This window comes from Aptenodytes patagonicus, chromosome 9 (genome assembly GCF_965638725.1).
Source record: "Aptenodytes patagonicus chromosome 9, bAptPat1.pri.cur, whole genome shotgun sequence".
Lineage (NCBI taxonomy): Eukaryota > Metazoa > Chordata > Aves > Sphenisciformes > Spheniscidae > Aptenodytes > Aptenodytes patagonicus.
In genome coordinates this window covers 3,126,713-3,186,164 of record NC_134957.1, presented here as the reverse complement: position 1 = coordinate 3,186,164, position 59,452 = coordinate 3,126,713, and the positions used below count along the sequence as shown (strand labels likewise).

At 49.1% G+C, this 59,452-nt stretch overlaps 2 protein-coding genes across 5 annotated transcripts; one reads left to right on the top strand and one right to left on the bottom strand.

Moving 5' to 3' along the window:
* The first annotated feature begins 3,910 nt into the window (after nucleotides 1-3,910).
* On the top strand, nucleotides 3,911-44,937 carry ARHGEF6 (Rac/Cdc42 guanine nucleotide exchange factor 6). 4 transcript variants are annotated; one of them, XM_076346953.1, is made up of 22 exons: nucleotides 3,911-4,075; nucleotides 5,123-5,206; nucleotides 13,495-13,579; nucleotides 18,476-18,603; nucleotides 19,020-19,221; nucleotides 21,863-21,933; nucleotides 23,366-23,460; nucleotides 25,034-25,129; nucleotides 25,983-26,105; nucleotides 27,423-27,561; nucleotides 29,499-29,558; nucleotides 31,710-31,856; nucleotides 32,737-32,823; nucleotides 33,837-33,915; nucleotides 34,700-34,833; nucleotides 35,130-35,255; nucleotides 38,140-38,160; nucleotides 38,962-39,055; nucleotides 40,043-40,132; nucleotides 40,935-41,034; nucleotides 41,926-41,980; nucleotides 42,633-44,937. In XM_076346953.1, the coding sequence occupies exons 1-22, from the start codon at nucleotides 3,911-3,913 to the stop codon at nucleotides 42,771-42,773; spliced, it is 2,322 nt and encodes a 773-aa protein (XP_076203068.1). In that variant the 3' UTR covers nucleotides 42,774-44,937. The 4 variants fall into 4 exon arrangements, with proteins under 4 accessions (XP_076203068.1, XP_076203069.1, XP_076203071.1 ...); XM_076346954.1 differs by lacking the exon at nucleotides 38,140-38,160; XM_076346956.1 differs by lacking the exons at nucleotides 3,911-4,075; nucleotides 5,123-5,206 and adding an exon at nucleotides 10,143-10,184.
* A 4,741-nt stretch (nucleotides 44,938-49,678) lies between these two features.
* CD40LG (CD40 ligand) lies at nucleotides 49,679-56,290 on the bottom strand. The gene is made up of 6 exons (XM_076347635.1): nucleotides 56,135-56,290; nucleotides 54,231-54,368; nucleotides 52,939-52,984; nucleotides 52,578-52,634; nucleotides 52,214-52,276; nucleotides 49,679-50,209 (listed from the first exon to the last, which is right to left on the bottom strand). Exons 1-6 carry the CDS (start codon nucleotides 56,288-56,290, stop codon nucleotides 49,839-49,841), a joined length of 831 nt encoding a protein of 276 aa, XP_076203750.1. The 3' UTR covers nucleotides 49,679-49,838.
* Nucleotides 56,291-59,452: the final 3,162 nt, after the last annotated feature.

Below are 59,452 nucleotides of genomic sequence, written 5' to 3'. Positions count from 1 at the left end.
GCAACTGATAAAGCTTGGCTTTTGAGTGTGGTGTTACCCAGTATTTGTTTTAGAGGGTTGTGTTATCATTCAAGAATTGCCTTTGAAAGTAGCACTACTAATCTCCTGGATATAAAAAAAATTCTCAGTTGGAAGTCGGTTGCTGTCTGCCGTAGCCAGCATCTTCCAAGAGTGAGCCTTTTTTTTAGTCAGTATACATGCATCAGTAGATTCTGCAGCAGAAAAATACTCCAAGGTTGCCCTTTACATAGGGTGCTTTCCGTTTGTGCTGAAAAAAAGAGCAAGTTGCATAAAAGTGAGTTTTAATCCTCTCATACAGAGGACTAAATTGTTACAAATTCTTCATCAAGAAACCATGAAAAGTTTTACTATGTTCTTAAATTAACAGTTTTATAATTGTCCAGGCCTTCTGGATGGGAGGAAGGAAGCGTTGATGTACAGAGATGATATTAGTGATAAATCCCCAGAATAATTAGTGTTCTCATATGTACTAGCTTCTTGCAAAACTCCAGACAGCACTGCATCTCTTGCAACAAGATGCTTTCTTCAAAACTTTGCCTTGGTTTTGATGCATTTTTATCTTGCATATATGTTGATGTGCCAACGTATGAGAGGGGAATCCTCAGGCACCGGTATTTCATGTAGAAAACTAACTTCAGATTGACTGAAGTACTTAAACAGTCACGGCTAATAAAGTTTATGTTGACTTTTTCTGTGGTAGATATAAACTGATCTCATTTAAACAACTAACACTCAGTTTATAATGAGTAGCTAAAGAAGAAAAAGCATGCGTACCTTGTCTAGGGATTTAAAACTACCTTTGGGTTTTGGGACAAGAATATCACTGCAGATTCTAGGAGTAAGTCTGCCTGTATGTAGCAGATGGGTAGAATTGCAGTATTTCCCAGGGCTAATAAATTTACTGTTAAACAAAAGCATTATGGGTTTTGGTTTTTTTTATTAAAATAAAATACCTGTTTCTTAGCAACACTTGCATGGTAAAAAAGATTACTAGTGTTACATATTGATGGCGGTAATATTGTTACAAGGTGGTTTCAGAGAAGTGTTACGTTCTGCAAGAAAGAATAATAAGCTGTAGTATTAAGAAATTCCTTTTTCAGCAGTAGCTTATAGTCTGGGTACTGCTGTTTAGGCTAAAATAGATCATCCTGACTAAAATCTAATGCCAACATATGAGCTATCGTACAAAAAAAGAATGATACCTGCCTAAAATGCTAAATAATGAGAATGTACCACCAATGTAAATTAGCTCATGTGCTGACTCAAACTTCATCACTGAAAGTCACTAGTTTAAATGTAAGACATCAGTAGATTTTGCAGCAGAAAAATACTCTAGCGTTGTTCTTTGTATTGGGTGTTTTCCCTCTATGCTGAAAAAAAGAGCAAGTTACATAAAAGTGAGTGACTTTGAGGAGAATCACTCTAGAATGTTTTCTGAACATCTGAATGCTATTCTTAACTTGCTCCTGTTACCATGCTGTTACTGATGTATATGCCATCAGTCCTTTGATAATTGGGTATAGACCACCCCCCACCTCCCTTTTTTATTTTTTAAATAATACTGTGCTATATAGTCATCACTGGTCTAAATCGGGCTGCAAATAAAAGTGTATTTGTAACTTTGGGGTGGAGGTTGACTCTGCAAGAGATGATTGACAATTAATTTGATTTGTCCCTGTCAGCAAATAACCAAAGTTGAAGTCTTTTCCAAAGACGAGATCAGAAACTGTTCCTTGCTTGGCGGCTATACCTTCGTACCCTGGATTTGCCACAGAATTTTAGTGTGGGGTGGGTGAACAAGCTGGAACACTTCTAGATGGGTCCTTTCTGAAGGATGTAAGGTTGGCCTTGAGGCGGCTAATCGGAAATGCCTTAAATTTTTGGGCTTTCTGAACATGCGTACGTCTCCAGGTCTTTCAAGCAGTTGGTAAGTGTTCAAGATGTGGGAAGCACTTTCATTTAATTGTAGTTGCAACCATTAACATCTGCTTGGCGGCAACAGCTGCATGTGAAATAGTCGTGAAACTAAACCTGCCTATCTACACAAAAAAAGGTTTGCTTTAGAGGAGGGAGTGGGTGAAGTACTCTTCAGGTTTGTAACACTGAGTTTAATGAAGCAGGTGTGTAATTTTCCCTGTGTTGAAATATTTCTCTTGCTCTTACATCAGAAACTGGTATGTTCTGATGAGATGACTGAAGTGGATGTCCTCCATATACAAATGATTGTCCCCGGTAGGTGAATGAGCATTAGCAGTTGTCTTGCCTACTACAGATTTGGAAAAAGAAAAGGCAAGCTACGAAAGAGACTGCAAGTACTCATACAAAATAGTAGTGCTCATGAGAACTGGAAAAAGAAAAAAAACCAACCCTAAAGTTCTTGTAATTAGTCATAAGTTTGAAATGTTTTGCACACATATGGATAGTTGTAAATGTACTTCACCAGATGGCGATGAGGTGGTGATTCAGCTTCAGCCAGCTTTATCGTTCACACTGGCTGCAGCTTGTTACTAGTATTTCCATACAACAGAGAACTGGAACTCATCCCCACGTCCTCATAAAGGTCAAAAGTCTGTCTAACCCTAAAAGGGCAATTCTGATCCCTTACTGGTGGCTGTTAGAAATGCTCCTTACGTAGGTCCCACTACCAGTCGCAAGACCTGGAAAGTGGAGACACAAAACCATGCATATTTATTGTATATAACTTACCCTTTTGCTGTTGTATTTCTCCCTACCCCTTAAATTACTAGCCTAAGCAGTCTGAGAGCACTGAGGTCTTGGAAACAGTTGCTCCAAGTAACAGGGTTAGGAATGGGCTCAGAATGTTGTCACTGAGAAACTCTGGTCTCTAGCATAATTTGTTTCCTGTTGTATTGCTTCAATCCATGATGCTCCAAATTCCTTGGCATCATAAACAGAGAATTGCTTCATTTTCCATCTGTTCTGGTGAAATGACAGTTAAAAAGGAGAAGAAAATGGCAAGATGACCAGACTTTTCTAAATTGCTATGCTCAATAAGTGATGGTTAGTACTGTCCCAGAGCAGGGTGAGAAACTGATACTACTCCATACGATGGATCCTGAAGAGCTGCTGGAAAGGGGCGTTTTAATAGGACAAGTAAAATAGTTGGGACGTTTCATTCTCAGCTTTGGATGACTAAATTTATGAAGTTTTCAAAGTTATCCAGATGTTTGTTTTGAGAGATGATCATGTTCCAAAAAACCATTTTGGATTATATGTTCACTTCTTGTATAAGATAGTTGAAAAAATAAATTTTTTCTACATAAAGTGCATGATCAGAATTTATTTTCAAAAATCAGATCTTCAAAATAGAAAACTACTATAAAAGGCAATTCTAGTAACTCGGTTTGCCACATAAAGTTGAAAAATGTTTATTATTTAGTGTGACGTTTACCCCCAAGCATCTTTAGTGTGAAGTTCAATTTCAATGCTGCAAATACCTCATTATTTACAGTACTAAAGACAAATTTACTTCTTTGGGCAATAGCCACAAGTTACGACCAAGTTTACCAGATGATAGGATGCCAGCTGCCACAAGGAGGAAGACACTAGGTAAGATCTTTTTGGTGGAAAAAAAATCCACATAAAATACTTATATTTTCAATAATGTTGAAAATGTGTAGTGAAAGGTCTGCTTTCACTGCCTCTCTTTAAAGTAACAGAGCGCTAGAAACTTTTATTGAAAAGTTTCTTACCTTAGAGTAACAGTACTTCTGGTTCTTAAGATTTGGTGAGTTTCTGTGCTGAGCAAAAAAGAAGTTTCACGCTTGAGCTCCGCAAGCAGCAGCAGAGGCAGGAAGATGTAATCACGGATGTGGGTTCCAGCAAGCTGCTGCACAGGAGAACTGCGCTGGCGGCAGAACTGTCCGCGATGAATCCAGAAGAACAAATCGTAACGTGGCTTATTTCATTAGGAGTTTTAAATTCCCCTAAGAAAATAGTAGATGATCCAGAGGAGTTCCTGAAAACTTCTCTGAAAGATGGAACTGTGCTTTGTAAACTCATTAATCGACTTCTTCCGGGATCTGCAGAAAAGGTAACGCTTTAAGATGTATTTTGCTAGCCTGAAATGGAGCACTGCTCAGTAAAATACTGCCCTGGTCATTTCGAGGTAAGGTTTTCTTTGGTAAGTAAGATGAGCAAGGAGCATCAGAGAGATGAATGTTTTACATTTCAGATACTAGTTGTATCTACTTGAGGGCAAAGTACGAGTGTAGCTTTAGTTCTTTGACTTTTGTCTCTACATCCAGAAAAAACCCTGAAAGGTTGCAGTTGGCTGAGTTAGGCGTGTTCATTCAGTGGCAGGAAATACCGGGCCTACCAGAGATCAAAATACCTTGGTTTTGAATAGAAGGATATGCAGTTTGTCTATTTACGTAAATATCATAAATTACGACTAAATATATTCACTTTCAGAACTCTTACTGTAAAATACTTTGTTAGTCAGGAAATACACTAGAGAAGCAGATTAGGTTAGGAATAAATAACAAACCTTGCATCCATGCCATTTTGAACTGTCCCAAGGCCAGCAAATCCATTGGTACTGAAGCTATTTAAGCCATGTAAGTACCTCCTATTACAGTTTTACGAGGCATATATTCAGACAGTCCAAAAGTGTGATAAGTAACTGCAGGAGAAAAAAAGGGAAGGAGTCCAATGAGAGAGAGGAAATGGCAACACAGAAGAGAAGCTGTTTAATCAAAAAAAAAAAAAAAGTTTCTCCACCCTGTAAAACAAGCCTTTATTTATTATGCAAAAATCAGTTTTGCGAGCTCCTTATCTTTTGCTTATATGCGATGGTTGGGGGCAGTGTGTTCTTAAAGGTCATCAATTTCCCACTGTCACTTAGGGCACTGTCATATGTTGACATTCAAAACAAGATGCCGACCATTTCGATGTATGCATCACTTCCTCCAGTGGCTCGCTCTTCCTGCTTCGACAGCTTGCCTGCCACCCCCATCCGCCCCCTTAAGAAGCTTCCCTAATTCAGTATAAAATGCACATGTCAATATTCATGCAGGCCTTCTGAATAGAGGCTATACGGAAGGTAATGCAATGATCTCAGTGGATTTTCTTTCTTTAGTATTGCCTGGAGCCTAAAAATGAAGCTGATTGCATCAGTAATATTCAAGAGTTCTTGAAAGGCTGTGCACTCCTTAAAGTGGAGGTAAGTTAAATTGGATCCTTGCTTTTACTGTCGTAACATGCTTGTTTTATTAGCCTTCTGAAAGGAAGCCAGATACCAGAGGGATGAAATCAGTAGTCATTCCTCATCTTTTGTATTAATAACCTAAATTAGAGCATGGATAATTTAATATTCTGTCTGGAGAATTTGGAAACGGAGTGTATTGACTGTGAGCTTAACAGATTCCTTCTCATCTTTTGAGACAAACCTAAATGGTCAGGTAGAAATACATGCAGCAACAACAGGAGGTCTGTCTAAACAGGGTTAAGCAGCGTGGACCTGTTTACTTTTTTTTTTTCATTATTAGAGAGAAGGGACTGCAGGTTTTAGCCTTGCTTTAATATGAAGGTGAAATATTTTTAATACTGCAGTATTTTTCATCCCCTTGCAACTTGCGTGGGATTCTTCCAAAGACGTACTATGAAATTGATCCTTACACAAAAATAATCCTAATGAAGACAAAAGACACCTTTTCAGTGGCTATTCCTGATCCTATCTGTATGCTGATTCTTACACTTAAGCATAGCTCATATTTGCAAGATCAGAGTCTAAATGAATCACTTAAGAGTTCAGCTAATTTTGCTATCAAATTTTTTACTAAGTGCATATGGATTTAAAATGTAAAGACTTCTGTATCACACTTAAATTCCTACAGTAAAAAAGAACCCTGTAACCCAGAGTCGTCACTGTCTCATTTGAAATATGCTCAACATTGTGGAAAAAAATCTATTCCGAAGACAAATTCTGCCAGAAGCGGGGACAGCATCCTTGGGTGTTACACAGAATATTCATGCACCACAGTGAGAAAAGTCCAACCCATGGTAGCTCTGTTCCTGCGCTTTTCCTTTGAAGGTCTAAACAAGCAAAGAGCCTTTCTTCTCTTTAGAGTTTTTTAGCTAACCAGCATGAAAATTTGCTCATTCCAGAACTGTTTCACTAGCCTGTTGTTTCCCAGTAATGCACTTCTCAGAGCCTGCTGCAGCGGCCCAGTTTTAAGAGCAGATATATATAGAATCACTGAAGGCCTATCGCATCAGAAATCAGTTGTTGCCAGTCTTCTAGTACTGACCATGTGATTTCCTCAGTTTTTTAGAGAGTTTATTTTTCTATTTGAAAACTAATCATGATGGTTGTGGTAGAAAATATTAAAAAATAGGAGCCTTAAACAGCTAAAAGATAGGACAAGGGAACAGTCTTCAACTGTTGTGCTTTAACACACAGTTTTGAAAGCCAGTTCTGCGATATTGCAGTCACACTCCACAATTTTCAGATACTAGGAACTAGCAAACATCGTGTGTCCAGCTCTGGGTGTTGCCCTGATCCTCCCCGTGCCTTTTCTTCCTTAGTTTTAATTTAAGAAAAGGTTTCTGACTTCTTTTTTCTTCTGATTTATAACCCCCTTAATCTTTGAAATATTCTGACCCTTCAGTAACTTCCCTAGTTCTCATGTGGTTGCCCCTCTTGGTTGCTGTGAAAGGAGACCTCAAAAGCTGAATAAAAGCTCAAATCTCTCGAGCTCGAGTTTAAATTTTGCAGCAAAATGAAAATTATTTCTTCTTATTTTTTTCCAAAATACTAAGTCACATTAGAACACCAAGTGAAGACAGGAATTTTGCTTCTTCCTGGCTCCTCTCTGTAGCCTCAGGCAGAGGAACGCTCGAGGTAGGACAGCTGAGATGGTGGGCAAGACATGGCACAAGTCAGAGTGCTTATGCTTCCCTCTGGCTCTTCTCCTCCCGTATCGCCCGCTTTTCTGAGTGCTCTGAAGGCAAAGCCAGAGGAGACATGAAAACCCTCTGCCATCTGTTCCTTCTAAATGCTGCCCTGTTTGGACCCTCTTGGCAAAGAGACTCTAAGAAGCATACCTATAGGTGGTCCTCCCTCATGTCTGATGCTTAGTTTGCCTTGGGAAGGACCACTGCCCTTTAGACGGGTTTCTCTGCAGCACATTTACTCTGAAAGCATGTTTGGAGCATCAGAACAGGCAGGGAACCTTCTGGTTCCAAGGTCTGTCAGCAAGGAAGTTGCAGTGATCTGGTGTTACGTCTAAGGAAGATGAGCATAGGATAGAAGACCTGTTCTGCTCCAGTAACCTAGCTTGAGAAAGGAGTAACATCAGGAAAGCTCCTTGCTTTTAATAGGTTTGAATTCCCTGACTGCCATCCTGCTGCTTACCCAGACTTTGGATTTGACAAGAAAACCCTAGTGGTTCTGTCAAATTCTGCCCTTCTCCAAGTGCCACAGAGAACTCCTGTTCCTTAGATATGAAGAAGTAGCCTGGGACTGGGTCTGAGCCACTTCTCCTGTCTTGAGACCGACAAGTGTATGTTAAAGTCAGAGATTCTGTTCCTGTTGCAGATGTGAGCAAAAGAGGATGTTCTGAGGAAATTCAGAGCTCAGAACTTCTACTCTGGATACTGACTTGTACAAAAGGCCTCATCCTGGGAAACCTCAAGCATGAAACTTCATACGTGACATGAGCATCCCATCCTAGCATCCCATGGCTTCATTGTACTTTGCCAAAGCAGTGGCTACCCTCATACTCTGCCTTGAATTTGTTTTTGTTTCTGTCATAGACGTTTGTATAGCTGCCATTTGGAGCTGAATACATCACTGAGCATTGCTAGCGTGCAGGGAAGGTGATCAGTGTGGAAGGCAGGGTTTCCAACAGCATTTGGTTGAAACCCAAGTCCCACCTGCCACTGAACGGATACTGCTTGCCAATCTCTTCCAGTGGGAGGGCATGCAAAGAGGTTACTCCTGCGGAGCTACACATATGCACTTCCCTCCTACCCTTCTTCTTTGTTGTCCTGGTAACTCAATCTTAGGAAGTGGAAGAAAGACACAGCAAGGCAAACAGCACCTTCTCCCATTTTACAGGAACAGTGAAACATTTGGACACTCTGTGACCTTCCTGCTTTGAGGTGGCTCTGTTAAGTTGCAGCAGCTCTACAGGCTGGTGGTGTGAGCTGGAAGAGTCCATCTCATTGCAGAGTATAAATAACCAAACTCTTTCTTAGCTTCAGCCCAGGACTGAAGCCTGCAAAGATTTGCTGCTTCAAATGTGTTAGTCCTAAAAAAGAAGGCAAGCAGGGGAATCAACACCTTCTTCTAACTAGACAAGTGCTGTAATTAGGTGAAAGAATGAGACTGTGTCTAAAATTTTCCGACTGCTTTTCAGTGCTGGAATTTGATCCAAGTCATAAGAACGTCTATCAGCCAGCTCTGCTGAGACAGAGGACTGGGCAGAGGACGCAGGCACCTCTTTGGAGCTTAACTGTCCTTGGGGGATTCTTTGGTGGTTTGGACTGAGGAACAGTGCAGATAACCTGATTGTGCTTCATTTGGGCTGTGGCTTCAGCCTCTGGGCTGTGCATATGACCCAAGATCTGGTCCAGTGAGTGAGTACTGCTAAGGCAGTGACAGCCGGTTGCAAGCGGATTGAGGTGGAAAGTGGAAGGCAAGAGGTTCTGTCCTGATGGCCAGGTGCAGTCTAGTTTAGAAGACACAGGGAAAAGATAACAAGGAAAGAAAAAAAAATCAGGTAGAAAGCTCCTGGCCTAGCTTGTTCTTGAGGGCACAAATGGGAACTGTTAGTCTTCACCTTGGCTATTGACACCACTGTGCATATAACAACAGCAGCTCCATAGCTGAGCATCATTTACAGCTGAAGAAGCACAAGACCTTCATTCAGCAGCAGCATTTTATTGCTAATACGACCACAAAACTTCTGGCAAGGGGCTGAATTTTGTGAACTAAGAACGGTATCTGCAAGATAAATCAATAGCTGGATTAAACCTGACTGTCCAGGACAATCATAGAGCATGCAGCGCGTCATTGCCATCGTGAGCAGAACTGAAGCTATTTCTGCAGTTGGAGGTGCTTGCAACGTTCACCAATCCATTTCTACTTGGACTGAGGGCTTGGGAAGGCAGAGGAAAAATCATCACCCCCTTGGCTCCCCATCCATTTGCTCCCAAAGCCTGCTGTGCTTTGGCTTCCCTCCTGGTTTCCTAGATGGGTAATGTCAAAAGCAAAAGCTTCAGCCCAGCACCGACCAGTGCAAGCACTGGGGAATGGGCATGTCTGAATTCAGAGTGACCCAGTGTTCCAGAGACCTCCGGCTCGCAGGTGTATGGGGTGTCTCCGATACCCCTGTGTCCCTGCACGGGGTTGGGACCTACAGCCGGGCTTCACCCTGGATGTCAGTAGAGTGCTTTGCTCCCTTTCCACGCTGCAGCCTGCTGTGGTACTGAAGTGTCCGGGGATTTTCGTACTCCCCACAGGAGAGTGTTCCCTGAACATATGGGCACACGCAGCAGAGGCGCCGTGCTCGCTGTGGCGAGGACATGCTGTCTCTGAGAATTCACTGCCTCCACTGAACTGTGCCTCATCTACAGGCCTTTCTGCAGCATTTCCCTTCTCAGGGGTGCAAAACTGCTGTAATTACCATTTCAATAGTCTGGATTTTCCTCTTTTCCTGTCCTTTCCCCCTCATTTTTCCTATCCTTCTTTCCTGTCCTTCTTTCCTTTCCCTTTCCCTTCTTTCCTTTCCCTTCTTTCCTTTCCTCTTACCCCTCTTTCCTGATTTACTTTTCCCCTTTCCCTCCCCTCCTTTTCCCTTCCCTTTTCCCTTCCCCCCCCCCCCCTTTTCCCTCCCTCTTCCCTTCCCCTTTGCCGCCCTCTTTCCCCCCTCTCCCCCCCAGGCCGCCCCGCGCCTCCCGCCCGCGGCCGGCGGAGGGAGCTGCGGCCGCACCGCCCGCCCGCGTCCCGCAGCGAGCGGCGGCGGCGGGGCGGAGCGGGGCGGCGGCGCCGCCTGTCACTTCCCCTTCCCCTTCCCCTTCTCTTCCCTTCCCCGCGCCGCGATCCGGCTCCGGGTCAGAGCCGCAGCGGCCGCCCCGCGGCCCGCAGCACCGCCCGCCGCCATGCCCCGGGGCTGCGCGCCCGCCCGCCCGCCGCCGTGAGTACCGACCGCGCCGCGGGCACCGGCGCCGGGCGGGCCCCGCCGTGTCCCCGCCGCTGTGCCCGGCCCGGCCTCGCCGGCGTCCCCATCCTCCGGCAGCCCCGCCGGTGTCTGCGGGTGGTCCCCGCGCGGCTGTCACCGGGTGGTCCCCGCGGGTGTCCCCAGCCGGTCCTCGGGGGTGTCGCCGGGCAGCACCCACGGGTGTTGCCCCCACCGGGCAGCTCCCACGGGTGTCCCCGCTGAGCTTGCCAGAGGTAGAGCGCGACTCGTTGCTGCCGAGAAAGCAAACCTGATTTTGTTATGGGGGTGTTATGTCTGGAATAGCTACCGGGGCAGGCTGGGGGGTGTGAAAGCATTGCGGCACCGAAGCGGAGGGGTCCGAGAGCCGGCGCGGCGAGGAGGGCTGGCTCTGCGGTTGGGAAAGGCGCTCCCCGGCCGCCTGCCCGTCTCCGTCTCGCCGGTTTTCGCAGAGCCGGCGGAGTCTGGCCGTGCCGCCGCTCCCGCTGAAGGCAAGAGGCACGTCTGGTAGGGAGCAGCTGGGGTTAGCGAGCGCCCGAAACGCCGGCATCGCTGGCAGTGGGAGCGGGCGTGGGACGATCTGGCTCCAGCCCTCGTCCTCGGGTTTGGATGAAGGGTCGCGGTCGCGCCGAGCTTTGGGCTTTGCACCCAGCTTGAGGTTTGCCGGGGTTTTGCCTAACTGTGGAAATAGTTTGTGCAGATGGAACAGCTCAGGTTCGAAACACAACCCGGCTTCCCCTAACTTTTCTGCAGCTTCCATCCTGCTACAAGGGTTTTGGGTGCTGATAACTTGCTAGGCGCACCTGGGTTTGATTTTTCGTCCTTTCCGAAAAGCTGGGTGCTCTTCTGGTCACTGCCCTGCGAGCACCGGCCCCTCCTTACCTTCTTGCTGTCTTTCCGAGGAGGACTGGTGGTGCAGCAGTGCAGGTTTTCTCTCTCCCGGTGTGATGCCTGATGGAGCAGCTGGAGTGTTTCACCAAGGGCAGCTGCAGTCTGTGATTCTGAAAGTCAGAATCTCCATTTTAATGTAGATCCTCAGATGAGAGCCATAGATTTAAGTGGGGTTTTACTTACTTTCCACCAGATCTTCCATGAGCTGAGAGCAAAAAAGCCTTTCTCCCCTCTATTTTTCTTCTAGCCTCGCAGCTTGTCTTTTAGTTAGGAATGGAATTATGGATGGATTGTGCTGGAAAAAGTAATTTTTAGCTTATAAATGAGGACTTTTCTGTATGATGAATTTATTCTGGAACAAGCTGCAGAGTATATTTACATTATAGTAGCTGATCCAGAAGAGTGTTCCACATAGCTGTTGTTCCACGGTAGCTATTCCAGACAATTTCGCCATGAAGAAAAGTCCTAAAAGTTATTGCTTGCTTTTGTGCTAGAATTTTTTGCATATCCCTCCTGCCACCATTTTCCTCTGGACTTTGTCAGTCTGATGACTCTGAGCTTACGGCATTATTCTGTGCATTGAAGGATCAGGGATGTATTTTACTACTTTGGTCCTTAAAAAAAAAAAAAATGCCATTCATTCAAGACAGGACTTGTTTTTCTGGACTTACTGAAGTGGAGGAAAACGGGTATGACTGAGAAAGTGACACACCAGAGACATTCATGCAAACATCCCAGCCTCACTGTTTACTTTCCTCTTCTGCTTGGCAGGAGGGTGAAGGTGCGTTACTGTAATGTTGCATCCTCCAGCGGCTGCCAACAGGGTCAGCGCACGCCCGGGCTCTCCGTTACCGTCTCCCTTTCCACGGAGACGCTAACGTCGCTGCTTAGGGCTGGAGGCGATGCTCAGATAGCAGTGGCTGCAATTGCAAGGCAGGAAAACTAGTTCACGCACCAGTTGGCAGAGGGGATGGGGTCCGCGTGGTCCGAAGGAGCAAACCCAAGCGAGCGCGGACGATAGATCAGCTCGGAAACAGCCCAAGGTAGGTGGGGATGTCCCTGAAATGTGCAGAGCAGTAGATGGAATCGGAGCTGCGGGGCTACTGATTTTAATATTTGTAATGATGGCAGGCTGTTTCCCCTCTGAGTGTGGATTAAATTTCTTTAGCGTAAAGACTTTCTCCCAGTATTGAGTGGCTGAGTCAATTTTTAAATATATTCTCAACAAAGAGCTGCCTTTGTACTGCCCGTGTTGGACTTTGTTGCTGCACTGATGTGTCTGTCGAGAGGAAGAGATGCCGCGAGCATCCAGGGCTGCGGAAGAGGCCAGTCCCCTTCCTATTTGAAATATGCCAAGCGTACTCAAGGAGCTACATGTGGAAAGCAAGAAAGAGCCATTTTAAAGGGCAGTACTACCCTAAAGGCAATTAAGGCTCGTGTACTTGTTTAGCAGGATACACTCCTTAGTGCATTGGAAATGTTTGTAAGTAGATGGTGTCTGCCGGGAGAGCTTTAAAATCATCTTTCCTGTTCATTGGATTTGTGGATCTGTGGTCTCCATCTGCAAGATGTGTATTTGGGGATTAGCAGATGGTGCCTTGGTGGTACCAATAATGGGGGCTTTTTGTATTGCTTATCTTTGCTTCATTAATTGTAGGATTTGTACAGTCTGTATGAACTTGAGGGCATTTCTCAGGTGTTAAAGGGGATTGCAGTGTTTTGGAAACTCAGATTGCCCCTCATTGTGCTGGTGGTGATTTCTGAAGGGCTGGGTGTACAAGGTCCAGGTTACCAGTCATAGAAAACAAGCCCTTGCTAACTATGTATATCTGTTTTGCTGTTGAGGCTTAGCAACACAAAATCTTTAGATGGGAATTTTTGCACATAAAATAACTGGTTTTGGCTTCCTGTAAAAAAATGTAAGTGTATTATATATGCCATATTGCAATAGCAGAAAATTCTGTGTGTTTGTTTCTTCTGCTGTGGAAAATATGTGTGTGTATATATACATATATATGTACAGCCTCAATCTCTTCAGCTTTCGATAACAAAAATAGCAGCAAAATCTTTCCTTCCCTCAAGGCAAGCAATAACCTTCTCCGTGATTTTCTGAGGAGTCTCTTCTCTGCAGGCAGCACCGATTTCTTCCTTCCCTGTCCCCAGTATTACGCTCCAAATGCTGGTGGGTCCCTTGCCCTTCCCACGCAGCCTGCCACCGGCGCCCCAGGAGTTCACTCGCTACAAAGGAAATGGGACTCATCACCCCTGAATAAATACCCTACCCCTGCAGAGACATATGGGTTACTTAATCCTCGCTGTCACCCTCTAGCAACGTGGGCTGCTCAGATGGCTGGAGTGAGATGTTTTGGGCTCAACTGACCACGTTCCTCTTTCGCAGGTATTTGATCCACATGATTTGTACACCGGAGAACAGTTCTCCAAGGTCCTGAGCACATTAACAGCTGTAAATAAAGCTACCGAAGGTAAGAAAAAAGGGTTTTTTCTGTCGTCTTTTCAAATTCTGTCTTGTATGTATGCTGGGGTGGTTTTTTTTTTTTTAGTAATTCCTAGTTTATTAATTTTTGGAGGCTTGGCAAATTGTGCCGCCAGCACCGATGCCCGATGCTGGACGGTGGAATTGACATTTCGTGCTTCTACCAACTCTGGGTTTAGATGTGGCATTTCAGAGTTGCTGTATGCACCTTGCAGAGCTTGATTATCACTTTACACTAAGGAACCTCTGCTCAGTTTTGACAGTACTAAGGGACCTCAAATTAGGTCATCGTAAAGGAGCCTCGATGTAAGTGAGCATGCACCTCCCAAAATGCAAATGTCAGATTTTAAAGAGCGTGTTTTAAAGCCAAAGAGAAAAACAGATCCGTCTGCATAATATTTTACTGAAAGTCAGAACAAACATTGTTGCCAGATGCTCAGTCAATTGCATTGATGTTTCTCTCTCTCCTCTCCCTGGGTCCATGGAGTAGGCTCCCGGATTTGGGAATCAAGCTGATGGCTTGTCCTGCCTCCCTGGGTGCAGGAGCGGGCTGCTGAAGCAGAGCAAATCAGCTCCTCTTGTTGCCATCCCAAATATGTAGCTGTTCCCTATGGGCTGCTTTAAACTGACATTTAGTCACATAGGCTGTGAAAGGAGAAGTTCAGCGGGGAGGACGATTATGGTGTGGTGCTCTGGGGAGGAGTGAGAGGACCAGGGTCTCCTTGCTGAGGGGCTGAGGAGCAGGTCTGTGCTGAGCTGGAAGGAGTTTGCAGGGTGGAAAGCATTTATGGCCCCCTATCACGCAAGCAGATTTGCACAGTGTCCTGCACACCCACCAAAGTCCAGCACCAGGAGGAGAGTTTGATTTCTCTGTTGCAGATTACATTTTAGGCGATTAAAAGGAGAAAAATTCAAAACCCAAACCCACAATTTTCCTTTCATGGGAAGGTTTTTCTGTTGACTTACTGCGTTTTGCCTAGATTTGGTTTGCGGTGGTTTTCTCAGTTGTTTCATTTCTCTTTCAACTGAGTTTTTGCTTTTGGGTTCTCTTCTGCTAGTACAGAAGTGGCTCGGGTGTTCAATGAAAGAACCTCACTGCTGGGACTAGACCCTTTCCTCCTTATTTCCTCTTCTCTGTTCTGTTCTGATGCAAGGCTTTATAAAATCATATAGATACAAATATATACGATATTTATACATTATATAAATTATTGTATATTTATTATAATTTATATATTATATAAACAGCAACATATACATTATATATTATTCTAATATATAATAATAATATATATGTGTACACACACACACACATATGTGTGTGTGTATGTGTGTATAACGTTGCTCTGAAGAAATTCAGGTTCTTAGGCTGCCTTTCTGCAGCCAGCACTCAGCTCTGCCACCAGAGCTCCCTAGAAGTCAGCGATGGTAATTCAGGATCAGCACATCTCCTTACAGCCTCTTACCGCTCCGTTAAACGACAGCACCCGGTGACCCCATGTAGAAAGCTCTTGCATTTCAGTATGATGGGGGATATAAAATGCACGTTACTTAGACCAGGAGTAGCCTTTGCAAACATCATTGTCATAATGATTGACATTAGCATCATTATTCTGAAAGCAAAAAGAGTGAGAAACTTTCTTGCCTCAGTGCTTGCCTGTTGCTGGGCTGGAGGGGTGTGATGGGGTGTGTGCCGATGAGGCGGCGAGGCCGCAGGGCTGTTGTCACAGCAGTCCCCTTATTTACAGCCCCAGCTCGGTTCTTGCAGCCACCCGTGTCCCAGCTCAGTCCATGCAGTCACTGGGTGAGGCTCGGGGCAGGGCTTTGCTGTGGAATAGTTTCTATCACACGTTACTGATGGGGCTATAGGGAAGCTGGAATCCTCTTGGTTTCATCACAAACATCTGTTTGAACATATGCTTTCTCTGTGTAAATGTTAAAAAGCGCAATGCCTGCGATATAATTAGCTGCTCAGGCAGAGAGCACCCTTGGGAAAAGTACAGGGTAAAATAAATACATGTCTAAAATGTTTGCTTTTTGGTGGCTTGGCCAAGTTCCTGAGAAGCAAGAGCCTGTGTCCTACAAACCGCCACTGCAGATGGTCTGGTTTGTCCGTCTCGCCAGAGGCCAAGGGCTGAATGGAGCATCAGGACAAGCCTGGTACCAGCTACTGCAGTTCCTGCTGTGGCCAGGGCTCCAGCATGCCTGCGCATCCTGACACCCGCAGAGCTGCTGCATCCCGACACCCTTGTCGGAGGCAGAGGGAAGTAGGTGACAGCTAAGGAAACGCCGTGGGAATGTGTTTCTGAGCATCCATTTGAAGTCCAAATCCTCGTGTCTTCGTGGATCTTGTTATGCAAATAACTAGAGGCATCGTTTGTAGCGGATAAACTCAGAGTTCAGCAGCTGTCCATCAAATAACAGCAATACAGAGCTTGATGCTTTTATCTGAAAGAGAGGGCAGGGGAGGAAAACCAGCTGTGCTGGATCAGGCGAGGCTCATCTGCCAAAAATAGTGTAGGAATGTGAGCAGAAAACCCAGCTATTTTAACCATAGTTTAAGCAACATATGGCAGCAGTGTTCCATGCCGGACCAGGCATAAAATAGGACGCTGTCATGATGCAATATAAATGATACACTTCCCTGCCAAACTGTCAAAGTCAGTTTTACATTTGTTTCTAGGTTGCTGTGGATATTTATAAAGGCTTTGGAAGATTGGGAGGGGCAGGGAGAAGCATAAAATCTACAGTAACCAAGTCATTTCCGTGGGACTGTTGCCGATGGCTTGAATAAGCGGAGAAGTCTGGACTCGCGGTTTACGCCCTCCCTTTTTAGAAGGAATCAGGGGATGAACATCTCATGCTGGCAGCCGACCACCCCTCCTAGCCTGTGAGTCGCCGGGAGCAGCCGAAACCGCTCCTGCTCAAATATCAGGATGCTTCAGAGAAAAAAACCCACTCTGTGTTTGCAAAGCGTGTTTTCCATGCGGAGGGGTTTTGCTGTTGCTGCAGCCCAGGGAGCTGGGAATTCACTGTGCGGTCATCAGGCAGTTGTGTAACGAGCAGGGCAAGAGAGAACACAGACTCACTGACAGCACACGAGATTTACTGTGAATGTTGTCCATCGCTGGAGCATGGACCGGGCTGACCGGGGCATGTGTATGGTATGGTTGGGGGTTTGTCAGGCAGCGGCGCCTGGAAGTCGTAGTCACGGACCTGGTCCCCATTGTGCAAGGCGCTGGAGAAAGACAAAGCAAGTCCATTCTCCAAGAGCTCACAGTTTGTGTTGCTCCAGGTCCAGTCTAAGGATGAGGTGGTTTTCTATTGAAACAAAAATCCTCTGGGGAGAATAAAAGCCCAGCTGAGTTCCTGTAATTCCCACCAAACTTCCCCTTCAGAATGATTTTTCCATGTTGACATTCAGACTGGAGGAGAATGGGGGCTCAGCAGTCTTAGAGTTTGTGTTTTCTGATTTCTGCACATGCTTGGTGGCTTGATCACCCTCTCCTCTTGCAGTGTTTTCTTTCAAAGAAGAACTCCAAACGTTATCCAGGGGACTTGCACGCCCAGCACAGTGATGCCTGCAGACCTCAGATTGCTCTTCTCAGTCCTCCTTTTGAGGTCTGTGGGCATGTTAGGTCCACACCGCAGGTGGAAAACAACAGCTCTGGGATACAGAAATGTTCTTAAATCTAAAAAGAAGCTACAAGGCAAATCTCAAAAGTACTTCACAGTTTACTGAAATGATAACATCTGCCATTGGTTCATTTGAGCACCATGGCACATAGAAAGGAGGTGATCTGAGGGTTGTCCCACGGTGTGGTATGAGATACAGTAGCAGAGAAGTACTGGGAATTACCGGGTGGCTTGAAACCCATGTTTTTACTGCTCTGCAGCATCCAAGCAGGATTCTGGGGCTGAGTGCTGCCAGGTCCTGCAGGAGCCGGGACTGCTCTTGATGACGAGGCCACTGACTCCATCTCAGCACAGGGCAGTTGTGACTAGGAAACCTTTTACCCCTGGGAAGTTTTTCAGTATTAATATAGAAACAAATCACTAATTGTCAAAAACAGATATGTGCCAGAGCAGCAGCATTATTTCCAGCATCAGGCAGGTGGTGTCAGGAATAAGCCCAGAGACTAGTTTGCAAAGCAAGGAGCTTCAAGCATGAGAAGGAGGCAACTCCAAGAGCTGCGGGGACGGTCTGAGCCTTTCCGTGGGCTGCCAGTCTCCTGGGGGTGACGTTCCTGTCCTTCCTCAGCGTGGTCTGAATGGTACCTCTCTCACATGGTAATGGCAATGATCCACGAACAGTAATCAAAATTGTGCCTAGCCTCTTTCAGCTGTATAATGAACCCAGAAGGACTTACCTAAATAGAGAAGCGATTGTGTTGACCAGCTGTTCAGCATTCTTCCCCTCTCAGCAGGGAAGCCCACAATGCAGCTGCGGAGGTGACCTAAGAGCGCTCACTTGCGAGCTAAACTTTGAAACACCTTCAACAGAGCTTACTCAGATCCCAGAAACGTTCCCAGTCGGGCAGCATTGGGCTGAGTGTTACTCTATTTTTCTACAGTTTTAAGGGGGATTTCAAAAATATGCTGCGATCGGATGTGTGGCTGCAGAGCTGGCATAACCTAGGAGTGCCTTGGGATGCAATTCGACTTCTTCCATCATGGAGGGGTTAACCCAGCCCAGCAAAACCATCCTCACTGTTGACTAGGAGTACCCACACTGGAGATGCAGTGCACTTGCTATTCTGCTCTGATAGATGCTCCTTCAACTGTTGTGCCCTGTTCTTGTTTTCTTTACTGGCTTTACTCTTTGCTTTGCTGTGATGCAGGTGGGCAGTTGGGTAAACCTCAGATGTTGTTTTTGCCTCACCAGATCAGCCATCAAAAGGGCCATGTTCACACCTATCGTCTCTTAGCTCTGCGGCTGGAGGTCCCCACACTGACTCCAACGGCACAGCGTCACAGTCAGCGAGGGTGTTAAGGAGGCAGTCCAAGCCTGTGGTATCCTTTATTTAACATCTCATCAAGGGTTTGATGGCTGTGGGGGTAGAGGGGTATGAGTGGTACCTCTGGGTCGAGCACGCCAGAGGGGCTTGTTCTCCCCCGATCTCCACATTGGCTTTGCTGCCCTGGCTGGAGAGAGTCTCATGGCTTCTCCAAACTGCGGTGCTCCTCTCTGTGACATGAGAAGAGCGATTCTTATCTGCCCTCCATTGCACTGTGAAACTAAATTAATGCTTGGGAGGGACCTTGTGGTCCTCTGGCAGGAGTGCTTACACAAAAGCAAGACATTATTGCTGTTATAACGAGCCGTACTGAAAAAACAGCTGTCACAACAAAGAAGAACAATAGCTTGTCCTAGTGGCTTCTGCTTTTTTGGCCTATTTACTGGTGTTTTTCCATGTTTCTTTCCTTAGGAGATGACCGAGAATGGCAGTCATCAGCTGGTGGTAAAGGCCAGGTTCAATTTTAAGCAGACCAATGAAGATGAACTCTCCGTTAACAAAGGAGACATTATTTATGTCACCCGGGTTGAAGAAGGGGGCTGGTGGGAAGGGACCTTGAATGGAAAAACAGGCTGGTTCCCAAGCAACTACGTCAGAGAAATCAAATCCACCGGTAAGCAAATTGCTTTCAAGGGCTGATTGAATGACAGCGGTGTAATGCAGTGTAGATCCTTGTGCCTTTGGGAAATTGCTGCTATTTATTAAGGACCGTTTGTGTCCTTAAAGCAGCAGGGCTAATGGAAGGATGAACAAGGCCAGAAGGGTAAAGCCTAGTCTTTCGCATGAGCTGTTTGAGAGCTGCTTTGCCCTCTTCCCAGCGCATCGTGCTTTTCTATTGCCCCCTCAAGCCCCAGCAGTGGGGGAGCGGGGACGTCGCCAGAGGACGAGGCCAGAGATGGCTGCGTGGTTCCCTTTTGTCCTGGGGAGCTGCCAGGTCATTCCGGTGTCTGAACACAGAATTAGCTTTTTGTTAGAGACCTCGGTCAGGCAATGTATTTGCGTTTCATCCTGCCATTTCTGGCAGTGGTGGAATGGATGCTCATGAACGCAGTGAGGAAACCAACAAAAACTATATGGCCGCAGGGAGCAGTCCCCTGGTTTTGTCTGTAGTGATGGCTGATTTCACAGAGTACATTTTCCCCCAGATGCATCTTCTGCTGAAATATTGAGAAAGGAGGAGGGAGGGGACGATCCACCTGATGACATCTGCCTTTATTGAGCTTTGTCTTGAGTGTCCTTAACATTTTCTGTGATGTGATTTTAACCAGATATGGGGTGGTGATGACACGAAGCATGCCCCTGGCTAACTGCCCTGTAAGTGTTACCCATCCGTTCAAGCAGCTCACCCCCTTGTGCTTCTGAGGCCATTGTGTGACAGTAAACTTGCTTTTTTACAACATCCAATTTTTAATTCCTTAATGTGCCTTGAGGGCTTACCTTAGACAGAGACCTGTTGTGTGCTCGGTGCTGGTTTTATGGCTTAGGATCAGCCCTGGCCTTAAATGCTGTGAGACATCAAGGGTGGTCTGCAAAGTGGCTGCAAAGTGTATAACCCCTGTTAGACATACTTGCTCCCACACTTGCAAGCAAAAAAAGCAAAGGAGGGAAGAATAAAATTAATGAGTGAGTGTTCAGAATTAGGCCAGTTTTTATTTAATTCTAAATGAAAAAATCATTGTTAGGATATCTCATCTCCTACTATTTCCCTCTGGGAAATGATGTCTGAGCTGGAGCAGGACGTTGCAGCAGAGATTGAAGGCTTGTCTGGCACAACCCCGGGATCACTAATTAAGTCAGCGAGTGGAGAAGAGAAATGTTTTTTAAAAAAGGAGAGCAAACTTCAGTCCCATGGGGAAAATCACATAGGAGCTGCATGAAATAATGGCACCTCATTGAAGCGAAGGATGAGTCTCCCATTGATCCTGATGTAGGAGCCCATCCAATTTTTTTATCTGCAGAGCTTTTCCCTCCAGATCCTCTCTCAGCACCCGTTTCACACGGGAGGAGGGTTCGTTCCCCGGGTCTCTGCTTGCTCAGGACACGTGGCTGTATTGCAAATGATGGATGCAGGGACCATCAGCTAACCCTCTCCTGCCCCAGGACCGCTGCCTGGGGGCTGCAGCCCGGGGGCATCCCTCACTGCCAGCCAGCGGGAGCTGCTTTCCTCGCCTCCGAAGTGTGAGACTTGTCACTCTAAATGGAGTTAGTTGTTTTTCAGCAGTGTCTGTACTTCCCCTGTGTCCTAAGCGTGCCCTTTGGGTGGAAATAACTAGCTGCGTAGAGCAAAGCTCCTCCGAGCCTTTAAATGAGGCACAGAGCTCCTGGCTGGAAGTGACAGGAAACTCTGCAAGGGCAATAATTAGACAATACATCAAGCTGCAGTTTCCAGGGGCTAAATTTATCAGTTTCAAGCTTCTCTCCTGCTATCAGTGTGAAAGTAATTGCCTTCTGTGAGTGATTGCAGGGAGAAAGGAGAGGCTGGCTGCTCCGCACGGCACAGAGGTGTTTCAGTACGAGGTGTGCAGCGTGGCCAGGGCTGGCGGTGCAGCCTTGCGCTGCTGACCTGTCCCAGTCCGGAGGGGTAACGGTGCCGCTGCGGTGCCGGGAGAGCTGGCAAAGCCATGCTGCTGGCAGGGAATGGGCTTCTCTAGGGAAGGAAAAATGGAGCAGAGACTTGCACGTGTGTGTGCGTGTGCATACCACGCTGGAGGCATCCGCAGGGATTTAGCAAATGCAGAAGATGAGAATTGACTTCCAGGTTTGTGTGAGCTTTTTATTCAAATCTACCTTCATTCAGAGAAGGATTTTGCATCACAAATGACAGTGGGGGTCGGGGTTCAGCATATTGATCGGTGTTGGCTTCAAGTGCCTTGTGAATCACCTGGAACAAATCGCTGTATCCAGCATTTCTGATAGACACCCAGTTTTAAAATTTTGTGGGCCGGGTGAAGCCACACTGTAGCTCCAAACAGTGCCAGACACTGGGCTGCTGCCAGGGATTTCAGAGCAAACCTGTAAGTTAGTTGACAGAGGCTGTGCTGTGCTTCTGGTGCAACTCGCTCGGCTGCCTTCGGCGTCATGCACGCCTTTGGTTTGCTCCAGGTTTTTCTGAAACAGGCAAAAAAACCCTGCAATTGAAGTTTTGTGTTCACAGCGGTGAAGTTATGTTTGCTGGACGTGATGTGGCAGTGACTTTTCCTGCTGGAATAATGAGAGCTGTGCACTGTAATTTATTGATGTATTTTTTTGTACAGATAAACCGCTCTCTCCCAAAGCATTAAAAGGACTTGAAAGCACTCAGCTGACAAAGAATTATTACCCTGTGGTAAGTTTTAAAGTGCTGATCATACATTTTAATGAGTAGCATATTATTAATCTTCTGAACTGGCTCCTTCCCTTAGAAATCATTGAAGCAATTTGTAACAATTGGGGATGCGACTCTGTATTTAAATGCTGCTGTTGCCATTTCCTTGGTTCAGGGCTGTCGAGACAATAAACCGCAAATGGAAGTTGCTGCAAGATGTCAAAAGGAGAGACTCAAAGTAGGCGACTGAGATAACATAGCAGAGGTGGCAGCTTTGAGATCAGTGTTGGGGAATAAGGCACAATGTCTCCGGTACAGTCCTTGCCATTGACTGCAGGCTATCTCCTGTTGAAAAGATGAGGAGATAATGTCACGGTGTGACGCAAGCTAAATTAGGGCTCTGGTCCATGATCCCTTTCTTGGGTTTGGCTGGAGATGTTACAGCCCGAGCTGCCTGCCCTGTGCCTGTGCCAGCAGCTGCAGCCCTCGGAGAAGGGGCAGCCGCCGCAGCTCACAGCCTGGCTTGTTACCTGGGCTTGGCTTTGGAGAAGGTCAGCATGCCAGGCTATCAACTGTGGCTGCAGAAGGGGTGGAGAAACATCACCACCTCTACCATCTTGCTACTGGAGCGATGATGTCGGGCAAAGGGGGGCAGGAACCTTCCTGCTGTGTCTAGGCTAGAGTGAGCCCTGTGGTATAAGAGAGTTAAAATGTCTGCATGTGAACGTCCCTGGCTCTCGGTGCCGGAGGTGAAACATGCTTAGACATTAGCATGTCTAAATATATTTCAAGCAAAGCAAAGCAGAAACAATATGTCCAGAGAGTTGGGAACCACCTCCACTGTCTCTAAAGCTCATCGCACTGAGAAACTTGAGTGCTAACTGGGAGTGTGCAGGCGGTGGGTTTGCCTACCCTGCTGCCGGAGACGAATTGGCTGCTGAGATGGATTAGCAGGACCAAACCCAACTCAGCATGTCCTTGAAGTGGCAAGTGAGCTGTGCCCTGGCTTGAGCTGCCACAGGAGCCGTCCTTGGTCTGGCCACTGTTGCATTTAAATTGTTGCCTGCCTTCGTGCAAACGGTGCTCCCAGGATGCATGCACAAATCATTTGTTTGCATACCTTGGCAGCCAGTTATGCATGCAGGGTTAGGCATGAGCCTCTCGGGGGTCAAATACTAAACTCGGGTCTGAACTGATGTTGTCTTCATGCTTTGCCAGAGAAGAAGGAGCAGCCCTTAACATCTGCTTTCCAGGCCTCCCCCAGTTTGCAAAGTAAAATCCCGAAATTGGACCCCCCAGGGCTTTCCTGAGCGTTCTGGGTTCTGCATTAACAAATGTAATTTATGGACTTAAAATACACTTCCATGCTTTTCCACACTTGGAAGCTGATGTCATGTTCCTTTGACTAGTCGCTAGTACTAAGATCTACTCAGTGCTCTGTCTCTCACCCTAGGTGTTGCAAAATATTCTGGAAACAGAACGAGATTATGCGAAGGAACTACAGTCACTTCTGGGAACTTACTTAAGACCCCTCCAGTCTTATGATAAGTAAGATATAAGGGCATCTGAGGTGGAGAGAACCCTGTAAAATCGATCATAGTTCATTACTTTCCTGCTTTGGAATGTTTAGGGACTGTTACTGCTCTTCTTGTAAAGCCTCACAGCTTCTCTGTGAACCAGAAAAAACCCCCATGTTGTACAGGTTTCTGCTCATTCCTATTCCTCAGCGGTCGTGCAGGCATTCGGCTGTGTTAGAGATGGGCATTTCCATCTGGTGGAGGGCTGGCTGTAACAACCCATCTGCAAGCTCGTGTGTGGCTCTCCTGGCATGCATGTTTGCTGGCAGTATGCCTTGCATGGCTTCTCCCCTTGTAATTTGCCTTGTTGTGACTTCTCAGCCCCAAGCGGCATCTCCTAGTCATCTCTTCATTTCGCGCACGACAACACGTATTCTCTGCGGTTAGATTGCCTCTTGCTAAATCCGAACTGCTGCTGAGCAAGAAGTGACTCCCCTGTCTCCCCATCTGTGCAGCCATCGGCTTTAAGTACCTCCATGCTCAGGAAGAGCATGCTGCCATCCCTTACGGCCTGAGCAATGCCAGGGAGACTGAGGGACTTTGTCAGGGCTTACCTGCGGAAATAAGCCGATGTGTTTTCCATCCGTGCCGGCGAGTGTGGTGCCAGAGGCAGCACATGCCGTCCTGTCCTTACCCAGGCAGTGACAGGCAGCGCACTGGTGCCTCTCAGCAGATTCCTGTTGATAGTTTCACCCTGCACAAAAGACCCAGTGCAGTTAACTTCACCTCCTGCTTATTGCTTCAGCTTTACACTTGTCTCTTCCGAATGGTGCTGGCTTGGCGACCCCGTCCATGCAGCTGCGTTTGGGGCCAGGGTCCCTCCGGCTGAGCACACTGCAGGAGGACCGGGCAGCCCCGGGGCATCGTGGGCAGAGGGCAGATGTTTAGATATTGTCCAGTTCGGAGAGATGGGAGAGTGGTGTCTTAAGGCCTTTGTATTTAAATCTCTCCTTCCTTCCTCCTATCTTCACGTGGGATATATTCAACTGTGAAAATTTCTCATGCTCTCAGCCTTGGCATTAAGCAAATGGCTTAAATGAGGGTGGTACGAGAGTGACTCTGAGGATTGCTCTGAGGATGACAGAAGCAGATGCATTAGTTTTGGCTAGGAAAAATCCAACCTTGCTCAAGGAACCAAGCAACCCCTACCCGAGGGGCTGCTCTGTAGGACCTTCCTCCTGTAGGGAAACCCACAGCATGAATCCCTGAAGACAAAGCTGTCTCTGTGTCTGCACACACCTCCCTCCCCACCCCTGGCTGAAATCCCATCTGTCTGTGTCTGTTAGACAGCTAAACGTCTGAGAAGATTAGTGTGATTAAGTGATTAAAATCCAATTAAGATAATCCTTGACAGCAGACATCTTCTCCGGGAGGCTGTGGTATGTAGCTCACAGATCATGGATTTTGTGTTTTCCCATGTCTGATGGTGTATCTGGGGAAAGAGGAGTTCTTGGGTCTTTTTGGAAGGACTGCTTACAGATACCATGGGGATACTCCTGAGAGCAACATCTCTTTGATGCTAATCAGCTATTTGACTCTTCTAGGCTCAGCGCCGTGGACATCGCGTCATTGCTGGGAAACGTGGAAGAAATCTCTGCATTTCAGCAAACACTGAACCAAGCCTTGGAAGAAGTTGCAAAGTAAGCTCGTGCCATAGCGCTGAGGGTATTAAGCTACTAAACTGCAACTAAAAATAATAGAAAGACACGTTCATTAATGTTCCTCCTGGCTGCTGTCTTAGACTTGTTAAATATAGAAGAAAATAACAGGATTGAAGAAAGGCAGCAGGTAGTGCTTTGGCAGGAGGGAAGGCAGAAGAAACTCTGACATTTCTACTGTTAAGGCATCTGCTGAACGAGAGTGTCACTAGACCTAACGTGAAAGTGTCACTAGACCAAAGATGCAGACACATGCAGGGTGGGAGATCTGGCAGGCATGAAGATGGGGATTGCCAGGGAGCAAACAGCAAATTATTAGAGGTAATAATTTCTCGCGGGGAGGCTGGCACACATGTTCAGCCTTAGCCCAGCCCCTCCTTTGGAAGGGCTGAAAAGGGATGGGGAAAAGACTGAATATTGGAAATGTATTCAGGCTGTGGCTTCCCTTTCTCTCTCCATCTCCTCTCTCATATTCATGGGCAGCCCAGACAGTGGGACCACCCCTCCATTGCACCCAGTGCTTTCCAGCACATCCTCATCAGCTGCAGTGGGCTACGGCATCCCAGCTGCAGCTCTGCTGGTGGGACAGGACGGGCTGATAATGGGTTGTTGTACTCGCTGTCTGCACCACAGAAACCCAGTCCCATCTGAGGACCTCCTTCTTCCTCCTTCCCAAGTGGCAGGCGTGGGTATTTTGCTCGGTGCTGCAGTTATGCGGTGACCTGGGAATGTCCCCATGCAGCGGGTGGTTCCTGGGCAGGTACCTGAGAGTGTCGTAGCTGCAGGGTGCAGATCAAGAGGCTTAACGTTGTGGCTGGTGTGTTGGCGTCTGTAGGCTCCCCGAGAACCAGCAGCGCGTGGGAGGCTGTTTCATGAACCTGATGCCCCAGTTCAGGTCCCTGTACCTGACGTACTGTGCTAACCACCCGTCCGCAGTCAACGTCCTCACGCAACACAGGTGAGTGATGGAAGAGGAGATTCAGACTGAAATCCCTCCTTTAAAAAGTTACTTTTATTATTAATACTTGGCCTGGCATGGCTTTTGACCTGAATTTTGACCATAGGGCAAGGGGAATAACATGGGATCCTGCTGCTGGGAAAACTGCTGGGGCTTTGGGCTCTTCAGCATAGCCTCTCAGCTCCAGCACGGAGACAAGTCATGCTGCTTGTCTTCAGAGCTGGTCTCACAGGTCCTGTCTGCACATACAGGACTCTTGGGTAAAACAGAGGCAACCTCAGCCCTTGCAGTAGCATCTCCTGTGATTCTTACTTGCTGAAGGACCCAGATGCTGTTTCAGACCCACTGCTGAAGTGCTCACACACCGGCAGATGGGATTGTGTTTCCCTGTGGCACCACGGTGTGGGGCACATCGTTGCAAAAGGAGGGCAGTCATCAAGTCACCCGGAATTACCCAATTTAATGATTGAGCTGCTGTTCAACCAAATGGTCGATTTGCACAGTCATTGGTAGATCGCGGTAATAACATCTTCCTTCAACATGTCCCACTTGAGTAGACACTTGAATCTGTGTGATGTCATGCTAAAGAGAATGCCAAGCCAAAAGACTACAACTGTGTCATCCCTAATGCAGTTTAGCGGTCCTCCCTGCAGTGATGGGAAAGCCAGGACCCCGCCTATACTGTTTAAGTCTTCCCATTCTGTAATGGGAACTCACCATATATTTACTTACCTGCTGAAATCCAGCTTTAATTCAGCCTAACGAAAAGCCTGGCTCCTGTAAATGACTCATTCATGTGGTTCCTCAGTCTGAACCCTTTTCTTCGATCAGTCAAAGAATCAGCTTTGACAAATGTGCTGACATGCACAAGCCATGTTTTCCAGAGCGATGTACGAGCTCACAACAGCAGCACAGCTCCCAGCAGGGTCACGGCACGTTGCTGCGGCATCCTCCAGCACAGCACCAGCCTCTGCAGCCCCCGCTGTCCACCAGACGCCGGGCCCTGTGCCACCTCGCTGTGCCAGGGGACCAGCTGCTGGCACCGATGTACCCCAGAGGCTGTGCACACCAACACCCGCCACCACGCAGCATCCTCCCCTGCGTCCCCGGGGAGCGGGGTCTTGCCTGGCTGGAAGCTCGCAGCTCCCTGCCTGCCCTGCCAGGTTTGCGGCAGGGGATGCTTGGAGGGGAGGCTGGGCTGCCTTTAAAAGGCGCAGCTCGGAGCAGAGCCCCAGCCATCAGGAGAGCGTGGGAGGCAGCAAAACACAGCCTTGAGTGGTGGCGAGCCCTCCTTCTTGTTGTTGTCTCTATTTATAGTGATGAGCTGGAGAAGTTCATGGAGAGCCAGGGTGCGGCCAACCCAGGCATTCTCATCTTAACCACGAGCCTTAGCAAACCCTTCCTGAGGCTGGATAAATATGTGACACTGCTGCAGGAGCTGGAGCGGCACATGGAGGTAGGTGGGATGTGGGACTGCTGGGCAGGCTGTGCCCCTTGATACTGCAAGAGCTGCCCCCCGAGCTGCAAGAGGTACCTCTGCCCGTTGGTATTTGAGCACCACGTTGCTAAAAGTACTTACCACCCATCCAAGGAGGTGTTCCACTTCTGTGGGACGTTATCTACCGTTCAGATTAAAAGTGGGAAAGCGGTGGAGTCTGGGGGATGTTGTGGGAAGGCATTGTCTGCTCTTCGCCCCAGCCCTTCCTCAAAGATGGGCCATTTCCAGCACAAGTAAAAGTAGAGGTCAGGGTCAGGCTACAGCTGGTATTTATTTGGACAGCGGGTAATAAATCAGTGTTTTTATTATCATTTTATGAGATTCCTATCCCCGGCTGCTTGCTCCTGCAGCTTGCAGGCACGTCCCCACCCCTCACCCGAGGCTTGTGCTCCTGGGTGGAGGCAGAGCCGCACAGGCAGACATTGATCTGGCAGCCGGTGCAGACACGGGGGCGGAGGAGCGAGTGCTGGGGAGCAGGGAGAGCAGTGAGGGGGGACAGAGACTTCCTCGGCAGGTGGCAGATCTGCTTTAGGACATTTCTCCCCCCGGGGACTGTAAAGATCTCTGCTGTTGGAGCTCTGCTACTTGCCTGCTGGTGCACTCCAGCCGCGGGGATGCAAACCTCAGGGGTGGTGCAAGGAGGTGAAGAAAACAGAAGTAACAGTCTATTTTTAACTAGGTTTGCTTTTTCCCTCTTCCAGTATTAATTACCTGTTAATTACTCAGCATGCTTAGCCATGATCATTCAAATCCACATCCCAGCCAGAGGATTAAAACCTCTGTGCTTGAGCCAGGGTTTTTTCTGCATAGGAGGGGCCATAAGAGCCTGCACTGTAGGCACACTACAGACCTGACCTGTCCTGCTCTCACCTGGCTTAGCTGAGCTGCAGGGACTGAGCTGAGCTTGGCTGCAGCCACCATGCCCGTACAGAGACAGCGTGCTCTTTGCAGGATGCTGTATGGGGTCAGCAGTGGATTCGGGGACGCACACATCAGCTATTTCTCTTAGTTTCTAAGCCAAGTGTGGGGGTTTTGTTGCATGAATCAGTAGGGTTGAGGTTTAAGCTGCGATGCCGTGGGAAGAGTATGGATGTATGCAGTATGGATGTATGCAATATAGATGTATGCAGTGTGGATATATGCCATAGCATTCCCTGCACTGCTGTGCAGCTGGAGACAGGGCAGGTATGTTCAGGGCAGCCCTCGTCCCGGATTCAGAGGTGAGCAATCCCAGGCAGCCTCTGACGGCCGCAGGGACAGCTCCATCACAACCTAGAGACCTTAGGATTTGCTTGGCATGAGGTCTGGATGGTGAAGAGCTTATGATGTAGGGCCTTAGATGCCCAGGAGGAGGTGCTGGGAGAGTACCAGAAGGCAGCTGCAGTCAGAGATAAGGGGCAGCATCCCATTTTCCCCTCCCTGGCTCAAGAGCTCTCTGCTCAGACGTGCCCTCCCTTAAACCCAGAGGTGAGGCTCCCATTGATGCTCATGGAAACTGCACCCTTGATGAGGCAATGGCTGGAATACCTTGCATGCCAATGGAAGCTTCCCTCCTGAAGGTGAAACCAGAAATCCACCCTGCACCTCTGCCTGTTTTGATTGATTTTCTTTGCAAGCCGAGTTTGTTCGAAGTAAAATCATACCTGCTCTTGCTCTGGCCACTTTACACTCATTAAATTGGTATGCATGAATTGCATAGCTGCGTGTCACATTGAACAGGGTGGTGAGGAAGATACCTGGGGGATTTTGGCCTGCTCCTGCAGCCCATGCTGCCTGAGCCCCACATCCCCCAGCACCCTGCGAGCTCTGCAGCCCTGGGTGCGCCAGGGCTGTGGGTGCTGCGCAGGGCAGCTGCTGCTGCTGGTGGCTGAGGGATTTTTCTCTCCCTTCGCTAGGAGGCGCATGCAGATCACGAAGAGGTTTTGAAAGCCATCACATCCTTCAAGTCCCTTGTGGTAGGTGGCAATTCTTAAAATAGAACACTCCATTTCAGAGCTGCATTTCACGAAGAGTGAGTCAAGCCTGACATTTGTCTCCTCATTAGAAAAAAAGGTCTTTTGGAATGGAAAAGATGGGTTATAAAGAATCTTAATTTCAAGTTTCAAGCCTAGAGCTGCCCCTCTGGCTGTGTGTTTCAGCAGTTACACGCTGGCTCTGTGGTCCCAGCAGCAGAAACGGAGGATCTCCGACTTTCTCCTCCGCTGCAGAAAGCCACGTGTGGGTAGTGGTGGCGGCGGGGTCCCTTTCATCTCCTTTTGCCTCCATACCCTAATCATTTGCCACCTGAAACTAGACCACCCCTTGCTTGTTCAGATGAGCTGTGAAAGGTTAACACGGCTGTCTGACTCAACCCCTCTGAGCCCGTTGAGCGACTCTTGGTTTTGTTGAGGTTTGCTCCCTGGGCATCAGGAGGCTTTGACCATATTGCAGGTAATGTGTGGCACCGGGTACCGTGGCCATCGGTGGGGAACAGAGCAAGCGGCAGCGAAGGGATGAGTCAGAGATAACAAACCTATTTCTGTGAGCTGTGTTACCTACACCCCTCAAACTCCTACTGCAATGAGATGAAAAAGAGGGGGAAAAGCCATCCACGTGCACAAAGGTTTTACCCGGCAAAGCTTTTTTCGGTTATTAAAAAAGCTATAATCTCTCTCGCTTTGTAGCCACCGAATACCTTTCACTATAACCACTCCAGATGTGGTCCAACTTCCTTCCTTAGCACAGCAGATGCAAGTTTTCGATGCTTAGCAGTGCAGATAAAAGATGGGGAGGAGAAAGTTCATAGAAAACAGGAAAGGGCGATTATGTTACATTTACTTAGAAACTCGGCTCCCTTTCCATTTTTTCTAGTAGATAATAGGGGAATAATTCAGTTCAATTACAAGGTGTCATTAATCTTTAGGAATGCTCGTAAGTCATGGACAGTGTTACTTGAAATGTGTACCTGGGCGCTGAGCAGTTTAATGTAATTACATTACGACTACAAAGGTTCGGTGCAGATTTGAGGTTAGATGGGTAGAGATGCCCCTTGCGACAGACACGTGGTCCCGTGGTAGGACCAGGGATGCTCCCAAGCAACGGCAGGGCAGGGACCGTGGAGCCGCATCGCATCTGCACAGACTGTGATGGATGCTGTGGATTTTATATGGATTTGCATCCTGGGAACACTGGATTTGGACACCCATCAAAGCAGACAACAGTTGTAAAACCAAAGGAAGCCCCCACAGTCTGGTTCAAAATTGTGTGTTTTCAGACTAGACCCAGTGCAGCCTCTCTCTTTGAAGATCTGAATAGTCAAAGAGTTTGTATGGAACTGAGCTGGAAAGGAGGAAAATCTCTGTCAGAAACAGGGGTTTGGAAAAAAAACAAGCAGCTGGTGAAAACTGAGCCTGGGTTTGGCTTTGCAGCAACTTTCCCCATTGGCAGAGGGGTCAGTTAAAGCAAGTTTTGCCTGGATTTGCGGGGCTGTCATTGCTCAGTCAGCATTGTCCTCTGCTTGCTGAAAGCTGCTGAAGGACTGGGCGCTCCGTGGAGCTCTACCAGTCCCCAGCTGCTGAGCATCAGTGCAATCTTTTCAATTATGGCACCTTCAAAAGCGTCTTTTTGTGCTACTCTACTGCGCCGCTGAAATATTGCACCAAGTCCTGCTTTTGGGTTTGCAAATTTTGGTTAGAAAATATCCACCCATCTGATTCGTGGGGGCTTTGCATTGCTGCAAGTATAACTCTCTGCTGTTTGGGCAAAATGGGCAAAGTCTCCCTAAGCAGCAGCAAAATTAGAGACTTTTAACTCTGTGTCTGTCTTGGTTTGGAAAATGTGACCCTGTACTCTCAGAGGTAGGACTGGTTTGGAAAGAAAAGTTTGCTCAGTGCAGTTCGCAATTTCTTTGACATTTTAACGTATTCATTACTTCATAAATTGCTAGGGTGTGATTTTTTTAACTAACTTTGTATAATAGAGCCAAAGCATGCTTTCCTGATCCCTTGACGTGACCAGCCCTGAGCCCACGTGGCTGTGGGAGCATTGCTGGTGAAACCATCTTCGTTGGGATGGTTTGGGTTTGCGCCAGCCCTTCGGCTAACGAAGCACCCCGCTGTGATTCCCAGTCACAATGCCAAGAGCTGAGGAAGAGGAAACAACTCGAACTGCAGATCCTTTCTGAATCCATCCAGCGCTGGGAAGGAGAGGACATAAAAACGATGGGAAACATCATCTACATGTCCCAGGTTATGGTACAGTGTGGGGGAAGTGAGGTGAGTGCGGTGGTCTTTCTCCTGGCTAAAGACATTGTGTCCAAATACCCCCTTGCTCACGGGTTCAGCGATGCAAGGCGGCAGCTACTCTCACCCCAGGCCAGCAAAGTGCTGACAAATAATGCTGATAAATAATTTTACCTGGACAAGAGCTGCTCAGTGTGCACATCTTTGGAGTCAGGCACTGCATCACGCCCCGGGAGCTTAGCTTCAGGCCTTTGGTGACACACTTTTCAAGCAAAAGAAGCCTCTCAGTGTCATATAGCACATTATTTTCCCTCCTTCCCCCCTGTGACTTACTCAGAAATGAGAGTGACTTGAAAGTGTGCATTAGCATAACCATTTTGCCACGTCCTGTGCACAGCGCGGCGGCTGCTGTGACGTCCCCCTCCAGAGCTGACTGCGCTTTGGAAATAACTGGAGGGATTCCTGTGCTACTGGTCCTAAAGCATTGCACCAGTGCTTGCCACAGACCTTCGCCAGTGGTGTTAAAGCCATGCATACTGCATGTTTGGTGTTATCACTGAATTGCTTGCTTGCTGTAGCAACTTTTCCTTGGGAAGGGAAGACCTGTAAAACAAAGCCCTGTAGAGTCTAGTCCCAGAGTCTTGTTTGGGATGTGAGATGCTGGGAGACATAAAGTCTTGGTCTTCTGAGGCACTCTGAAATGATTGGAAGAGAATTAGCAGGATGCAGACAAAAACGTATGCAGGAAAAACTAGTACAGGAATGAGATGCTGTGAAGAAAAAAAGCCAAAATAATTGGTTTGGGGGTGATCTCTCGCAGGCTGTGATTCCAGCTGCAACAGGTTCAGTTTGCTGGAGGAAAGTGCTTGTGATGCATTGCAGACTGGACTAACCTAAATTCTTATCCCCGCAGGAGAAAGAAGAGCGATATTTCTTGTTGTTTTCAAACGTTTTGCTGATGCTGTCTGCAAGCCCACGGATGAGTGGGTTCATCTATCAGGTAGACATGCTTAATTTGAAGTCGCAAGCCGTTAGGTGTGAAAAAGGAAATCAGATAGCTCTTATCAAATTCAAATCCTCTGTTTCCTTAAACCTCTCTGTTGTGATGCAAATGCCCCAGGCTGGGAACCAGGGCTTGGTTTTACCATGCCTGCCAGGACTCTTAGTGCCTTTGTCCTGCCAACTGGTTAAACACCATTTGGTAAGTGTGAATGCTGTGAAATTAGGAAAAAAAAACCCCAAACCTCGCAGCATGTTGTCCTACATGCTGTTCTCAAGAATTGTGTGTGTGTGTGTGTAAGGAGTCCTGACCCAGCTGTAGGGTTTTGCCCCACATGAGCAGCCAGCTGGCTCTCAGGGTTGGGCCATCTCTGGAAAACGCTTCACTACTATAAAGCCCGCTGTAAAAAGCCCAAAATTTCCACTCCATGAGGCACCCCAAAACACTGCATTTCTTGTGTTTTACCATTTGAATGGCTGCAATCAGGCTGTTGGGAGCTTGGCTTTTCTCCAGTTGCCTGAAACCATCAGTACCCTCCAGGAAAAGGATGCTGTCCTGTTGATGTGTTGTTTGTCTTATGCAAGGGTGATGAGGGGGACGGGAAAGATTTGGGAAGGATTTGGCTGGGTTTTTCGTTTTTACCCACCAGCAGGAGTAGGGTGAGCAGGCAGTTCAGCATGCCAAACAGAGGGACAGGGAAGGCTTTCAGAAAAACCGGGGGAAGTTCATCCTCCTGACTTGGTTGTAAAAAGGGTTTGCACCTAGTGAAGGAAAAGGACGGCAGATGAGCCGGAGGTGACTCAGCTCTCATGGGAGCCCCTTCTCAGGGGTTCGACCTAGTTGTGCAGGGAAATCTGGATCCATACATTAGAGGAGACTCTTCCTGCAGTCTGAAGCCTTCACAGATTAGTTTTTAATGGCATTTCCCAAAGAGAAAGGAATCAGCAGAAACCAGCAGAACAGCGCCTGCTGGGAAGCAGATGCAGACATTGACTCCTCCTCAATTCTCCTAGGGAAAGCTGCCTTTGACGGGAATGACGCTGACAAAGCTGGAAGATGCTGAAGGGAATGAGCACATGTTTGAAATCGCAGGTCAGTGTGGCCCCTGCCTGGGGACATCCTCCCAGTCCAAACAGCAGCTGCCACTGGAGGTACTGGTCCTCCTCCTCCCCCCACCCACTGTGCCACGCTCTTCTTTTTGCTCTTTTACCATGTGTTAGAAGTCTCAGTTCCTGAGCATCTCCCTCCTGGTTGAGGCAACCTCCTCCCAGGGCCCTTGAGCTCTGTCTCTGGGCTGCTTTCGGAGACCATAGTGTTTCGTATGGGACAAATCTCCTGCTAGGGCTGGTTGTGGCCCCTGTGGCATTGCTCTGTGCCGTGCGTGCCCTGTCTGCATCCAGGGTCCATCCCGTGCAGCTGTGAGTGCCTTGTTTATTGACAGATTAATGTCTCTGGTCATCAGGTAGCTTTCCTAATGTTCCTCCCAATTTTCCCCTTCAGTTTATCTCATTACTTGCAGCTATACATGGTTGTCATGCTCAGTGACTTGGCTGCAGTGCAGCTATTTGTGCTGGTGGTATTTGGCGTCAGGGTCCTATTAATCATGGAAATGTTGCATTTGCTTGCTTTTAACTTTAAATAATTCCTCACACATTCATCTTGCCAGTTCCCTTAGCTTTTCTGTGCTGCTCCCACTCTGGTTGGCACTGGGTGCCCGGAGCACGACGGGCAGTCGCATCTTTGCACTGGCCTTTTGTAGTCACTGGACTTTGTCAGCCGAGGAGCCATTTGCTGCTGTGCTGAGTTGAGCTCACCCTGTGTTTCCTCCTGGGTCTCTACCGCATACTAAAGACGGTTATTTAATGCTCTGCCGCAGGGAACATGATGGAGCGGATCACTGTGTCCTGCAGCACCAGCCAGGACTTGCACGAATGGCTTGACCACTTGCAAAGGCTGACCAAAGGGACATGCAACACCGTATCCAAAACGCAGTCCTGGAGCGCTCATTCGGTAAGCGTCTCACCTCCCCAGCCTCTCTGCTGCCCAGGGTTCCTCAGCGCTGCCTGATCTCTCTGTTTCAGCAACGCACCTTGATACTGAGGTAATGTGTACAGCTGTAAGACACAGCCTGCAGTTTTGCTTGTAACCATGTCGTGCTTGTACCATTTTACATGTATCCTGCCCTATTTTTGTTGCAACCTAGATGTCCCAAAGGAGTTCACAGTGAACTCTCGTCCATCCCCCTCTGCTTCTCTACGTTGTTTGGTGGCTAACAGTCTTCATTTGCTTCTCATCTATTTTCTCAGACATTTAGTTCAGCCGGACAGATCCGTGGGCCTCTGGAACCCCCCAAAATCCTCAAGCCCTGGAGCTTGAGCTGCCTCCGTCCTGCTCCTCCACTCAGACCATCGGCAGCACTGAGTTACAAAGAGGTAATCATCCCGTGTGCCTGCAGAGGACCGTGGTTTCATGGCAATCCCTAGTGCTTGTGTCCGGGGTTCTTATCCCATAGTGAGGGCACAGAAGCTTAGGTTAGTGGGGATGTTGAGAGACATGACTCTGCCCCAGTCCTGCGATGGATGCTTGTCGCTGCGGCTGGCTTTGTGCTACAAGTGAAGCACGAGCACATGTGTTTGCAGGCTCAGCCCCGTTCCCGATGTTTGCTGTCGGCTGCTGTAGCCAGTGCCCTCAGCTGCTGGATGTCACCGGTCCTGCGGTGGGGTGTCCCACAGCCTTGTGTGTCCCATTGGTGTTGTGGTGGAGCTGCCTCCCCTCCTCCTCCTCCTCCTGCCTTGGTCTGAGCCGTGGGTGGGAGCTGGGCTCCCTGCCGGGACATACTGTGTCAAGAGGAGCCGTAGCAGTGGCTCAGCGTTGCCCTGACCGGCGCTGCAGGATCGAGCAGCAATACTGCACCAAGAGGAAGAGGAAAAAGGCCTGTTGATATTTCTCGTGTCTTCCACCCTGTGTTTTGGTGGCTGGAGCAGGGCTCCCTGCAGCAGCTGTGGGGCTCAACCCTCCTTCGCCGCCCACCCGAGTGTTTTACACACCCGTAGCCTGCTGGGAGGCAGCAGCCCGAGGGATCGCTTCCCCCACAGAAACCCCAAGCCTGGGAGGTAGGAGGCGGCGTGGGGAAACCCAAAATACAACCCAGCTCTGATTCTCACCCCCTGCTGTAACTGCAGTGCTCTCCTTCCCTACCTCACATTAAACTTTTGGGATTACTCACCAGTAACTCGGGTAACGTTCCTCTTACTGAATGAGCACTCCGGTTCTGAGTCAGCCACCCTTCTTGGTACAGCAGCCCTGGGAGCGTCACTGCTCGGGCTCCCAGTGCGGACAGGGACGAGGAGGGGGCTGGCACCCCCCCCAGCTCCCCAGCACTCAGGGATGAAGAGCCCAGCAGCCGGGGGGGCTGTGGGTCCGCTATTCCAGGTAGAGATTTTAGGTAGCCTCATGGCATTTTGTTACATTTATTTCTTAAAATTTGTAAAACAACACATTTCAGTTCGGGAATTAAATTGTTCAAAAACCAACCAAGCAGACTGGAAACGACCCTTAATCTTTGCATGGTCCAAATCCCTAATGTAGGTTAAACCATTTCTTGCTTGTGTGGTGAATTAAAATATAGGAAGAGGCTTGAATTATAGGAGAAATTTTTCTGCGTGAAAGTGCAAGGCTGATATTTGTTTATAAGGTAGGCCAAAACCACAGATTGAGTGATATCATTAATACCACAGTCCTTTGCAGTTTCTCAGTTGTCCTCTGCTGCACACAGCAGGAGTTAAACTCTCTGCATCGAAACCAGGCCAGAGGCTTTTGCCACAGCAGCCGAGCAGGCGGGGAGCCCCAAGGGGTGGGATGCTGCTGCAGGTGGGATGGTAGCGTGCAAGGTGTCAAAGGACCAAAAATGTGGTTTGCATGGGAACGGGCTGTGCTGGCCACACTGATGGAAACCCAAAAGCCAACGGGTCTACCAGAGCTGGAGTGGAGCTGGGCAGGCACAGTCTGGTACCCAGTCAGTCAGCCTGAGCCTGTGGGGCAGCTCCCCTCCCAGGGGAGGGACTCGTGGACACGAGCCTGCGATGACAAATGTGAAATAAGTTCAGTTGTTGGCCCAAGCAGGTCTGCATCTGCCTCGTCCCTCTGTCTGGGGTGCTCAATCACTAAGCAGAAGTCCTATTTCACTGTATTCTTATTTTTATTTTTTAATTTAAAGTAGGGCACAAAATAAACTATGCTAACAGCTCGGTGCAAGTCACCTTCCTATAATGAAGATATAATGAAGGAATACAAATTTCAAAGGTTATTTGCAGGGAAGGGAGTGGGGGAGTTTGATTAAAAGATTAGAGATTTTCAGACATCCATTGTGCATTTCCTTGTACCTAGCTGTGCTCAGGAAACCCCAGAACCTGCTTGCGTACTGCACAGCACCCTTGTTTTTTCCATTGAAATTGGGTCATTTTTCCTGTTCTGTTGCCAGTAATCATTTGAAATGACAGAGCAGGTGCTGTGGGTAAAGCGGTGTGTCCGGATTCAGGTTAGCAAAGTGAAAAAGATTTACAGATTATGTCTTTTTTTTTTTTTTTTTTAAGCGGCCTGCTTTACATTAGGTGAAAGGTTTATAATGTTGGGATTCAGGACTTTGATGGCCAGACCTGCAGGAGAGCCGCGTGGCTCCCTGTGCCGAGCATCCCAGGGATGGGACCCTCCACGGGGTGTGCAGGGAGCTCCCTGTCCTGCCAGCAGAGCTGGCATCAGCTGCGCTGATGCCTGACGCTGTCAGGTCTCCAGTGAGGATGGCAGATCCCCTTTGAGAAGATGCAGTTCTGGGAGATTGTCACCAGGGTGGGCAGAGCATCCCATCATCCTGGCAGGGTTGGGTTGAAGACTGCAGGACTAGTGTTGAGCATGGGGCCAGACCCCAAGCTGCTCCCCGGGGCTCGGATGGAGCCGGGCGCCTGGGGTGGCTGCAGCACTGGCTAGCGTCAATGGGTCCTGCCTTTTTAAGCACCGTTTTAGACAGCCAACATCTGCAGAAACCTACTACTAACCGAGGAAGCATGTTCTCTATTTTGATGTGTTTAGAGTGTATTAATGCCCACTTACCATGCGTTTCACATGTAATTTTTTCAGTTTTGCATGACACCGTGCTCCTTTGCATGTTGATAGAGCTCTAAAACCAGTACGGAGGGTGTGCCACATTAATCACAAGACTAACATTTAAATGTGTTTTAGAATTGTGGATTTAATGGACTTGGTCAATACAATCATCAATCTCTCACACTCATCTTCTCTTTCTTTGCATATTCATTGTAGAGGATGTCTTATATCTTAAAGGTAAGGGTAGATACATCTCTTTGGCTTATCGTGGCAAAGAATGCTTGTTCCTGTTCACCCTTCTTGTGCTTGCATGACCCTAATTTTGCCTGGCTGTATTGGTAAGTTATCGTGAGAGCCAGTGGCGACTGGCAAATATGTTTTGAGATAAGTCTCAAGAAGGATTTAGTATTATGGTACTTAAACTTCCTGGCATGCCTCTTCTCCTGCTTAAAATCCATCTTGCATGTAACCTACTAATGCACTAATTCTCTCCATATCAGCAAGACTTGTAACTCTGTGAAGGAGATAAAAGCTTGTGTTTCTTACTTGTGGAGTCATAGCAAACACTAACTTTGTGTGTATTTGTTTGTTCTCTGTGTATGTGTGTGTGGGATTTATACTCTCAAACAAATCATTTGGAAACAATGTCATTTGCCAACTGTTTTATATTAGAAGTCAAATTGAGTCAAGGAAATAAACAACATTATAGGGTTTCTTAATAAAGACCACAGAGTTGGTGGGGAGACTAAAAGTGCTGTGAATGTGTTTGAATTCTTTGGCTAAAGGGTTGAATTCGCTAAAGGAGCTTGTCCTGTCCCAGACTTGCAGGTGCAATTCCCACTGCTGTGCCAGGGAGCAGTGGGCCACAACTAGCGCATGGGAAAAGCAAAAAACATCATTTTCCCCAACTTTGTCATTGTCTGCTTTATAGTTCTCTAATGTGTTGTGCGAAACGTGGATAGCTGCATTCAGCTGTGCTGCTCTGCTGTTTGAGCTGCCTTTGGTTCTGGTTAAACACAAGAGTCTGTTTCTCTATAGGATTCCAGCAAAAGTCCAAAAACAATGAAGAAGTTTCTTCCAAAAAGGAAAACTGAGAGAAAACCATCCGATGAAGAGTTTGTTATTCGGAAAAGTAAGTGGTGTATTTTTCTCTTCTTTTTGGAGGTTTCTGCATGCTCGGTGATCTCCACGGGACTTTGAGAACAGCCTTTCTTACAGCGCAGGATGCGACAGGATGCTCACGTTGTGAGCAAGCCTACGTGCTGCTGAGCACGGGAGGCTTCTGGAAGCGCACTGGTCCTCGGCCTCTGACAGATCCCCTCCCAGTCACAACTACCAGGCATGCTACCACCCTCCTCGTGGTTGCTAGCACAAGATCATGTGGTTGTGGGTGGTCTTGTTCTGCCTACGAAGCCAAGGAACTACTTCAAAATAGTTAAAAGCTGCAGTAAAACTGCACATCAACAGTCATCAAAATATATCTGAGAGCTGGGACAAACCCTCACCTGACCATGCCAGCAGGTCCTGGAACAGTTTCCATGGGGGACCAAGGAACAAAAAAAGACCCCATCCCTGCAGGGGTGTTCACCTGCAAAGAGGGATGTTCTGACAGCTCCCTGAAGTCCACTTGGGATGCTCCTCAGGGTTTTACATGAAAGGCCATGTCACCTGGCAGTGAGCTGCTACGGTGTACAGCCTGAAGGTCAGTTGTCTCCCTCGAGAAGACAGCGCTGAGCTAGGGCTGGAAATGAAGACTTCACGTTTCCAAGTCCTGCTCTGATGCACCTGTACCGGACCCCTCCTAGCAGGGCTGCTCTGCCTACCCATCTCCCGGTGTTCCCTGCACCCAAAGTCAGGCATCACCCCCCCGAGTTTTGCTGAGGTGAGCAGCTGGAAGTGCATTTTCGTACCGGTTAATCATGGTGCTCAATGCCACATTATGTTGCAAAGGCCAGAAAGTATAAAGGACCTCAGAAAGGAATTAGGCAAAGTCCCAGAGACAGTGTCAGCCAAGGAAACAACACGTTCTTCTCTTAAGGGACTTGGGAGCAAAGGCTGGGAGAGATGAAGCCAGAGCACTTTGTTTTTTGTGATAGCTGTTGTCTGCAATATTTTACAGGTACGGCTGCGCTGGAAGAAGATGCTCAGATCCTGAAGGTGATTGAGGCATACTGTACCGGGGCAGGCTTCCAGCAAGCTCTCAGCTCAGGTGGGCACACAACCAGATTATTTACTTCTTACTCTGCCTGCAACACTGATAACCCCTCTGGGAAAAAACAGATGGTTGCATCATACAGCAACGAGACTCATGCTAGGAAACTGTGTGGTGTTCAATCTTCAAGATAAGGGAGCTTCATCTACCTAGTGGTTTAGTTGCCATTGTTTTTCTTCTAAACACAGAGAATGAAGCAGGTAGGAGGGCAGATGAGACACAGCTATTTCACCAGCACTTGTTAGGAATTAAGCAAACCTAGTCAGTGCCTTGTGGCTGTCAGCACTGAAAACCTGATGGTAATCTCAGGTTGCATATAGCTTTAGAAAGGAAGCATGAATATTATCTCTCAATCAGCTGCGTGTTTAAGAACAAGTTGTTTCATAAGTACCTATCTAACATCTTCAACTCTGGAAATATAACTATTTATCATTGCTGGTGAGATGTCAAATTAAATCACTGAACTATCAAATAATGGTACGTTTAAAAAAGGGAGGCCGTGGTACTTAAGAGAGCTCTTGAGCCTAATGGAGTTATTTCATTTATAAGTCATGATGTAGCTTTAGATGCAGTGAGCACTCTTGAAAACTTTCCACTTGCTGCTTTAGCTCTAGGGTAGCGGTACGTATAAGCTCGTATTTAACTGTGGCAGATAGCCGGCGGCTGCTCAAGCCCCCGTGTCCCCAGCCTGCCCCAGGCTTGCAGAGGAGCAGGGAGAACGAGGCTGCTGTCTCCAGAGCGGCGTGGGCATCAGAGAAAGTCTCTCTTTTTCTTCCTGATGAGTAATTCTTGTACACAGGCTCCCGTAAAGACTCCATCCCCCAAGTCCTTCTTCCTGAGGAAGAAAAAATCATCATAGAGGAAACACGAAGCAATGGCCAGACTGTCACAGAGGAAAAGTAAGCGCAGCTGCTTTTCACTTGCAGATTCCCTTGTCGCTTTTTGGAAGGACGTTAAAAACTAACGCGCTCTCCTTCTGCATCTCTGCAGAGGAGCGGGGCTGGTGTCACCGACTGCTGCCTTAGTCCTGGCGAGAACCACTGGGCTATTTCAGTTGCTTTTTTGTCCCTGTTTAAGAACAGAGCTGCCTTCCCAGCTGCTCTGACGTGGCTATAGCCCTCTGGGAGTCTGTGTGCCGGGTCCCAAGAGCCAGTTTATCAAGTCCCAGAGCTTATCCGGATGTAGCTAATGGGGTCAGGGAGGACAGAACCAAACAAGTGGCTTTTTTTTTTAACTACTGACATACTGGGCTGCTGCTACCCCTCAGGAGCCTGCTGGGTGATGCTGTCTGTGAGTGCTCCCGGCCCGTTGCGTAGCTTCAGCATCTGGGTGACTGCGTTGATCCGCTCCTTTTCTAACCCAGACAGTGCATTCCTTTCATGCTTGTTTTTTTGCAGCATAACCTCAAGGAATCAAGGCCGTTTTACAAAAGATGCTCAGGCATTTCCAGTTTTAAAACAATTGTTATTTGTTGCAGTAGTGTAAACAAGGAAGCCAAAGCCACAGATATCTGTTGATAACTTAAAGATAGCAGCACAAGGTATTTTTCTTGAGTTTTGAGAAAAGAGCCCTGCATTTTGGACCGGTGGCCTATAAATGCTCCTGGGCTGTGTTTCCAGAGTCCCCTCATGGGCAGCAGCAATAGCTGCAACCTGATGCTTGCAAAGCAGAAGCTGGAAGCACCCTCCCCATCAGCGCCTCGCTCACGAAAGCTCCCATGCTGTTGCTGTTTTGCTGCACTCCAGCTCTTTTTATTTCTTTTTTTTTTTTTTTTGCATTACTTTTTGCAGGAGCCTTGTTGACACGGTTTATGCACTGAAAGATGAAGTCAAAGAACTGAAGCAGGTAATTTGAGCGGTTTTGTTTGTGCTGGCTGTGCCGGGTCGTTGACTTCAACTGGTCGGTGCCCAGGAAGAGCCTTGCTGATGCTGGTGCAATCCTGCAGCTCCCTGAATCAGCATTAGTTTTCTTCTGGTTTAGAACCCTGAATCAGCTCACCACACAGTCCCTTGGGCACCAGAGCCAGCAGGAGGGAAGGAGTAGTTGGTCTTTGTCGTAACACGAAACTTTCCCCCTGCTCTAAAAGCTCTTTCAACTTGACTGTTCGTTTTATTGGGGTCTGGTGGATCCCAATTCTTGTAGGCTCAGAGGAAGTACGTCCTCCCTCCAGCTGCAAGCCTGGAGGTGGGAGAGACCATCCCACGAGAACAGGGTCCTCCAACCCAGGCTAAAATTAGGTTTCCAGGAGGATGCTTCTGCCTGCTCAAAGTCACTGGGACTTTGGTGCAGGTCTGTAAGGTAGCAAGGGTCTGCTTGAGCGGATCGGACCACAAGTAACCCGTGTTGTTCATCCTCACAAGCAGGCAGTGACCTGTCAAATGTCTGTGGGATGTCATCACCTCTGAGCCACCAGGCAGCCAGGCGCGTGGAAGTACCTCACTGCATAAAGTGCGTGGGCATTAACTGCATCTTTATTCCTTTATTTTTCCCCTCGCAGGAGAACAAAAGGATGAAACAGTGTTTGGAGGAAGAGCTTAAATCCAGGAAGGATTTGGAGAAGCTGGTTAGAAGGCTGCTGAAACAGACGGACGAGTGTGGCAGGGAGGACACGGGGCGCAAGTCGTCCCTGATCGCCTGAATTCGGGGAGAAGCTGCTGGCAGTGGTGTGTGACCTCAGGTGTTTCTTGGGAAGCGGAACTGGATCCTTTGCCTCTTCTTGCTCCTTATTTTGTTGGTTTGGGGAATTTTGTTACCAAAAAAAAAGTCATAGAGAAAAAAAATAGTTTTTCTTCCATCCAGTAAGAAAATAAACCAGAAACAATCCATGACAATTAAACCAGTAAGCAAGCGGTCCATGATTCACAATTCATCTGCAGCAACTAATACCTCATCGTACCTGCTACTGGGAGCAAATACAAACTCTGCTAATGACTGCCGCTCACAAAGGGTTTGGCAGCAGTTTCCTAGAGGAAGCTTAAGCACTTTTTAATGCTTTCATTCTTTTCAAAAGCACCGGTACCTATTTATTGAATGAAAACGTTAGGCATTAGGTGGCATTGAGCAGAAACCAAAAAGCACCATGCTCCTCTTTTCAGATAATCACAACTGGGGAAGCTTTTCCCATCCACCTTCTTTTTCCCCATTAGTTGACTGTAGCGAACTAGAGCCCAGCAATACTGTGGTTCCCGTGTGGCCTTGATACTGATTAAAATGTGCAATTAACATGAAGACATTTGAACTCCTTGGGGAAGCCAGATCTGGAGCACCTGTCAGAGCGCATGGGAAGGTATGTTGCACAGTACTGCCTCCTAACAGCTCGTGATTAGCACAACAGGTAACTGCTGTTCTGCCCCCCATCCCTTTTCTTATGCATGACCTATAACTCCTACCCCCTGCTTTGTTTTCACATTGAGTGTCCAGGTATCGTATGAGTTTATAGTTTTGCTGTGCTTCCCCTTGCAGGACATGCTTCTCTCTGTATGAAATGTAAACACTGCTTGACAACAAAAACAACCCCCAAATGTGCTGGTTCCCTGCTCCCTTCTGCCCACGTTAGGCTCTCCATCACTCCTTCCCAAAGGCTGGGAATGTAGCCAACGGCCACTTCTCCCACATCGCCCCAAAGGGGCTTTCTGCTAGGAAAAAGGAACTTTCTCTTGGGATAGGGCTGGAACGCTCCTAGGGCAAGGACGTGCAACACCCTTCCAGATCCCCGCACAGCTCCTCGAACACAGCACACAGGCAACATGCATATGTATCGGCTATCTTCATCTTATTTGGTGTTATACCCTAGTTTAGAACTGGTGTTTTCCTTCCTTCCTTAGCAGCATTATAAAAGTAACCTTCTGTTAAAGTTAATGATAAGTCTTATGTATATCACAGGGCAGCATGGTCCCAGGGTGTGCAGACACACCACAGCTCGTTACAGTCATACCGTTACGTTGGTCATGAAGGACATAATAGAGGCAATAATTACAAGTGTCTCCTTGCAATTAAAATTTAGCCAGTTTGGGGAGAGCTAGGAGTGTAAAAAGAAACTCTCTTTAAATCTAAGCTGTTTCTAGGACAAAACAGAGGTCTTGTTTGCTCTGGCTACATTTGCCATCTCCAGAGCATCCCAGCTGGATGGCAGCTCCCTGCATTCCCGCCCAGGCACGCAGTTGAGCAGTTTGGTCAGCAGTTAAGCCCTACTGTGCTGGTTAATTGTCTTCCAGGATAATGACCTTTGCTGCACACTGAGCAGCTCACGCTGCTGTTCTGGGATGCTGTGCCCAGACAGCCCGGCATTGATCGGTCCTGCTGCCTGCCTGAAGGCGGGCTGGGGACCGGGCTTGCGACATACAGCCAGTGCAAGGAAGCAAACCAAGGGCCATTTACACTCCGAGGAGAGGATAGAAATGTTTCCCTGCTGCCCCCCAGTTTAGTTGAAACCCGTGCTGTGTACATATGCATGTTTGTAAGATGTAATGTGATGGAGGGCACACTGGGACGTTTTGGATCAAGCGTTTGTCAAGAGCTAGAAGCCAAAAAAGACAAGAAAATAAAATAAAAAGGAAAAGAAGCCATGACAGATGGACAGCAATGTTTCCATATTTACTTTGTTTACAGTGCTTTGTAAATAGGTTCCAGTGAGTCTGTCTTTAGGTGGATGTTGTGTCAGCTGCCTTCCAGTTTATCTTTGTCATGTAGGTTTATTTACTGTAACTACTTATGCAAGTTCAACTTTTCTAACATGTTTTTATTTTGAACAGTTTTTTAATTGACATTTTCAACAAATAAAGAAGGATAAAAATCGCTTCTTAGCACTCGGTGCTGCTTCATTTGTTTCCACCACAAAAGCAAAGCCAGTGCTTGCTCTGGGCATCCCTGATTTGCTCAAAATGCCCGTGGCTGCATCATCCACCCTCTGATTTACTGGATGCTGGTGCGAATGGTGATGCTGGCACTCGGGCTGTTTCTCCCACCATCACCCGGCCCTGCAGCAGGGAGGGCACCTGGTCCCAGGGGAAGGAGATGCATTTCCATCCCTCAAGCCCTGCTTGCACGCTGCTAACAAAGATGCTTTATGGAGAACTAGCTGCCCTCCGCTGCACCGGTGGGTTGCTGTAGATAAGTGACTTCCTGCTTGTTTGAAATTTTTTTTTTTTTTTAGTTAGTAGTATTTTTTTTCTGGAGATTAGGTGTGGTGACAGGATTTCCTTTGGTCTACCGCTTGGACAAGACCTCTCCTGCACACTGGTATTTTTAACTCTTTGGTATAGCCATGCCGCACTCTCAGCCTGCAGCTGAAGTGGGAGGATCGAAGGCAGGAGGGCCGGATCCTGCTCTCCCTCTCCAAACACATCGGTCGGAGCGGGAAGAAGAGCAAGCAAAAAAAGGGAACACCGGCCTTGGGCACAAGTGGTGTTTTGGGGAATTATGGCAGAGCTGCATCCAGACCCAGGCACCCCAGAGCCTGCACTGGGCAGAAGAGCAAGGAGGAGGCATCCCCCAGGCTCATTTTCGAGGGAGCATCTCTACACCTGGGTCCCATGAGGCCAGATTCAGGCCTTAACCAGAGACCCTCTGTCCTGCTCTCCCACTGAATATGGGGTCCCTTTGGCCCCTTCTCTTATGCCTGCTCCCAAATGGCCCCTTTGCATGACCCATCTCCAACACAGGCAGCACCAGCATCCTCCAAGCAACAGGGTTTGGCTCCAAATGACCATCAATGTGAAAAAAAACAGAAAAAAAAAACCCCAACAGCTTAATCTGTGCAGCCCAAACCACCACCATGGTTGGGGATGCCCTGGAGGTGCCTGCTTGCAGGGGGCTGCTCCCACCGACCACCCCAGAACAGCATTGCTCCACAGCACGAGTGCCCCCAAGCCCAAACCGAAAGGAGGGGGAGAAGTCTCCATTGCACCCCAGTAGGGGTGCACGCAACAGATTTGGCCTCCTAGAAGAGATGGAGGCAGCTCCTTGAAAGAGATGGAGACCCTGCCCCAACCAGGAGAAAGGGCTGGGGGGAGCTGGCACTGAGCAAGGGGTGCTGAGGCAAGGCTGGCACCCAGGCACACAGTGCCTAACTGGGGACTGGGATAAAAAAAAAAAAAAAAGACCCCAAACTAGTGCACAGAGATGCTAGGACAGGCTTGTCACCCGAGCAGCCACCGTGCACAGCCATGCAGCACGTGGATGGCCGTCCTCCAGCTCATGCTGTCCGGCAGCCCTGAGCTCAGCGGCACAAGCTGGCGAGACCCTGCTTGGAAACCAGTATCACAACCTTTTTTTGAGGAAAACAAAAAACCAAAATCTCCTTTCTTATACAAAACTAAAAAAAAAAACCCAAAAAAACCTCCCAGTGAGTTCAGTGTGTCTTGAGCCGTGCAAGCACCTTTTCCAGCAGACGACCGTGCCACTGCTTACTCCTGTTGCTGCTCACCCATGACCCCATTCCCCGTGCCAGTCCTGCTGATGTGCCCCACGTACTCATCACCCTCACATCCCCTTCTCCCTTCTTTGCTCAGAAAGAAGAAAAAAAATCATTTCAGACACTGTAAAATCCACAGCCCAAGGAGTGACAGAGAGGCCCCACGTCAAGGGAAAAATCAATGTATTGACGACCTTCAAACTTTCCACGGGGAGAGGAAACCTGCGCCCGCCACGGCGCCGGGCAGGGGCCAGGGAGGAGAACAAAGCCTCTCAGGAGAAGGCCACAGCTCGATGGTAGCAATCGCATCTCCTCCCCTCCCACACGCTACCTCATGTCTGAATCCCACGGGCTATTTTTGGCAAGCGAAGAAACAGAGGCAAAAAACAAAAGCCCCGGGAAAGGCAGCAGCACAGGCAGGGGAGGCGGCAGCTGGCATCTGCTCCTCTTGCTGCAGAATTTATTGAGCTGTTTTATGCCTTTTTTGTTTGTTTGTTTTCTTCTCCCCTTTTTAATTGTTTCCCCCAACGATACATGAAAATCTATTTCTCCTGCAATTTGCAGCTCCCGAATCCTCTCTCAGAGATTTGGGCTGGGGAATCGCAGTCCAGCCCAAACCCTCTGGCAGGTGCTCCCGGCCACCAAAGCTGGGGGGCCACGGGGGGGTTCAGGGCTATGTACTGATCATGTTTTCCCCTTATCCATGACTAACAGCGTTTCTGCTCCCTAAAGATTTTGGGCACCTGAGAGCGGCCACGCATGTACTCCCCTGAGCTCTCCCCCCCGCCACTCCCTCCCTGCTGGCTTTTTCCCCTTTCTCAGACCATGCCAGCTGGCACAGTCTTCAGTTTCTCCTGTGGCTCCCACCCATGCTCCCACCACAGCTGGGCACCTCCACTTCCCCATGGAGGTTTGGGGCTCTCCAGCCATACCAGCGCTGCCTCCATGAGCCTGGCCCACAGGGGCTAGCTGGGTTTTGGCAGCGGCAGGGATGTGGTCGGACCCACACCACTGCAGGAGGTGGTGGGACCCATGCCACCGCAGGAGGCAGCAGCCTCCCAGCCCCTGCCACCCCACGCACAGCATCCACAGGATCCCACCTTGTCTCTCTGCTCCAAAGCGGAGACATTCCTGCAGGCTCCGTGACCTTAGGGCAGGCAGGAATAGTCCTCTTCCAGCCAGGTGTCCTAAATCCCCTTAAATTAGCCCCCACCCCTCTGCTCCACAGCTGTGCCGGGGGCTCCAGCCCCAGTGGCCGGCTGCCTTCCCAGGGCAGGGGGGTCCCTGCTCCCTCTTCCAGCCAAAATGCCCCCAGAACTGCCTGGCCCTGGCACCCCAACATGCCCCAAGGAGCAGGGTGGGATGACTGACCTTGGAGGCTTTTGGGACTGTCTGTCCCCACTGTGCCCCCCAGTGCCACCCCACTGCCCTCTCGGTCCCCAGACCCCAAGCAGGACCCCAGGAAATCCCACCCTGGGGCTGAGAAAGATGAGCAGCGTTCAAAGCATACAAAGCACCCTGTCTCTTAATTCATAAATTGTATTAGTTGTAGGGTGACAGTGGACAAAACCCCACACTTGGGAAGGGGGGACGATGAATGTTGAAATATGCTGCAAAACACAGCTATGGCCACGCACAGTCCCTTGACACGCAGTCCCTCTCTGTTTACCAATATAAGACCATTTTAGTTAAATAAATAGTTTTTATACATGGTGTCAGACAAGAGCGGTCCATTCCCTGATGAAGTTAGGCAGTTTTGGAGAACAGCCAACAAATACCTATTAAATTATAGTAAAACCAGACTGGCTCTGAGCTCTCCTCTACTGACTTTGGGAGGGGACCATGTCGGGCACCTAGCACTGCAATGAGCTGTGCAAAGACTGCCCTGTCCGTCCCGGCAGTGGTGGCACTCGGGCACCGTGTTAGGACCAGACCTGCAGCCTCCAGCCAAGCAAATCCTAAGGACTGCCCAAATCTGAAAGCTCTTCCACTTGCAAATCTGTTGGCTTCCAGGAGTATTTCCAAACTTTTGCACTCCGACAAGTGTGGCCTGTATAACCAAATGCTCCAAGCTTGCCACCTTTGGCACCTTTAGATGCTTTTAAAAAATGCTGCATCAACATCCTTGTGCCAGCTGTTTCTCAGCTCACCTTCCCTGTGGGCCAAGCTGGAGAACAGGGTCAGGGAGACCCCAGTGTGCAGTGTCACCCAGGTACCCCCTGCCTGAGAGGGGGTCCTGCCCGTCTGCACAGTCCTGCTCTCTTGGAGCTCCAGGAAAAGTGCCGCTGTGGGCACGTCCTCACTGAGGACAGCCAGAAGCTGCTCTGCACATGCACCTTGGAGGGCTTGGGAAGAAGCAGTTGGTCCTGCCACCCCTGTGCTTTTCTGGTCCTCCTCCTAGGGTAGGAGGGGTCTCAGGAGAGGAGGCAGGTCCAAATTTGATGGTGTGGCCAGCACCCCTTCCACAGGGGAGCGAAATGGTCCACAGGCAGAGGGTCCTCTACCTGCAAAGATGGGAGGAGGACAGTCTGCTGAGCAGATTCAGGTCACCGAGAGCAGAGCACCGCTGGTGCCTTACTTGCACTTTGGCTTGAAATCAACAGTCCCCCCTCAGCCACCGATTGCCCCTCTGATGTGGGGCGATTGTCACCACGTGTGAACCCGGCCAAGGCAGTGTCACCCTAAGCAAGAAGTCTGGTTGCGTTTTGTAAGTAGGCATGGGTGGAAAAAAGGGGGTTCTCAAGATAAAGCAGACAGTTAGGGTGGCAATGATGCATCACCAGCAGCTAGCACCTAAGGACAGCACTTGGCTGATTGATTCCTTTAGAAGAGACGTTCCTAAGCCTTTTAATGTTTTTCCGTTGATGTTTTGTAACCAGATTGGTACGGGAGATATGTATGAACCTAACTTGGCTGGAGCGCCCTGAGCCTTCCTACGTTGTTAGGAAAGAAACGTTGATGGTAGAGTTTGCTAAATAAAGCTCTTGTGACATAACGGGGACATCCACCCTGCCAGGCGCGCGGGGCGTGGTGGACCCAGACACACAACACCAGTACGTACCAAAACGTTGGCAACGAAAGAAAAAAGCAAAGCGCAAAAACCAACAGCTTCAAACTTTGTTCCATTTGTGTTCTCGGGGCCCCTTGGCCCTCATTAATAAATAACAAAATATACAAATTAAGAAACAAGAAAACCAAAGAGGCAGAGGAACATAAATACGGGAAACAGGGAAAGCAACTTTGCTCAAAAAAGTGGGGCTGGACCCCCAGCTCGGGGCGGCCCCCTCCTCACTACAGCTTGAAGATGCCGAAGTAAGTGCTGCCACGGCTGTAGTTCACTCGTCTTGAGTCTGTCACGTTGACAAAGACCATATCGCCTTCCCGGAGCTTGAAGACACCTCCCTCCCGGATGGACTGGAGGTCGCAGAAAGACGTGGAGGTGCTGTGCGTGTCTAGTCCCTTCAGCAAGAGACGGTCCTCTTCCATTGGGAGATACAAATAAATATAGAGGGTGAAGGGTGCCGAAGTCGCTGCCTTGGTGCAGAAGCTGACTTGGGAGTAGATGTAGTAGAGCCCTGCTTCCTTCACCTTCAGTTTCCCGTCCTGGTAGGATATCGAGTTGTTGTTCATGGGGCCATACATCGTCGTCTTCCACTCTAGCACTGTAGGGGGAAAGCATGGCAGATGAGCTGGGAGAAAGAGACATCCAGTTTGGCAGGTTGATTTTGGGGGGACACCCCACAGACATTTGGTATCACAGCCTCTGTCTGCTGCAGGGTGTGGGGGTGGGTCCTGCCCACCCCAGGACACCATCCCCAGCCCAGGGGAGCAGGGTCCCCTTCCCCAAGGCCAGGACATGTTTAACCCATGTTTCTGGTCACTGGCCTTGACACCCTTGAATCCATTACGCGAGCAGAGGAGCATTTTGCTTCCTTCATCCAACCAAGTGGAAATGCTTAGGGTGGAGGATTGCACACAGTTGCCACCACGGGCCAAATACCCCCGTGTCCACCCCTGTAGGGTTGCTGGCTCCACAACTTTCAGTGGCACAGCCTCCGAGCCCTCAGAACACTGCCGAAACACACTGCAGCTCCTATCTTCAGAGGCACCCAGGGCACATAATTTTTCCAAACTGGGTGCTGCCTTTCCTCCAAAGTCCCTCCTCCACTTGGCCTCCAGAGAAGGCGAGACTTCACCAAGGAAGCACAAAAATAATTGTCCCAGAGTTTGGGTCCCTGGCAGGGTGCAGAGCTGGAAGGGTTTTGCATGGCAAGTGCTGCCTCCCACCACCAGGACCACTGCCCACACAGACCTGCTACTGGCATGGCTGTTGGGGCACTACCGGTGTCATCGGAGTAGCTCAAGAACACGCACTCCCGCTGGAGTTGGTACAGATAAGTCAATACAGAGGCCAGAAAACCATGGCCATAGGGGCTGAGCTCAGCACGACCTCTGGGAGGGATTTTGGACCTCCACCTTTCCCAGCCTACAGAGACACTTGTGAGAGCATCAGGGGTGAGCAACCCAGCTCCATAGGGAATAATGGGTTCGACCGTCCCAGCCCAGAGGCCCAGTCCCCGCAGCGGGGCGGCACGGGTGGTCCTGGGGGAGCCACACAGCCCGTGGTCCATGCCCATACATCCCGCAGGGATGTTTCCTCTGCTCTCAACTGCCGAGGCGCAGAGCCGAGCTCCAGGCGGCTGCTGCTCTCTGGGCAATTTCAACCTGCTTTATAGGCTCAACAAATGCTTAAGCAGGGAGTTTTAAAATGCAGCGAGTTTCTTGCTTCTTTGATCTTATCTAACACTAAGCTTTCCACAGGTAGACTGAGCTTTGGGTGAAATGCTGCGTCAGAGATGGAAAGAGCAGTTGCCGATTACTGGCAGTTACTGCAGAATTAAATCAAAAGTGTTCAGACTCTGAAATCCTTGCCAGATTGAGAGACTGACCTTGCAAGCTCTTACGCACTTCGGTAATCCTTGCTCTTTCAGGATGTCCCTTAGCGAAGGCTACGCTGGGGGGTGGAGCTGCGAGAGCAACCACGGTCTATGCAGGGGGATGCACAAATGCAAATGGAGGTAGGACTCACACACATTTCTCAAACCTAATGTGGCCGTGGCTGTGAATAAGAGCAGCTTGTCTAAATCAGTTTGGAGCTACCTATACTGCAACTGTAAAGTTGTCAGCCAGCCCGTATTGCTACCAGGACCAATGATTAGATCAGCAGATACAATATGCCAGCAGAACCCTCCTGCAGCAGCCACACCGGCAAGGCACAGCCAGGAGAGCAAAAGCATTGTGTTTTGATCCCAAAAGAAAAGTGAGAGGTTGGTTTCCTTAAATACAAAGAGAAATAGTTTTCCTCTCATAAAAAACACCGTAAAGATTAAGCCATTGTGGTGCATTTCTAGGAAGGCATATATAAGGCTACCGAGGACAGCTGGCATGGGATGCGCGAGCCCCGTGTGGCACAGGTCCACGTGGTGACACCACCACTGGGAGGTTCCCTGTGCTTTGGGGACACGCTCTCATGCTGGAGTTGTATTGTCCCGGTCCCTGCCCTTACAGAGCTGCAGGGCAGGATTGCAGGGTCCAGCTGCGGGGACGCACACTGCTGTGCCCCACTGGCTCTCTGGCCAAGGCACTGCTGAGTGGGTCTGTCTTACCTGAGACTGTCTTGTTGCTCCTCTGACCTGCCAGGTGGGCTGCGATCGGCTGCCTCTTCTCCACTGCAATTCAGAAAGCCTGGTGTTATTGATGCCTTGGCACCTGCTGTCCCCCCCTGGGCAGCACAGCTCCTCGCAGGGTCCATGGCACCTCCCACCCTTGGTATTTCTCTATGGGCCAAATCCAGTTCAGAGTCACAGTCTCCAAAGCCCCCCCAGGTTTGAGTGAGGCAGGATCTGGCCTCTGCTCAGCAACGACACTCAGTTGCCTTCGAGGTGGAGCCCCTGAGGGATAAAGCCCGTGGAGGAGACCATGCTACCTTGCCCACCATGGGAACAGGACCTGAACGTGCCCGCCCCTTACCTGCCATAGATGTCTCGTTCTTGTGCATCAAATGGGGATGCTCATGGTGCTCGTGGCCTGCAATGCAAAAAGGTCATGGATTTAACTTTGGATTAATTTTCGTCGACTCCAGGCAACGTGGCACCCAGAGCTGCCTGCCCTGGTGAGACAGCCGTGCCCAGTGCCCCCCTCTGCCAGCCCCATGCCATGCACAGTCCTACCCCCATGAGGATGCTCCAACCCCGACCCTGTCCCCTGCCCCCATGCCGTGCCCTGGGGCACCGGCAGGCTGTTGCAGGGTGAAGGAAACCCCTTCCCCAGCCAAGCTACTCCTCCTGCCTCCAGCAAGCGACGGGTGCGCTGGTGGCACCAGGAAACTCACCTCTCTGCATTTCAAACTTGGGCTGCCCTTTACTGGCTCCCCCGTCCTGAAACAACAGCAAAAATATATGTATTTTTTTTAAGATGTACAAATCAAGGATTTTGAAAGCCTCTGTGTAAAGGATGCTCTGGCCATCGCGCAGGTTGGTGCTGTTTGGCCCCGACAACTCTACCAGCTCTTGGCGGAGGGTACCCAAAACCACAGAACCCTTCCAGTACCTTCCCCAGCATCTCATACGGCCATGGGCTGACCGGCTGTTTGCAGCAGGGGGTTTGTAGGGTTTATGCTCTTAGGTTTTATGCAATTAAAATGACATGATGCGGAAAATTTATTTGAAAAAAAAGAAACAATCAAAAAAGTATCTCCTTTTCATTTAAAACCATGTTGGAGAGCCACGCTGTACATGCTGCCCAGCAAACTGAGCACGTCTCTGCCCCTACAAGAGGGGGTTTTCAGGGCTGCTGAGCATCTCAGGCACAATTTTCTGTTGTCAGTTGGGTACTGATGCAAACATGAAGGTTTAGCTGAGGCATTTGATGTCATCGGGCAGTGACAAAGTGGAAGAAATGTCCCTCTCCTGCCTGCTCTGGCCAGCACAGCCCCTCCTAAACAGCAAATTTAAGGGCTGAGCAGGCTGAGAGTACCTCATCCCTGGCGGGGCAGCCCTCAGCCACTCCAGGAGGACGTCACGGTGCAGGGTGGCTCTTTCGCACCCAAACGCGAGGAGCCACTGCACCGGCTGGAGGTGCCATCCCTGAGCCCATAGGGTGGCGTTTGCACAGCATCCTCCTCTTCCTTGACAGCTGCCGGGAGCCGTGCCGCCTGGCCCAAGCCTTGCACTGTCAGCGACACCTGGGCAAAGTGGGCGTAAAAGTGCTCCCAGCAGCAGGTGGCCGCAAGCATCCCCACAGCCACCCGGCACAAGATCAGAGCGAGGTGCCAGACAGCAGAAAAATCAACATTTTTCAGACTAGGATCAGAGTGCAGAGCCAGGGCAGCTACAGCTCCAACCCTCCCACTGCAAGCCCCAAGCAACCCTCGGCATGCTGCAGCTGGACGTGCTCTGACCAAGACCGTTTTGAGAAAAAAATGGATGAGATTTTTCAATGATATCAATATAAAGTAAAAACATAGTGTAAAAAGAACACAGTGTAAAAAAGGGCATGTACTATGCAGCCCCAAGGTAAAGGGCACCCATGGTTTTAAAAAAAAGCTTGGGGTGGAGCTGCGTGTGTGCCTGGGAGCCCCCCTCCACCTTCAGCAGGGTCTTTATCTGCCTAACAGCAGTGTACCTTGCACTGGAGGTCCTGGAAGCCCTTTAAAATCTTTTCACAGTCCAATAATGTCGACTTCTGACCTTCTGCCGTCTGACATTTCTGTACTTTCCTCAGGAAGATGTAATCTTCATTTAAGCTCAACACCTCTTCCATCTGCCGGCGGGGGAGAGAAGAGAGGGTGAATGGGATGTTAGTGGGAAAACTGCAATGGCTGGCAGCGGAGCCACGCTGTATTCCTGCCAGCAATAAATCGCAGCCTGGAAAGCTCAGGGTCAGTTGTTCAGCATCGGGATGAGCCGGGCAGACACACCGCGGGTACCAACCGCTCCCACCAGCCGCCTGACACAGCATCTGCACCCGCATCCGCTGGGAATTGCAGCCACGGGACTGACCCTGGTTGGCAGCGCTGGATGAGAGGAGGATCGCTCAGGACCCCGTCCTATTTCCTATCACCTTGATAACGAATTTAAATTTCCCACTCTGCCTTTTCCAAAAGGCAGGTGGATATTTGCCACCTGCATTTACAGACAGCAGCACAGAAATCTCAGCGAGTGGCTCGCTGCTGCTGTCCCAGTGGCCCCGGCATGCAGCTGGGATGCTCGCTCAGCCCCGCGCTGCCCTGCCCGTGCAGGGTGGCTTTTCATTTTTTCGGCTAGCTTATTGACTGAAAGAGCTGCCAAGAGACCAAAACAACTTGTGGGTTGGGGCTGAATTCTGCCAAGAGTTTCAGATTAAAAAAAATCAGAAAGCCAAAAAAAGAAAAAAAAAAAATATATAAAAACCCACTGATTTTTGAAATTACACCTGTTTTTTGTAAAAGCCTAACATTCGGCTAAACAGTAAAGAGAAGTGCAGATGGACATGAGGACACACAGCCTGGCAGAGCGCTCAGCCCAGGCAGCGCTGGGATGCGGATGGTCGAGTTTGAAGCCCTGCCGCGAGCTATGAAGGCAGGTGAAATCCTCCTGCCACCCGTGACTGCATTTCGGCTGCCTCTGATCCTCTGCCACGGCCCCGTGCAGTCACGTTTCACTCCGCTGGGGACCCTCTACTCACCCCTTCACCCCAGGCTGCAATCTCCATGCAGCAAAGTCCCCTTCCATCCCCCTGACTTTTAAGTCCCTCTAGCTCAGGATTGCTCTCCACCCTTGAAAATCAGAAGTCACCCACACACACTCAATTTCAGTTGAGACAACACGTTTAAAAATCAGTAATGACGATCTTATCATTGTATCTGGTAAGGAGAACTCATTCTGGGTTTTAGACACATTTCATTTCTGTAGCTGGTAGTCTTTTCTGGTTTGGAGGAAAGTAGCTTTAGATCGGTGATTTTAAACATCGCGCAGTGTGGCTGCAGTCATGGCAACCTCAAAAACAGCTTTTCAGTTGGGTTTTTTTTGGTAAATATTGTCCCAAGTATGGGACAGGATCACCGATACTGTGCCTCTTCAAAAAAAGACAAAGTAAGATCCACTCTTTTCTTCCCTAAACAGAACGACAGCATCTGAAGTGAGATGTTGGTAAAATTCATACATGCAAACACTAAAAAAGAATTCATTTCTGGACCCCCCTGTCCTCGCGATTAGCGTCACAGTGCTGCCAAGTGCTATGGCACCAGAAAAACAGCCAACAAGCCTAAAATAGCCATTTGTGTGTTTAAGCCACACTCTCCTCTTGCCGGACTGGCCATCAGCTGCCACGTTTGCTATTAACGGCTCTTCTTCATTGATCCATTCTCATTTTGTTAATGAAGGGAACAGATCTCTTCCTCAGCATACATCTTAGTGGCTACTCCTGCATCCATCCAGTGGCCAGCATCATGTTCTACCATGTTCATCCTTTTGGTGAGCACATCTCACCACAGGTGAAGGCTAATCACGTTAGCAATCCAGCAGAGACAACCTTATTTCTACACTTACCTTATCCATCTTCATGTGAAGATACAAACAGAAGAGTACGGTCCCAATCATCTGTGCTACAATAAATACAGTGAGGAAGCCCATGAACATTTTCATGGTGCTGGGTGAGGTGCTGCTGATGGGTCGGGGCGTCGCAGGGCTGTAGGGTTCGTTCATCCTCCGTGCACGTTGCTGGGGCTCCTTCAAATGCACTGCTTGCAAGTAGCATGAGAACTGTTGTGTGAGCACCCGCCGCTCAAGGGATACAGGCTGCAGCAACCTACACTTCCTGGAAAAAACTCTTCGTAGTGGGTAGGTTTGTTCACTACTGTCTCCCACAACAAAAAAGGTTGCTTAGACTTTCTTCTCTGGTGCACTTCCATGCTTTTTCCAACCGTTCTACCAGAAGCAGAGAGAGGTTCTTATTCCATATATTCATATTTACCCTCGAAACACTCCAGACTACGCCCCAGTGTTTTTTTCCTGCTGTGCATGAAAGCTTCATGGCAAGTTATCTTCAAAGAAATGAAGACCATGAATCTGTGGGCAGAGCTGCTGAACTGCAGTGTGGGCTTCCAGGGGCTAGGAAGCACTCAAAAAGTCAGTTTTTTCTCAAAAGGAGAAGAAAGGCTTTTTGCCCTCTGTTTCCGTCATGAGAAGAATGATTTTGCAGTTAAGACACTTGGCTGAGGCAGGCCGGTTGTGCTGGTTTCTGGACTTCCCTCGTGCTCCCCATGGGTGAAGTCTCTGCCTGGGTAGGCTGGATGATCCTTATGACCATCTCTATGGGCACTGGGACCCCAGCATGGGCACAGCTTTCATGCTCCTCCACAGACAGCAGGATTTCAGTTCTTGGTGCTTGGCCATCAGTTTGGAGAGAAGTTTTAAGCAGCTTTGTCGGTACCCCAGTGAGGTGCTCACCCTGCACCCAAGGGAACAAGCATGCTCAGACCCTGTCCCCGCTTAGCCATGTTACCTGTATTAATATATCTGAGAATGAAAAAGCCTGTTGGGGATACCGAGCACTCCTGCCGGCTGCTGACCTCCCAGCATCACCTCCATGCAACTTTGGGCAACTGTGTCCCCTTCATGTCCCCATGCCTCTCGAGCCAGCAGGAGGTTCTGCTGAGGTCCTGCCCCTGAGCCTTCCCTGCCCTGACTGGGAGTTCTTCAGGCATCCAACACTTGCGTGGCCATGCACCACCAATACAACAATTTAGGGTAAATGCAGAGAGGTCCTCACTGCTTGCAACAAGGGACAGACCTCCTTTTCTCCCTGTAAAGAGGATAAATCTGGGTTTCTGTTGGGGCGCAGAGGAGGAGGGCTGTGAGGCTCTACTGCGGGGAGGGCTGGGGCGCTGGTTTGAAGGCAGTCATCAAGCCATCATGTAAAGTTGTTTTGACAGTAGCATGCTAAAGGCAATGCTCTTATCAGATGTGCATGCAGCAAATAAAGGGTCGGATCCTGCTAGAAGCAGCAGGGTGCTGAGCAGGGCACGGCTCTCCAGCAGCCCCAGGAGAGGAGGGTACACAGTGCCTTGTCGGGGCTGCTCAGAGCGTTGCAGGATGGAGTCCAGCGTTCGCTTTTGCTATCTACCCACTCTCGCATCCTGTCCTGTGTGGTTAGAGCGCTGTGAGCTGCAAATGCAAAAGCTGGTAACAAAGCACAAACATCTCTGCAACCAAGTCAGTGTTTGACCTTGGCAGGCCACCGTGTTCCTAAATATAGCATCCAAATCACAAGTATAGGATGGCACCAGGGTCTTCGTGGGCAGCAATTCAGTGGCTGAGCAGAGGACAGCCCGGGGCTGAGGCCCTGGCTGGTGCTTTGGAGCTGTGTAACCTCTTGCCATGCCAGGACTGTCCCCTCTGCGACAAGGGGAGCTTTGGGACGGGGCTGCCAGCTCCGGGGCCAGCCCCCCAGTGTCACTTTTGCCTTCTAGAGGAGCGAGTGGCCCCTGGGGTCCCTGCCCTTGGGTGCCCGTGCTCTGAGGGCTGCCCACGCACCCTTGCCATCCAAGGGCTGCCTTGCTCTCCAGCTCGCTGGGGCTTCCCAGCCCCCACAGGAGCATCCTCCTTGCAGGAGTGGGGTGTACCAAACAGTGCTGGGGATGCATCGAGTTGGGTGGCAAAAAGGGGGTCCCTTTGGCATCAGCAGGGCTTTGGACCCAGTCCCTCGAGCTTGCAGCCCTGCTATGTGTGGGATCAAGCCCACACATAGCCTGGGGGCACTGCCAAGCCACTGGTTTTATTCCTTTTTATCTTAAAATTATCTTTGGAAAGGCCAGCCCTGGCCTCCTCACAGGGGTCTGGTCTGACACCAAGCTCCTACATACCGTCCCTGCCACGGCGAGCTTGCCACAGGCAAAAAAGCCATTTCGTGGTCGACATCCCCAAGGACACCCCACACAGCTGAGGGCCACAAGGCCATGGCGGGGAGCTGTGCCTGGTCCCCAAAGTCCTCGCTCCATACCTCAGCCCCATCGCGCTCACCGGCATTTTCCAGGGCTCTTCAGAGTTTCCTCTGAATTTAACATTCACATTTGGGGGAAGTCTCTACATGAGAAACAAAATTACATGAGAAGTCATCACTTAATACTTTCCCCGAATCCTGACTGTCAGGACTGAGATGCAGTTGACAACGTGTGAAACCACAGCAATGAGCGTTGCAGAGAGCAGCAAGTGAGATTTTGCACAGCTATTCCTGAGCCCTGGCTGTCCCCGGCAGACGAAACCTTTTCAAAGCCATTTCTGGATAGCCACCCCTCACCGTTTCACTGAAATGAGAAGAACCTGTAGGTAACGCCGGAAACCCTGAGCGCATCGCCGGCCCCATTGCATGCACCTTGCTGGGGAGGCTGGAGCCAGCGGCAGCCTTGGAGAGGCTGCCGGGTTTGGTGAGAAGGATGGGGAAAGGCTCTGGTTTTGGGTACCCAGCACAAAACATCACTGGAGGGTTGGCCGGCTTGTGCTGCAAACCAGGAAACTGAGAGTCGCTAGACACTGGCACCCTGACAGGAGAAACCGGGTGGAAAATATGACAGCGGGGATCCTGGCAGAGGTTCGTCAGCGGGGAGGGCAGGCTGGCAGCTCCTCTTCAGGAAACCATTGCTCCACATCGGCAACCCAGCCCCTCGCCGCCCTGGCTGGTGGGGAGCAAGCCCTTGGGAGCCACCTCCTCTACCCCACACCACTAGGTCCTGTGGCTGCTCTGGCTCGAGCCAGGAGTCAATGCCGGTAGCACCAGTTCTACCAGGAGGTGCTGACCAAGCTCTGGGGAAAGTAGAGCCCCGTTGGGCCGTCCCATCACCATTACTATTCAGAGCCAGGCAGCCTGGG

What these genes read in the sequence shown, in the direction of transcription:
- ARHGEF6 (XM_076346953.1), top strand. Translation starts at nt 3,911, where the DNA reads ATGAATCCAGAAGAACAAATCGTAACGTGGCTTATTTCATTAGGAGTT. An exon ending in AGAGTTTGTTATTCGGAAAA is followed by an intron (nt 39,056 to 40,042) that starts GTAAGTGGTGTA and finishes AATATTTTACAG; the next exon opens with GTACGGCTGCGCTGGAAGAA. An exon ending in AAGTCAAAGAACTGAAGCAG is followed by an intron (nt 41,981 to 42,632) that starts GTAATTTGAGCG and finishes TTCCCCTCGCAG; the next exon opens with GAGAACAAAAGGATGAAACA.
- CD40LG (XM_076347635.1), bottom strand. Translation starts at nt 56,290, where the DNA reads ATGAACGAACCCTACAGCCCTGCGACGCCCCGACCCATCAGCAGCACC. An exon ending in TCCAGGACCTCCAGTGCAAG is followed by an intron (nt 52,985 to 54,230) that starts GTACACTGCTGT and finishes CTGTTGTTTCAG; the next exon opens with GACGGGGGAGCCAGTAAAGG. An exon ending in CAAGTTTGAAATGCAGAGAG is followed by an intron (nt 52,635 to 52,938) that starts GTGAGTTTCCTG and finishes TTTGCATTGCAG; the next exon opens with GCCACGAGCACCATGAGCAT.